At 42.0% G+C, this 71,394-nt stretch overlaps 2 protein-coding genes across 3 annotated transcripts; one reads left to right on the top strand and one right to left on the bottom strand.

The window, feature by feature from the left end:
• The first annotated feature begins 16,982 nt into the window (after window positions 1-16,982).
• Sfpq (splicing factor proline and glutamine rich) lies at window positions 16,983-33,348 on the top strand. Of its 2 annotated transcripts, XR_006020832.1 has the most exons (12): window positions 16,983-17,876; window positions 18,504-18,692; window positions 19,005-19,306; window positions 19,391-19,486; window positions 21,095-21,291; window positions 21,394-21,478; window positions 21,816-21,933; window positions 22,671-22,719; window positions 22,799-22,920; window positions 31,438-31,481; window positions 32,614-32,699; window positions 33,263-33,348. XR_006020832.1 is itself a non-coding variant. In XM_038332978.2 (10 exons), the coding sequence occupies exons 1-10, from the start codon at window positions 17,064-17,066 to the stop codon at window positions 25,345-25,347; spliced, it is 2,109 nt and encodes a 702-aa protein (XP_038188906.1). In that variant the 5' UTR covers window positions 16,983-17,063; the 3' UTR covers window positions 25,348-26,192. The 2 variants fall into 2 exon arrangements, 1 of the variants encoding a protein (XP_038188906.1); XM_038332978.2 differs by lacking the exons at window positions 31,438-31,481; window positions 32,614-32,699; window positions 33,263-33,348 and adding an exon at window positions 25,210-26,192.
• Window positions 33,349-53,504: 20,156 nt separating this feature from the next.
• On the bottom strand, window positions 53,505-70,909 carry Zmym1 (zinc finger MYM-type containing 1). Its single transcript, XM_038334388.1, has 8 exons — window positions 70,798-70,909; window positions 66,255-66,504; window positions 61,662-61,836; window positions 57,822-57,972; window positions 57,096-57,230; window positions 56,925-56,962; window positions 55,683-55,808; window positions 53,505-55,490 (listed from the first exon to the last, which is right to left on the bottom strand). The coding sequence occupies exons 1-8, from the start codon at window positions 70,862-70,864 to the stop codon at window positions 53,505-53,507; spliced, it is 2,928 nt and encodes a 975-aa protein (XP_038190316.1). The 5' UTR covers window positions 70,865-70,909.
• Window positions 70,910-71,394: the final 485 nt, after the last annotated feature.

Here is a 71,394-nt window from a genome sequence, read left to right as displayed (position 1 = left end):
TCAAGAATAGAAACATATATACAGTATGTTTTAATAAAAATAACATTAAATTTGTATCAATATAAAAAATCCATACCAATGTAAAGTATTTTCCCCTAATACTAGATAGACGAGAAAGAAGGAGAGAGGAAAAAAAAGAGAAAGAGATCCCTTAATCTAACCTCCTTTGCTTAGTTTCTTCCCTGATCATGACTAATAACAACTTGCAACCAACTCCCTAGATGACAACAAACATTCATAATACACCAAATGCCCAAAAACCATCCACCCCACCTCTCATGAATGTGGGCATTGCATTCTTAAAATTGCTTCCTGCTGTCTGAGAGTGATGGCATTTTCAGTGGACTCTGAGAAAATTGGAATAATGGTCAAGTCCTGCCAGAGCTATCTGTATTGTTATCCAGTGTTGTAGAATATTATTTTAAAATGTGTTAATTTTGTTTGTGCTGTGTAACATTTGTTTAATGATGCAAAGATGTGTTGCATTCTTTTATGCTGCATTTGTTTATCTCTGTGAAGCTGTGATTCTCTGCCTGTCTAAAACACCTGAGGGTCTAAAAAAGAGCTGAACAGCCAGTATCAGTATCAAGGCAGGAGAAAGGATAGGCAGGGCTGGCAGGCAGAGAGAATAAATAGGAGGAGAAATCTGGGAAAAGAGAAAGAAGAACAAGAAGAGGAGGACTCAAAGGCCTAGCCACCCAGCCAGTCACTACGTAAATGTAAAAGTAAGATACACAGAAGTAAGAAAAAGAAAAGGCCCAGAGCCAAAAGCTAGACAGGATAATTTAATAAGAGCTGGCTAGAAACAAGTCAAGCTAAGGTTGGGCATTTATAAGTAATAATAAGCCTCCTCCGTGTGTGTGATTTATTTGGGAGCTGGGTGGCAGGCCCCCAGGAAAACCAAAATATTAAAAAGAGTAAAAGAACAAACAGCATTTAGGTGTTCCAGCGTGAGGCTAGAGTAAAAACCAACAACAATCCAGTCTCTGTGTGATGGAAAAGTGCAGGATTTAACTAAAGTCCTGGCTAGGGTAGTCTGTTGTGCACGAATTCTAATTGATATTAATAATAAAAACCCAGAATCATATTTAGGGGTTAATGCTGCAGATCAGAGAAGCAGAACGGCCAGCTAGTAGAGTTTGTACCTCTACCAATGCTCAGATCGAAGAGCCAATTCTGTCCTCAGACTTCTTCAGACTGACTGTCTCCTCCAGCCTTATAGTCCTCTCTCTGCCCAGCCATATCACTCCTGCCTCCACCTCCCTAGTGCTGAGATTAAAACATGTGATTTCTATGTAGTGGATCACCCTAACCCTAACTCTAACTGTAACCTAAAATTCTTCAAATTATTTTCTTATTGTTACACTTTCCTAGCTTTCAACTTTTGAGTTAAGTCTTTTGAACCGTCCTTGAGAGAGTTTGCTTTTAGACTGGGTCAGTTTTCTGTAGTCCAGGGTGGTCTTGAATTAATTTAGCCAGCAGCTTTGAAGTTGTTCTGGATGCAGAGTTTTGAGGAAACTTCTACAGAGGAATTCTGAGAGCTGGGTCACCTGGGCTACTTCTTGGTTGTCTGTTCCTTTTTTTTTCTCCCTGAAAACACACAAACTTTACAGGTTACATACAAATTTACATGGAATGTGCAGTGTGCACAAGTCAGCTAGAGATGATTCTCTGTTCTATGTTTGAGCAGGTGAAAGGTATCTGTCAACTTTGTAAGTCCATTTGGACTGTAAAACCAGTCTTGGGGGATTACTCCATTTTGGATTGCACAAGAATTTAATATCTGCTTCACAAATGGTGAATGCATACCATATGAAATTATGGCTTCTTTGTTTTTTTTTTTTTAAATCTAGCATTTCTATGGGATACCATCCAAATTATTCATAATCCTGGAGGAACCTATTGTCTGCTGGTATTTGTCACATAAGCTAAGGTTGGTTTTCTAACAACTTCGGCTGACCTTTTTTCTTTTTTTATACATTTATATATTTATTATGTATACAGTATTTATGTATTTATACAGATTTATGTATTTATTATGTATACAATATTCTCAGTATTCTGTCTGCATGTATGCCTTCAGGCCAGAAGAGGGCACCAGATTTCATTACATATGGTTGTGAGCCACCATGTGGTTGCTGGAAATTGAACTCAGGACCTTTGGAAGAGCAGGCAGTGCTCTTAACCATTGAGCCATCTCTTCAGCCCCAACATGGGATATTTTAATAAATGATTTATTTGTATTTTATGTACATTGGTGTTTTGTCTGAATGTATGTCTTTATATGGTAGCATGGTGGGCTTTTGTCTTAATCCCTTTATGTCTTAGTATCTTTCTCATTTTTTCTTACAAATCTTTCTAATTTTTCTTCTAAAGCTTGCCTTTTATTAATCCATCTTTTATATTTTTTCTTTTTCCTGTATTTCTAAAGCTGTTTTTTCTTTGCAAGGGCATAAAAAGCCACTATGATTATGAAGAATAAAATTGAAATAACTGAATGATAGTAATCATAACCAGTATTAAACCAACCTCAGTTATTTATTTTTCCATCTTCACTTCCTATTTTGTTGTTGTTGTTCTTTTTTGAGACAAAGTTTCTCTGTGTAGCCCTGGCTGTCCTGGAACTAACTCTGTAAACTAGGCTAGCCTCAAACTCACAGAGATCTACCTACTAGGATTAAAGGTGTGTGCTACCAGCACCAGGCTACAGCAGGGCCTCTTAAAAGAACTTCACATCTGTGTGCCATAAGCACCTGGCCTGCCTGAGAGCTTCTAGGACACCTCCTGCTTATGCCTGGATATATATGCCCCATGTTGGGTCCCAGGCGTAAGAAGTCTTACTTTGGTCTGCCAGTTCCCAAATAATGACACAGAGACTTTTTTATTAATTATGAAAGCTTAGCCTTAGTTTAGACTTGTTCCCAAATAGCTCTTAAAAATTAAATTAACCTGTTTATATTAATCTACATTCTGCCACGTGGCTCATTACATCTCTTCAGTACCATGTGTCTGACTTCCTCCACATCTGAGCTGAACTCTCTCACACCTCAGATTCTTTTGCAGAGTTCCTTTATCTCCCTGGATGTCCTGCCTGTCCTCTCCTACCTAGCTGTTGGCCGTTTAGCTTTTTGTTAAACCAATCAGAAGTTGCCTTAGGCAGGTAAGGAAAGACAGAGACACATCTTCAACAGAAGCAGAGGCAGGTGAATCTCTGTGAGTTCGAGGCCAACCTGGTCTAAGAGCTAGTTCCAGGGCAGGCTCCAAAGCTCCAGTTTTTGTTTTTCTTTTTGTTTTTGTCATTGTTTTTCTGCATCACTACAGTGTTAGCATAGCTAAAAAGACAAGAAACTGAAAATAGAATAGCTCAGTTATTGTGGAAGGCCATACAGAACCTACAGAAACTGGTCTAGCATTGGGAGGGGAGAGGGTAGCAGAAGGGGATAGAGCTCAAGATTACCTGGTGTGGTGTGGGTCAGGCCTTATATTCCTGTAACACGAATTCTAATTGGTCTTAATAATAAAAAGCCCTGGAGTCAGCTATCAGGGGGTGAAAGCTGAAAGATCAGAGAAGCAGAGCGGCCAGCCACTTGAGTTCTTAACCTATACCAAAGCTCAGACCAAAGGGGCGATTCTGTCTTCAGACTGCCTCCTTGAGACTCCATCCTCAGAGTGACTGCCTCAGACCACACTGCTCCTCAGACTGCAATGAGCTCTTGTCTCCTCCTGCCTGATATTCCTCTTTCCACCCAGCCTATCATTCCTGTCCCCACCTCCTTAGTGCTGGGCTTAAAGGTGTGTGCCACCACTGCCTCGCCTCTAGTGGCTTAGCTCTGTACTCTGATCTTCAGGCAATCTTTAGTTGTTAAAACACAAACAAAATAGCACTACGTATCCTAGCACCCAGTGAGGCAGAGGCAGGCAGTTCTTTGTGAGATCCTAGGCAGCCAAGGCGCAGTAGTGAGACCTTGTCTCCAAAAAAAGTAAATGGAAGAATGAAACAAAAACAGACAAAAATTAACTTGAAAATAAAAAGTGCCTGGGATGCAGCTCAGCAGGGAGCCTTCCTAGCATCATTTTGTAGACAAACTCTGTGGAATAAGTCGTTTAGAAGGTGGGCGTGGTAGCACATACCTCTAATCCCACAACTCAGGAGGCAGAGGCAGGCAGATCTCTTCGCAGTCAGCCTAGCCTACAAAGTGAGTTCCAATACAACCAGGGCTACACAAACAGACCTGTCTTGAGAAAAAGAAAAAGAAAGAAAAAAAATGTCATTCATGCAAAGATAAAAACGGTATACTTCCACTTCTATGGGCATGTAAAATGTCACACTTCTTGAGGAAAAAAGTAGACTCGTGATTGCCAGGGTACATACAGGAGAACACGAGAAATGGAAAGCTGTTTCGTGGTTTAAAAATATTTTTTTATGAATTCTTTGAGAATTTCAAATATTTTGATTATATTTACTCTCTACTCGGCTCTCTAGGATCCAGTCCCACTTCCCTACAATTCCCCCAGCTTCAAGTCCAATTTATGCTTCTTATTTACTGCGGGGTATGGTCAACCGCTAGCAGCCAGGAACCACTTTGATATGTTAATGAACACCTCATTACCCATCATTTGTCCTGGGTTTGAGATCTAACATCAACAGCACAGAATTTACCTAGCACTACTGAAGCCCTGTATTCAAACTCAGTAGTGTCAAAAAAAGTTTGTTTCTATTCATAAGACATCTTTGTTGTTTTTTTTGTTTGTTTGTTTTTTTAAAAACTGTGTATAAAGCAATTCTTTGAGAGGATGAGAAACAACCCAAAGGAATTTTCTTATGGAATCGGGTAAAACATTGCCCCAAAAGATTGGAGGTAGTAATGTTTTAGATTTAAGGGGTTTTGAGCTTCTCTGGGATCAAACATTACAGATTTGTGAAGATGTGGTAATTTTATTTAAAGAGAGGGATTGGAATAAAAAAAAAAGGAGAGAGGAAGGAACGTCCATTTGCTTCTGGAAGTTAAGGGAAGGGAGGGACAAGGCAGAGGAGCGCAGAAACCGTGTTTGTCTGCATTCAGTCCAGTTTTACAAATCCACTGCTCAGAGTTTTAGGTCATCGGCACCTAGAGGCATCTCTAATGTGTCGGCATCTGTTCTTACTAAACCTCGGCGGCCAACTGTGCAAAGCAGCCCGAGCAGGCAGATCCTCCAGCTCGCTCGGATCCTCCCTCCCTGGGGCGCAGAGCAGGCAGCCGGCACGCGGCTCCCTCTAAATTCAGCAGCAGCGGGAAGAAGGCTTGGGGGAGGGGTGGAAGATGGAGTAAGGAACCGCTAACCAGGGCCTCTGGTTAACGAAAAATCCACTCACTCTGCTTTGCACTCTTTACCTCTGCCTTCTCAGACTTGGGTTTGTTTAGAAGCCAACCGTCTCTTTCAGTGCTTGGCCGCTTCCTGCTGCCCGGAATGAATCCTGAGGCCCGTGGACAGCCTAGGTCTGCGGTCTGCGGGAAGGATTCACAAAGATGCTGCTGGGAGGAAGAAGATGCAGTTAGGTGGGGCCGTGAGTGTGTGGGGTTTGGGAAGAAATGCTGCTTCCCAAGGACGCTTGTGTGAGAAAAGTGCTTGGAACAACCCCAAGGAGTCTGTCATCCACTATACTCCAACAACAGAGAAGCTGAATGTCAGCCCAGTAGTGACACATTTAAATGCTTCCTTCATCTACAGCAGTCTTTGCTTTGAACACAGGCAAACATGATTTACATTTACCCGCGTCTTAGTGCACGAGCTTGAGTTTTTTCCAGACGCAGAAAACTCAGATTCCGGATCGGTCTTCTCATTTCTTTATTGGTATGAGCTCCTAGGGCAGGGAGATGAGGGAGATGCTGCTTTTAGAACTCATTCATTGAGTCCCTGAATCCCCCAGGGCTGGGGCCGGGTCCTTTCTTCTATTACAGTGTTTAGCCTTCACATTAAAGCCTTGAGGGAGTTACTCTCACCTGTTCTCAGGTGAGGAAACAAACTGAGAGAAGAAACTATAGTGGGCCTGGTGGCCACAGGTCTAGAACTATAGTCCCTTGGGAAGTTCAAGATTGACTAGGGCTATGTGGTGAGTTCAAGCCACGTGGGCAACAGGTGAGCTCATCTCAAGAAGCAAAAAGAAGGCCAGGGATACAGCTCAGTGGGCACAGCACTTCCCTACCATGGATGAGGCCCTTGGTAGAGCCTTCAGGGTTTGAAAAGTAGTTAGGCCAGAGAGAGGGCACGTTAGTTAAGAGCATGTTATATTTCTGATAATTCCCAGCATGCCCAGGGCAAGCAGCAGAAACTACCTGTAACTTCATCTCTTCAGGCACCTGCACTCACACGCAAATATCCACATACCTGTGTGAGCGTGCACACACATACACACACACAATTAAAAAACAAAACAAAAAAAACACCCCAAACAACAAACAAATAAATAATAAATAAGCAGAAAACCATAACTTTGAGTTTGAATTTTTTCTTCTTTTCCTTTTTTTTTTTTTTTTTTTTTTTGTTTTTTCGACACAGGGTTTCTCTGTAGCTTTGGAGCCTGTCTTGGAACTAGCTCTTGTAGACTAGGCTGGGCTCAAACTCACAGAGATCCACCTGCCTCTGCCTCCCGAGTGCTGGGATTAAAGGCGTGCGCCACCACTGCCCAGCTAAGAGACAGGGTTTCTTTGTGTAGCCTTGGCTGTCCTGGAATTCACCTTGTAGACCAGGCTGAAGCAGGCAGATCTCTGCGTTCAAGGCCAGCCTGGTCTACAGCGTGAGTTCCAGGACAATCAGGACTACACAGAGAAATCCTGCCTTTAAAAAAGAAAAGAAAAGAAATTGAAAACTAACAACAGAAAAGCAATTTTTTTTTTTACCAGTTATGCTCTATCACACCTAAGTCAAATAAACTATAACTGATTTTTACTTTCAGTTCCAAGGGTTAAATCTGGGTCCTCACCTCCACTAGGCAAAGGCTCTTCCATGGAGATGTATCCTCAGTCCTACAGGTGGGAAGAAAATGGTGATCTACACCATGTATTAAGAAAAGGTCCAGCTGGGCGGTGGTGGCTCACGCCTTTAATCCCAGCACTCGGGAGGCAGAGGCAGGCGGATCTCTGTGAGTTTGAGACCAGCCTGGTCTACAAGAGCTAGCTCCAGGACAGGCTCTAAAGCTGCAGAGAAACCCTGTCTTAAAAAACAAAAAAAAAAAAAAAAAGAAAAGAAAAGGTACAATTGAATATAATTTGTTCCATTAGGCTGGATAATTCAGCATTTAAAGGTCCAGATGCATACAGAGCTGGGCATCATGACACACATCTATAATCCACATACTTAGGAGGTGGAGACAGGAGGATCAAGAATTTAAGACCAACCCGCCAGGCGGTGGTGGTGCAGGCCTTTAATCCCAGCACTCGGGAGGCAGAGGCAGGCGGATCTCTGTGAGTTCGAGACCAGCCTGGTCTACAAGAGCTAGTTCCAGGACAGCCTCCAAAGCCACAGAGAAACCCTGTCTCGAAAAACCAAAAAAAAAAAAAAAAAAAAAAAAAAAAAGACCAACCTCAGTTCCAAAGTGAGCTCTAGGCTAGCCTGAGCTACATGAGATCCTGTCTCAAAGAAATAACAAGCAGGTAGCCAGGCATGGTGGTGCACACCTTTAATTCCACCTCTGAGGAGGCAGGATCTCCAGGTGCTCGAATCCAGCCACATCTACATAGAGAGATCTTTTGTTTGTTTGTTTGTTTTTTCGAGACAGGGTTTCCCTGTAGTTTCTAGAGCCTGTCCTGGATCTAGCTCTTGAAGACCAGGTTGGCCTCGAACTCAGAGATCCGCCTGCCTCTGCCTCCCAACTGCTGGGATTAAAGGCGTGCGCCACCACTGCCCAGCCTACATAGAGAGATCTTGTCTCAATAAACAACAGTAATAATGGCTAGTGAGTGTGATGGTTTACTGTGTGCGATGTTTTAGCCTTTTGGCTTTTTGAGGATCGCACCATCCAGCTCCCAAATAAACCACACACAAAGGCTTATTCTTAGTTATGAATGCCTGGCCTTGGCTTGACTTGTTTCTTGCCAGCTTTGCTTCTCTTAAATTAACCCATCTACCTTTTCCCTCTTTTGTCTTTCTTACTTCTGTATATCTTACTTTCTTTCTTACTCCAGAACTGGCTGGGTGGCTGGCTCCTTGATGTCCTTCTCACCTTGTTTTCTTGCTCCTTCTTCTTCTATTTATGCTCTCTGCCTGTTAGTCCTGCCTATCCTTGTTCCGGCCATTAGCTCTTTATTAGGCCCATCAACGTGTTTTGACAGGCATAGTAACACAGCTTCACAGAGTTAAACAAATACAGTGTGGACAGGGCTGGAGAGATGGCTCAGCGGTTAAGAGCACTGACTACTGTTCCAAAGGTCCTGAGTTCAATTCCCAGCAACCACATCTTTAGTAAAATCTGGTATCCTCTTCTGGCCTGCAGAACACTGTGTATATAATGAATAAATAAATCTTTAAAAAAAATACAGTGTGGACAAAAGTCACACACCTGGAAATAATATTCCCCACCCGCTTACTCTATAAACCTAGCAGCCAGCCCTGACGAGGCTGGAGTAGAAGGACTGCTTCAAGTGTCAGGCCAGATTGGGTATACAGTGAGCTCCAGAATAGTCTGCGCTACACATGAGATGAGACACCGCTTAAAAATCAAGGCGGCGGGGCTGGAGAGATGGTTCAGTGGTTAAGAGCACTGACTGCTCTTCCAGACGACACAGGTTCCATTTCTAGCATCCACATGGAAGCTCACAACTGTCTGTAAATCCAGTTCCAGGGGATCTGACACTTTCACACCAATGCACATGAAACAAAGTTAAATAAATCATAAAAATATCTTTAAAAAAAAGAAAGTAAAAGCAGCTAGCCGGGGGATAGGTCAGTTGGTAAAGGGTTTGCCTTGGGAACATGAGGATTTGGTTTCATCTGGAAAGTCAAGTGGCCCGAGTCAAAGGGTGGATATGGTAATGTGTGCTTGTAATCTCAGCAACATGTGGGCTGGAGACAAGCTCCCTGCAGCTCCCTGGGCAGCCATCCATGGCTAACCTGCAAGTCCCAGGTCCCAGTGAGAGATTCTGTCTCAAAAATACAAGGTGAGGCCTGGAGAGATTGCTTAGTGGTTAAGAGCACTTGGCTCTTGTAGACCACCTGGGTTCCATGCTCAGCGCTCACCTGTGTGCTTACAACTGTTTGTAAATATAGTCCCAGGGGAACCAGCACCAGCGCGCTCTTCAGGCCTCTGCAGGCACCAGACATGCACAAGATGCATGTACATACATTCATACATGAAAATAAAATAAATCTTAATTTTTTTAAAGGTGACCAGCCATTCTGAAGAACAACACCCAAGCTTGATCTCTGGCCTCCACACCTACACATATACACTGCTGTGTAAACATTCAAATGCACATGCATACTTTCACACACACACACACACACACACACACACAAAGGAACAGTGAAGGTGGGAGGGAGAAATTCACAACACTGTAGAAAAAAAAAGAAAATAGAAAGAAATCTCATCTTTGCAACTCAATGAACAGTGGCTAATCTCAATGATGCATTTGTACAAACTAGAAAAACTGGCCTGTCTGCAAGATACTAATTGGCTATTAGCCAGAAAGTTATCTTAAGAGGGAATGTCACTTAGTATTGTCCTTAAGTCCTTAGCTAAACAGAAAGTGCGGTCACCTTGTTTATGGAGGACAACATGGGATTTTATAAAAAAGATTTATTTAGGGGGCTGGAGAGATGGCTCAGTGGTTAAGAGCATTGCCTACTCTTCCAAAGGTCCTGAGTTCAATTCCCAGCAACCACATGGTGGCTCACAACCATCTGTAATGAGGTCTGGTGCCCTACAGACATACACACAGACGGAATATTATATATACAATAAAAAATTCTAAAAATATTTTTTAAAAAAGATTTATTTATTTATTATGTATACAACATTCTGCCTCCATGTATACCCGCATGCCAGAAGAGGGCACGCCACCATGTGGGTGCTGGGAATTGAACTCAGGACCTCTGGAAGAACAACCAGTGCTCTTTAACCACTGAGCCATCTCTCCAGCCCCAACATTTAAAAATCATTTTTAAATTTTATTTATTTATTTATTTATTTATTTATTATGTATACAATATTCTGTCTGTGTTATTTATTATGTATACAATATTCTGTCTGTGTATATGTCTGCAGGCCAGAAGAGGGTACCAGACCTCATTACAGATGGTTGTGAGCCACCATGTGGTTGCTGGGAATTGAACTCAGGACCTTTGGAAGGGCAGGCAATGCTCTTAACCACTGAGCCATCTCTCCAGCTCCCTAAAAAAAAATCATTTATTTGTATTTTATGTACATTGGTATTTTGTCTGAATGTATGTCTGTATGAGGGTGTCTGACCCCCTGGACCAGAAGTTACAAACAGTTGTGAGTTGTCATGTGGGTGCTGGGACTCAAACCCCGGGTTGTTTGGAAGAGCAGCCATTGCTCTTAACTGCTGAGCCATCTCTCTAGCCCTGAGGGATCTTTTCAACTCAAGGCTATTACTAATCATGCTGATGACAAATATGTACATTACATTTGTCCTGGATTTAAAATTTATGCTACAGTGCCAATGAGACGGTTCAACTGGCAAAGCTGCTTGCTGCCCAATGATGCAAGCCTTCTTTCCAACCTGAAGTTGGCTCCCAGAGCCCACATAAAAATGGAAGCAGAGAACCAATTCCACAAAGCTGACTGCAAAAGCTGTGACCTCCATACACATTCCATGGCATGAACATGCACACACACACACACACACACACACACACACACACAAATAAAAAGTTGTTATTATTAGTTTTTTGAGACAGTGTTTCTCTGTGTAGTCTTGGAACTAGCTCTGTAGACCAGGCTCGCCTCAAACTCACAGAGATACAGCTACCCTTGCCTCTCAAGTGTTGGGATCAAAGGCTTTTGCCACCATGCCTAGCTTCTAATATTTTCTTATGGCAAAAATTCATAACTACAGGCTCTGTCATTGAGCTATCATCTTCCATTTTGGTAATGTCATATACTTTCACTTACTTTTTTCCTATCCCTTTTAAGTGTTTTAAGTGGTAAATCTAGGAGCAGTTGAAAGATGACAACTGCTTTTGAGATTAAAGAACTACAGGAACGTCTGGGAGACATTTAGGTCACTCCGGGGGTAAGAGGTGATGGAACTCAGTCTGCTCGTCACAAACAATCTGAGCTGATGCTGAAAGAAAACCTTTCCTCCCTCCCCCCCCCACGCCCCAAAGAATTCTCTGGGTGATATAGAAATAATTAAATTATGTGGCAAACAGTATGTTGTCCTTAAGTGACAAAAAAAAAAAAAAAAAAAAAAAAAAGCAGGGAGACAAAGCTGTTAATCCACTCTTTCTATTATTTAGAGAGGCAATCTAGACACTGATTAGATCTGCTGGGAAATTTGAACCCAAACACTGAAGTCAACCTTCAGAAAAGTTACTCGCCTAGAGTCTCAATAACAATGGGGTAATGGAGTATGCAGAGCTAGCTGTTTGCCAAGGTGACAGAGGAAGTGGCACGGCCACTGAGACACCTAGTGGTGACAATCTTCACTGCACTATTACGGTTTACCAGTTGGGCCCCAGCTGGATTCACTTCTTGACAAGAAGAACTGAATGGCGAATTTGGAAGCTTAGGTGCCCTCTTTCTTTGCCCCAAACTGTACCCAAACCAAGTAATTTCAGGTGTTCATTGGGTGAATGAAACTCCAAAGACACAAGCCAATACATCTGAAAAAGAATGGCCTGAGGAAAGTTGAGAGAATTACAAAGTTAAATTAACAAGAGAGAATTACAAAGTTAAATTAACAAGCAATGACTGATGTTGGGTTTTCACAAGCCCTCCGGGTTCTGCTGAAGATGCAAATTTAGTTAATTGAATTAATATTCACTAGCAAGCAAAACTGTGTTTCATCAAGCATATTATTCCCATCCCTTAACCTTCTAGGCCTCATAAAAACTCAAACCAGAGGATAATTATAACGTTCATGTATTGTAATTACAGGGTTTGAGTGGTCATCTCACCTGCATTCAGAGTGCTACAAGGCGGAAGCTCTGCTTCCTGCCACTCAAGAACAATCACGCACCACTACAGAGCTAGTTCCAGGACAGTCAATGCTACACAAAGAAACCCTGCCTTAAAAAAAGCAAAACAAAACAAAAAACCAAACTTGAGCCAGAGCAATAGCTCAGAGTGGAAACACCTACCATAAAGCTGCATCTCCCGAGATCAGTTTCCCCAGGACCCATGTGCTGGAAGAAGAAGAGAGAGAATTGACTCCCACAAGTTGTTCCCTGACCTCCAAAAGCATTCTGTGGCACACAGATGCATATACACAACTACACAAAATAAATAAATGAACACACACACAAGGAACACAAAACCACCAGAAGGACGCTTAGTCACTGCCCTCATGTTCACATACACATTTACCACTGTGTCTACACTGTTAACACGAGTGACTGTTAGAAGAACTAAATCCGGGCTGGCCACATGCCTGTAATCCCAGCACTTGGAAGGCAAACCAAGAGGCTGGTGGCTATGGCACACTGTGCCCACTCTCACATTGGTACTGCAGGTTTGTGTACACTATCTGGGACATCTGGAGGACTGTGAGCATATCAGGAAGAGGAAGGAAGAGGAAAATCTTGAGTGTCTCCAGGAGAGGAGATCATCTAACTGAGTGCAAGGCAGGCTTTGTTGGTACAAACCCATGAACCATTCTGGTGTCTTTATGGGTTTTGTCTTATTGGTCCGTGATCATGCTGATGCTGATGTCCTTATAGGCTGGTGGTCCTATGCTGTGATGCCGTGCCAGGTTTTTTGGAACACAAGGCTAAACAATGTCTGTAAGATGTCAGCATATCCACTGCTTTTCTGCTTTTCTTCTCTCATAAAGTGGGACCTGTTGGGTCCCTTGAGGACAGGCCTTTGCACCCCCACTTGATGTTTTTGGACTCTTGTGGATGGTTATTCTGAAAACAAGAACAAAACAACCTTGTTTTCAGCAATGTTTCTAAAGATGTTTACCCTGTTTGATGAGCTTCTGGCTTTTTCTGGTTCGGCCTCCCCTGCTGAGGGCTATATATACTGTGTGAGAAAGTGAGCTAAAGGCTTGTCTGCAGAACCTGAAGTTATGTTGTATGTTAAAGAAGAACTACAGTTGCTGTGATGGCGCGGCAGGACCTATTAACATAAACACACCAATATCCAGTAGGGGGTAATGATGTTGAACGAAACTGGGTCTAGTCTGTCTTCCAATTGCTTTGTATCTCTTGTTCTGCAGGGTCATCCAGCCTTGTTGAGACCTAAGTGGCTTACACAATCTAATCTGAGTAGTTTTTTTTTTTTTTTTTTTTTGGATTTTTTCGAGACAGGGTTTCCCTGTAGTTTCTAGAGCCTGTCCTGGAACTAGCTCTTGTAGACCAGGCTGGCCTCGAACTCAGAGATCCGCCTGCCTCTGCCTCCCGAGTGCTGGGATTAAAGGTGTGCGCCACCACGGCACGGCTTAATCTGAGTAGTTTTGATTCAGTAGAATAAAGAAGTCTGAGACAGAATCTCACGTAGCCAAGTTTGTTCTTGAATGCAATTTGTACAGAGGATTATCTTAAACTTCGGCTCCTCCTGCATCCACTTTAATACCCGGCAGCGCAGATATGCACCACCATGCTTGTTTTTATGTAGTGTTGGGGATTGAACCACAAATGTTAGGTGAGCACACTGAGCCACATTCCCAGCCCCAAATAAAGATAATTTTTGCCCTCCCATAAATATTTAAAAATTATTATCTTCATGCTAGGCATGGTGGCAGATGCCATCTTGACACTCTTTTAAAAAGAGTCTTGTTACATAGGCCCTGGCTGGTCTAGAATTATGTGGCTCAGGCTGTCCTTGAATTTGCAGTGACTCTCCTAAAATTCCTGGGTGTTTGGATTATAGGCATTAACTGCCATCCCCGTTTATTTCCTCAATTTGCTTTAAATTTAAATCGGAAGACAAACATTCTTCTAAGAAGTTTCACAAAGTATCTGTGATGTGCTGATTACCCTTTTCAGACTCAACGCCTTTTGTCATTCAGGCTAGAACACGTGGGTGACTTTAGAGGTCCCTGTATTTGTGTTCATTATTTTGAGACAGGGTCTCTCTTTGTAACTTTGACTGGCCTAGCCAGCTGTCCTCTGATCTCCATATGCATGGTGAGCACGCGCATACACACACACACACACACACACACACACACACACACACTCTCTGCAAATTGTAAAAGGACAAAGGACAAAACAAAGCAAAATTTAATGTGACAATTTAAGGATCTGTGGAGGCAGGAGAATTGTTGGAATCATTTTATCAGGTTAGCGTGGACCAGAAAACAAGGGTTTTGTTGGGTTTGTTTTGTTGTTGTTGTTGTTATTGTTGTTTTTCAAGACAGGGTTTCTCTGTGTAGCCTTGGAGCCTTGACCTGGAACTTGCTCTGTAGACCAGGCTGGCCTCAAAACTCAGAGAGATCCACCTGCTTTTGCCTCCCAAGCCCTGGGATTTAATGCATGTGCCCACTGCCTGGCGACTGGGAATTTTTTAAGAAGACATTCATGCTGTGGGTCCATCTATATATGGACATGTGTGCACAGCAGAGGACATCCTGACCTGCAGTTGGTTCTCTCCGTTCGCCGAGTGTGTTGGAGTGATTGAACTCAAATCATCAGGCTTGGTACCGGGAACCTGTATCTGAACTAACCAAGTTGCTGGCCCAACGCTGAGGGATTTGGGGACTTTTAAGGAATAGGGATACTGACAATTGGTTGTTTTCATACTGATGCTTATCAATACTGTCATATCCTATAAAATTTAGATTTTTGTTTTAGTGGAGCTAAGGATTGGACCTAGAGTCTCAAAGTAGAAAAGGGCTTGCAAGCTAGGCAAGCACTAAAGAGTTTTGTCTTTAACTCTCCATAATTTTTTTCCCCTAGTCTCACTGTGTAGCTCTTGATGGTCTGGAACTCACTATGTGGATCAGGCTGGTCTCCAGTTTACAGAGATTCACATACTTTTGCCTCTTGAGTCTTGCAATTATAGCATACCTAACATAATATATAATATTGTGGCTTTTTTTCTGTTTTTCAAGACAGGATTTCTCTGTTAACAGTCCTGGTTGTCCTAGAACTAGCTCTTGTAGACCTCAGGCTGGCCTCGAACTCACAGAGTGCTGGGATTAAAGGCGTGTGCCACCACTGCCCAGCATGTAACTTTGGCTTTTTGAAAGCGGGTCTCACTAAGTAGCCCTGGCTGTCTTGGAACATGATGTGTAAATGATGCTGGCTATGAGCCTCTAGCTTTAACCACCTAAATTTTGGAATTACAGAGTGTCATCCCAGCCAACTAATGGCTATTTTATTTTTTTGAGACAGTGTTTCTCTATGTAGCCCTCAATGTTCTGAAACTCTCTACATAGACCAGGCTGGTGTCTTAACTCACATAAATATACTTTCCTCTGCCTCTTAATAACGGGATTAAAGTCATGTGCCAGCCGGGCGGTGGTGGCGCACGCCTTTAATCCCAGCACTTGGGAGGCAGAGGCAGGCGGATCTCTGTGAGTTCGAGGCCAGCCTGGTCTACAAGAGCTAGCTCCAGGACAGGCTCTAAAAAAGCTGCAGAGAAACCCTGTCTCGAAAAACCAAAAAAAAAAAAAAAAAAGAAAGAATAAAGTCATGTGCCACCACCCCGGCTCTCACCCAACTAATTTTCAAAGTCATTTATCTGTTCATGAAATGTTAAGTGGAGAGAATAAAAAGAAAAAAATCTCAATCAATCTGGTGGTTTCATGCCTTTAGTCCCAGCACTTGGGAGAAAGAGGGAGGCAGATTTCTGACTTTGAGGCCAGCCAGCCTGGTCTACTGAGCCAGGACAGCCAAGGCTACATACAGGAATTCTGTCTCGAAAAAACAAAACCAACAGAAAAACTTATGCTACTCTCTCATGATTTGTGTTTTAAAATTATTACTGTATACACACATGTAGTAATACCTATCTCTTTCACCCCTATGTAGGCATTAAACTGAGCCTTCTGCATGTCAAGAAAGCTGTAACCACAAAGACTGTGTCCTAAGCTCTCTAACCCAGTTTTCATCTTTGACATAGAATGCATTTGCTTAAGCCTAATGGCAAATTTTATATAGTACTATAACAAACGTGTTCCCATTTTTCTTTTCTTTTTTTTTTTTTTGACGTTTCATGTGGCACAAGCTGGCTTCAAACTGAATGTAGGTGATAATGTAGAGATAAACAAACTCCTGATCATTCTGATTCCATCTCCCAAGTGATGGGCTCACATGCCAAACTTGATAGCCTCCGATGGGTTTTTTTTTTTTTTTTTTTTTGGTTTTTCGAGACAGGGTTTCTCTGTAGCTTTGGAGCCAACCGACTCCGATGGGGTTTGAATTAAATAAAATCTTTGTGGTTAAACTCTGTGAGATTTTTCTCTAACTTCATTGGCCCGGCACAAAGAAGAGTTAGATAGCAGGTGTTCAATTTATAACTTTGAACTAGTGAACAACTTCTTCTGGACAAGAATAGCGGACTGCTCAAAGAAGAATAAAAGAGCCGGGACATTTGATTTCACGGGGAAGTTGCGAGGCATGCCCATTCAAATTTCTTCCAACAAATCACAGAGGCGTATTCACAACTCCTTATCCCTTCATAGGTCAAATAGAAACCTTAGCCCCTCTCTTCCTCCCGCCTCTCTCGAGGGAGCCAATAGGGAGGATTAACGGGCCATCATCAAGCACTGTACTTGCTATTGGCTGAGCGAACTGTCAATCTAGGGAAGGCGGGCCAAACTGAACTGGCCTATTTAAGAAGAGGACAAAGGCGGCGCGCAGCTTGTGTCGTCCGCCATTTTGTGAGAAGCAAGGTGGCATCCACGTTCCCCGAGCGACTTCTCCGCTTCTGCCTCAACCGCCCCTTGACTGCAGCTATGTCTCGGGATCGGTTCCGGAGTCGCGGCGGTGGCGGTGGCGGCTTTCACCGGCGCGGAGGAGGCGGTGGCCGCGGCGGCCTCCATGACTTCCGCTCACCGCCGCCCGGCATGGGCCTCAACCAGAACCGCGGCCCCATGGGCCCGGGGCCTGGCGGCCCGAAGCCACCGATCCCGCCTCCGCCTCCGCACCAGCAGCAGCAGCAGCCTCCGCCGCAGCAGCCCCCGCCGCAGCAACCCCCGCCGCACCAGCAGCCGCCGCCGCACCAGCCGCCCCATCAGCAACCCCCGCCTCCGCCGCAGGACTCGTCCAAGCCCGTCGTCCCTCCAGGCCCCGGCGCTGCGCCCGGAGTGAGCCCTGCGCCGCCTCCCGCCGGCTCGGCCCCGCCCGCCAATCCCCCGGCCTCCGGCGCCACGCCGGGCCCGGGTCCCGCTCCGACTCCGCCGCCCGCCGTCACATCCACTGCCCCCGGACCGCCTCCGCCATCGACGCCGACCAGCGGAGTGGCGACCACCCCGCCACAGACCGGCGGCCCTCCGCCTCCGCCCGCCCCCGGCGCCGGGCCCGGGCCTAAGCAAGGCCCAGGCCCGGGCCCAGGCGGCCCGAAAGGCGGCAAGATGCCTGGTGGGCCTAAGCCCGGAGGTGGCCCGGGCATGGGCGCTCCCGGTGGCCACCCGAAGCCACCTCACCGGGGTGGCGGGGAGCCCCGCGGTGGCCGCCAGCACCACCCGCCCTACCACCAGCAGCACCACCAGGGGCCCCCTCCCGGCGCGCCGGCAGCCCGCCCAGAAGAAAAGATATCCGACTCAGAGGTGAGTAATTCCACGAGCGAGCGGTCCGTTCCCCTAAGATGGCGGCGCCTTCCTACCCTCGGCGTTTTTCCCCCCCCCCCCCCGCCACCCTCCCCCCCGCCCGCGGCAGCCCCGACCTCCATTTTGTTCCCTGCCGGAAGCGCGCCTGCGCATGCTCGCGAAGGCGGGGCTGAAGCCCGGCGGGGAAAGTAGTTTGCGTGGGGATTGGCTTCCACCGGGAATGCTCATCGGGTGGGTAGCTGTTCGCTTCGCGGTGGGATGCTGGAAGCAGGCTGTCCTTTGGGAACGTTCTAGTGTAATTTCAGTGATGTTGGAGAGGACTGGGCAGTTGAGCGCAGTTCCCGTCTTCGTTTTATTCTTAGATTTATTTGTTGACGTCAGCATTTCTTGTTGATTGGCATTTGCTGGTGAAGGCGGGTGTCTTTAAAGCAGTTTGTATGATCACGGCTTCTTTCTGATGGTAGAGCTGGAGGTCCTGTTGGGTCCCCAAATAAGCTACAACCTCGCAGTGCTTGTATGGAAAAAAGGAATCGTTACTAATGAGTGATATGGCCTATTTGGGACAACCAGAATTGGGTTTGTTTGTGTTTTCTGCTTTGGTGTCTTAATTACAGTTTTCTTCATTAGGGATTTAAAGCCAATTTATCTCTCTTGCGGAGGCCCGGAGAAAAAACTTACACACAACGCTGTCGTTTATTTGTGGGGAACCTACCTGCTGATATCACAGAGGATGAGTTCAAAAGACTGTTTGCTAAATACGGAGAACCCGGAGAAGTTTTTATCAACAAAGGCAAAGGGTTCGGGTTCATTAAACTTGTGAGTGTTTTTGGTTGTCGTTTACATAACGTACTAGAAAAAAGTGCTAATTCACTTTTACTTCTGTAAACGCTTGAAGGCTTGGTATTAAATGGAAAGAATTAATTGGCCTTTAAGTTTTTCATCGTTGATACAGATCAGTATAGTGTGTATTGGGAAAAAGAAGCAAAGACAGAACTTTGGCCCTCGGGATGCTGGGAGGGGCTGCCAGAAGACGATGCTTCAGTTGAGTTTTAGAAATAGGAAGAGTATTACACATTCATTGGACATTGCTAGGTTTGGAACGGTTTACAATGTTTCTGATATTTACAGGAATCTAGAGCCTTGGCTGAAATCGCCAAAGCTGAACTTGATGATACTCCCATGAGAGGTAGACAGCTTCGGGTTCGCTTTGCCACACATGCTGCTGCCCTTTCTGTTCGGAATCTTTCACCCTATGTTTCTAATGAACTGTTGGAAGAAGCCTTTAGCCAGTTTGGTCCTATTGAAAGGGCTGTTGTAATTGTGGATGATCGTGGAAGATCTACAGGGAAAGGGATTGTTGAATTTGCTTCAAAGCCAGCAGCAAGAAAAGCATTTGAAAGATGCAGTGAAGGCGTTTTCCTACTGACAACGTAAGTTGTCTTTTGTATCGTTTTGGGGGATAGGTAAAATAAGGTTGGAAGGAAGTTAAGGTGAGGAATCATTTTTGTTACTAGGACTCCTCGCCCAGTCATTGTGGAACCTCTTGAACAGTTAGATGATGAAGATGGTCTTCCTGAAAAACTGGCCCAGAAGAATCCAATGTATCAAAAGTAAGACTTTTTGGTACTCAAAAGAGAAGTTAGTACTTTTATAATTCTGCTTAGAAATTTTTTTTTTTTTTTTTTTTTTGCTGTGTATCTCTAGTTGGAGTAGAAATCTTTTATGTAGGCCAGACTGACCAAAACCTTGACCAAATCAAATCCTGATTTCTGTCTCCCAAGTGCTGGGATTATAGGTGTGAGCCATTAAGCCAACTTTTAGGACTATTTTTTACAGTGTTGCTTGAGTATGCTTAATACATATGTCTGGCTTAGACAGATTTGGGGGGGGATTTAGGGTGGAATAGCTCTGGGTTTTTGGAAACAGGTTTCTCTGTAGCCTTGACTGTAAAAAGACCAGGCTGGCCTCAAACCCAGAAATCCACCTGTCTCTGCATTCTAGAATGCTGGGATTAAAAGGCTGTGCCAAGACAGGCAGAATTTAAAGTTGTTGGGTTATTTTTAAGTACATTCACATATGATCCAGACATATGCTTAAAATGCATGAGATCTGCTTGGTGTTGGTGGGAAAATAAGCCTGTGTGACAGAAAATGGGGAAGGTGGTGTTTCTTTCCTACTGTGTCTTTTAATTTTTTTAAATTTAGACTTATGACCTCCCGTAGACCAGACTGGCCTAGAACTTATACACCATCATGCCTTTATGTTATATCATAACTTACTCCTTGATTCGATACAATTTAGATAAATAATTCATGGTTACATTTATATCTGTTTTAGGAGGCAAGTTCCAGGCCAGCCAGGGCCAATGAGACTTGGTCTCAAAAAAAGTTGGAGATTATAAAGAAGGTGGTATAAAACTAAGCAGAGGGCTCAGTGTTGACAGAAACCCTTTTTTAAGCACTGCTTACAAAGTACATTTAGTTGTTTTTTGTTTTTGTTTTTTGAGACAAGGTTTCTCTAGCTTTGGAGCCTGTCTTGGAACTAGCTCTTGTATACTAGACTGGCCTCAAACTCCCAGAGATCTGCCTGCCTCTGCCTCCCGGGTGCAGGGATTAAAGGTGTGCGCCACTACCGCCCATTTAGTTTTTAATTAATGTGTGTGGATGTTTTGCCTGCATGTATGTCTGTGCACCTTGTGTGCCTGGTTTCCAAGGAGGCAAGAAGAGGGTGTCATATAGCCTTGTGGATGCTAGGAAGCAAACATGGGTCCCTTGGAGCAAGAGCTGTGCTTTTTTACTGCTGAGCCATCTTTCCAGCCCCTTTAACCATAGCATTCTAATTTAAGTTGTGTGTTTCTTAACATAGTGGAGCCGAGTTGCAAGTAGGGGATCTTTACAATAATATAGGAAAGGATCCTGTGTTGTGTTTCTTTGTCTGTCCTTGGTACTGGGGATCAAGTCCAGGGCATTGTACATTATGTTAAATGCTTATACAAGTGCTTTACTACTGGGCCTATATATGCTTACAGGTACTTAAGGTTTTTCAAGTCAGAGTTTCTCTGTAGTTCTGGCTGTTTTGGAACTCAGATCTGCTTTTTTTGTCTCCCCAAGTGCTGGGATTAAATAAAGGTCTAGTTTAAGGTTTTGATTTTTTTTTTTTTAAAGGAAGCCAGGTAATATTACATTCTCATTGGCTTTATATAAACTTTGCTTTGTCAGGGAGAGAGAAACACCTCCTCGTTTTGCTCAACATGGCACATTTGAGTATGAATATTCTCAACGATGGAAGTCCTTAGATGAAATGGAAAAACAGCAAAGGGAACAAGTTGAGAAAAACATGAAAGATGCGAAAGATAAATTGGAAAGTGAAATGGAAGATGCCTACCATGAGCATCAAGCAAATCTTTTGCGCCAAGGTAAAAAAGCTTCAGAATTTTACTAGCAAGGATCAATTGACATTTTGAAATGGCCAGAGCCTCACTAACATGAATCTAAAAATATTAATTCCCAATGCTTAGATTTGATGAGACGCCAGGAAGAATTGAGGCGCATGGAAGAACTTCACAGTCAAGAAATGCAGAAACGTAAAGAAATGCAGTTGAGGTATAGTGTTAAATTCAGCCTTCACTTCTACCTTGTAGACAAAATGTACTAAGTGCACGCTTGCATTAGGAAAGCTTATTCTTTCAGGATGCTGCTTTCTGTAGGTAGTTATGTTATATAGACTTTGAAACTTATATTTAACCTACACTTTGTAAAATTACCACTCTTTTTGAAAGAAGTCATTGCATCGCGGCACTAGCTCGACATCCCATTCCCTCTGCCTTTGCTTTCGAGCACTCTGTTTAAAGGCAACAGTCACTACTACACCTTGCTAGCCTCTTAAGTATAAATTGTAAAGGTAGAGATGAAACTTTATGCACCTGAAAAACATTTGTAGGCAAGAGGAGGAACGGCGTAGAAGAGAGGAAGAGATGATGATACGCCAGAGAGAGATGGAAGAACAAATGAGACGCCAACGAGAAGAAAGTTACAGCAGGATGGGCTACATGGACCCAGTAAGTCTTGTGTTGTAGCCTAATTGGAGCTGTCTGTGGAGCCTAGCCTGTAGGTACTGATGAGCATAAAAAAAATCTACTCATTGTAAATGTATCTCTTGGTGCAGCTGTCTTGTATTGTGTGGTATTGGATCACATTTCATGGAATTTTGTTTGTTTGGATTTTTTGTTATTTCTTTCTTTGTGTGACAGCTCTGACTTCTAATTTACAGAGGTCCACCTGCCTTGACTCCCCAGTGCTGGGATTAAAAGCATGCACCACCTCTATTTAACTCACTGGAGGTTTTTTTTTTTTTTAAAGATTTATTTATTATGTATACAACATTCTGCCTCCATGTATGCCCGCATGCCAGAGGAGGGCGCCATATCTCAGTACAGATGGTTGTGAGACACCATGTGGGGGCTGGGAATTGAACTCAGGACATCTGGAAGAGCAGCCAGTGCTCTTAACCACTGAGCCATCTCTCCAGCCCCTCTCCTTTGTTTTGATAGTCTAACCAGTTTTCAGGACACTTGTATACTACAATCAAATAGAAAAACATGCTTTTTTTGAGGCAAGGTCTTGCTGTGTAGCTGTGGCTGGCCTGAAATTCTCTATGTATTTTAAGTTGGTGTCAAACAGTGATCTACCTGACTCTGTCTTCCAAGTGTTGGAGTTTGTGACTCCCAAGCCCACATAAATTTCTTGTGATGTAGGTTTCACATATAAGTAAGAGTTATTTTTTTCCCTCCCGCAGAGAGAGAGAGACATGAGAATGGGTGGTGGTGGAACAATGAACATGGGAGGTAAGTGAGAGAACCAAATTAAGGGCATAACCCTGAGCAACAGTATTCTGTTGTTATAATCACTGTTTTTGTTTCCTAGATCCCTATGGTTCAGGAGGCCAGAAATTTCCACCTTTAGGTGGTGGTGGTGGCATAGGCTATGAAGCTAATCCTGGAGTTCCACCAGCAACCATGAGTGGTTCCATGATGGGAAGCGACATGGTAATGTATCCTGTGGGATATAGTACAAAGGAAATTCTTAATTTCATGACTTAAGTATTTTTCCTCTCCCTTTTCTCTCTTTTTAAGTAGCTGACTGGACTTTTAGTTCCCCCACCGTGTAACTATATACAATACTGAGGACTACTTTGGCAATGTAGAACTATGTGTGTGGTAACCGAAACAGATCTGGTTGCCAACAAGGAGTCAATGCTGTTGTATGTGGAGTTATCTTTGGCAATAAGTAGATAGGTGTTTTCCATTTTATTGTCTGTGCACTATTGAGCCTCCAGTGCATGGCATATCCAAATTTTAGATTCTAGATATGGTTTTTCTTTGTCCAAGTGAGAAAAATGGCACAGTGCCATTCTTCTAGCTGGTATTTGCCATAAGTAGGAATCAGTCAAACTCAAGGCTTTTGTATAGCCTTAAGCATGTTAGAGTCACAGGTAGGACTTTGGCCTGTAATTGGTGTGGTTTCTATTTCTAGCCCATGAAAAAGAACTTGTCTAGTGTTTTGACTCGTCGTATCCCATCTGTTGGGTCTCTCTGTAGGTAACATCTAAAAGAAACTGATGTTTCTACTTTGCTACAGGGTAGCAAAAGTCAGCAGTAATTCAGGCATACTGATTGTGTGCATTCGTTCTGAACCCCTTGATGCAATCTTTATTTCTCTATTGAGTTAGCCTGTCAGGTGCTTTACAACAGCAAAGTGAATTCTGGTGTGAGTGGCTATACAGTAGAGTGCTACTTAGGGAACTGGATTTTGGTGGGAATAAAATTTTGCAACTAAATTGAATCTAAATAATTCACCAGTAGACTTTTGTCACAAAGGAGCTTCATTTCATAGCTCAGGACATATTTTCTAAGTAGGTTTTAGTGTGAGACCTCATTTAAAACCTGACTAAGTTTTCTTGAACATTTTAAGTTAGCTTTATAAATGGTTGGATATAGTGCTGTTAGGTCTCATCAAATATAATTAACATTTTGGCCTTTCTAGAAGGCACAAGGTGTATATATCAAATTTGTTGACTAGTTTAACTTGTATTCTTTAAGTTCTGTCTAGAAGGAGGTTTATATTTTTAACAACTTAGGAGTTTTTACTTAGCTTTTGCAGTATAACTCTGAAGCCTCAATTTTATAGCTTTTTAGCTCTTATAGAAGCCATATAGTTTTGAAGATTATTTTTCAAAAGTATCAGATCGAAAGTAGTCTGTTCAAGCAGTTCTGTAGTGTTTTAAGTTGGTAGGAACAATTAAAGCCCTGGTGTATTCTTTATTTTTATTTTTTATTTTCAGTAATGACCAGTAACTGGGTTATTTTGAGTAGAATTGTAATGGAATGCATGTAGGGTTCTCTTGTTAGGATATGTGGGTTTTACTTTACTTGTTTAAAGTGAAAGTCCCTAAAACTACATGGAGTAGTGAAGTCACTCTGCTTTATTGCAGTCACCCTAGCTTGGTGATAGGTTTGGGAGATAACCTAAAACATGGAATCATAGCAAAGTGACAGTGCACTCCAAAACTAGGAAAAAGTTGGACTTTTGAATTGGTGGGCTGTATATTGTGTTTGTAACAATGCAGAAAGAAACATACTGTGCATGTCAGGGTCTGGTTTCTAGTGATGGTTCTGAAGTGTGATGTGCTGGGAGACTGGCAACATGAGTTTTTGATGAAGGTACTGTTCCGGTTAAGTAAAAAAATCCATTAGGTGCTATTTTTGTGCTTTTTCTTTTGTAGTCTGGTAGCATTTTATTAAGCTTCATTTCAACCTTTTAAGATTTCTGCAGCTTTGCAGATGTGTCTTAAGATCTTGAAAAGCACAAGGTTTCTTATGCAGCACATGCCACTAACTGGTGAGTAGGTTCTTGTCACTTCGCTGAGTGAGTTGCCTTTTTTTTGTCTGATTGGGCTTGTTAGGCTTGGAGATCATTTTCTGTTCATACCTGGACAAGTTTTCAGCGGATTAATCTGATGTGAATTTCTTAGAACTCATTTTGGAATGGGTTTTCACATCTGCACTAATTCTTAAATTTTTTAGCACTACAGGGAAGATCTATTCTTTGAAACAGGTGTATGAGAATGGCTCAAGTGGGAACATACCACAAGGCATGTATTATCGTAAACTAATTTTCAAATTACCCTTTTTTCCTTTCTATGTTCCCGGTACCTGTGGATCGACTCATTGGTGATTGTATCGACGAACGTTGACTACGGAACCTTCTAAAATATTTACTTAACACACATGGACATCAACTACATTTAATGAACTGTTAATTTACTGTTCCAATAGCGTACTGAGCGCTTTGGGCAGGGAGGTGCGGGTCCTGTGGGTGGACAGGGTCCTAGAGGAATGGGTCCCGGAACTCCAGCAGGGTACGGTAGAGGGAGAGAAGACTATGAAGGGCCAAACAAGAAACCCCGATTTTAGATCTCTAGGCTTTCATTCCAGTTTGTTTTTGTCTTTTCTTGTTTAGATACCACTTTTAAATTCTTGCATTTTAGTAAGAAAGCTACCTTTTTATGGATGTTAGCAGTTTATTGACCTGATATTTGTAAATGGTCTGTTTGGGCAGGTAAAATTATGTAACGCAGTGTTTGCAACAGGAGAAAAAAATTCTTTTTATTTACTTTTTTTTAAAAACTGTATAATGTTTCTCAAGTTAATGGCAGTGTACCTTGTGCCACTGAATTTCCAAAGTGTACCATTTTTTTTTACTGTGCTTCGAATAAATAGAAAAATAGTTATAATTTTGATCTTCAACTTTGCCATTCATGCTTCTATGCACATTTATAGGCTAGGTATTCCACTTGAAAAGCATGAGCGTGTCTAGGCCTTTGAGTGGCATATGCCATTTCTGGGAAATGTATCTGGAGGCTAAGTATTGCTTTCTGCAAATGGTGTTCTCCCCCTTTCCTTGTTTTAAAAAGAAATGCATATTAAAGTAGTTAGGATTTCTTTGGCATTATAGGAAGCAAGCTGGTGCTAAACATTTTTAAATGGTTATTTTAGAAAAGTTGAACTGTAAATCTTAATTCAGGAACATGTATTAAGATTATGGAATGGGTATAAACTACTGGTAGTGAGAGAAAGGGAGTTTGGTTAAACGATCCCTTATGGCCCTATCTATGATCCTTTCCTTGGAAGCTTTTGAAAATGGAAAGATCATCTTGTTGCATTTCCCCTACTGTTTTGTTTTAAACGAATAAATCCCAAGCCCTACAATTGGCTTGTATTGAACTTTTGCATTTGAATTAAAGATTGTTAAACATGAAGCCTTTCATGTATTACTTCAAGTGATTTAAAAGATTGGGATTTAGTCTGAAGAGTTAAGAGTTAGTTAACTATAAGGTAGGTTTAGCCTTATTTACTCTTTAACATACACCTCCTATGCTACTTCTATTGAGCAAAATCTGTAGTCTGAAAAAAATTACTGGTTCTCTTTTAAGAGCTAGTTGACTGTTAAAAAGTAGGACTGCCAATAACCATTCTAACTATGGAGTTGACCTGACCTGTTTTTATATCATTCTTTTTAACGTAGTACTAAATCTGGAGAGAGTTGCTCAGGCTACATAGTATAAATACTCTTTCCTCCCACTGTAAGCTTGGGGGTGTTTCTATGATGTTAGTTGTCAACTTCATTGAATTTCTCATTAGAACAAGAGACTTTCTGACTTGATAATAATAAAGTAGATTGTTTACTCTGTTGTCTTTGAGTATAATGGGAGCTTGATTTTCTTCCCCGTGTAAATATGTTATGAGGAAAATCTAATAGTACGTAAAGTAATTGAATGGCTTGGCTCTGTTCTTAGTTACATTTCCATTCAACTCTATACATTATAGAACTTTCACTATGAAATGTCTTCATCCTTTTCACCTCTATCCTTGGTGCTAATTGGCAAAAGAAATTCTAAATCACTTGCTGAGGTTGAGTATTGTGGTTGAGTACAAAAGGAGACCTATTGTGAAAACAATTGAGTACTTTATGAATAGGAAAATACTGTAATTCTTAAAAGTTAACACTAGTGGATTATAAGAAGGATGCCACCAAATGGTTTTATGATTGACAGGTATGTGGTGTATTAGGAGAGAAAATCTCCTTAAGAAATACATTCATTTTTCTTTACCAGTACACTTGGAAATAGGTAGTTCCATCATAATTTTAGCACTCGGAAAGTTTTTGGCCCAAGTGAAGTTAACAATTGATGGTACATAAAGGTTTTCTGTACGGAAACAAAGGTCTGGATTTGAAAGGAGGTCATTTAGTTGAATTGTATAGTAGGGACCATAATAATGAGAAAATCGAGGGGTGTTCATGGGACACCCATTGAGGGTGAATTCGAATGTATGTGGGTGGGGGCTGGAGGGGAAATGGGTAAATCTGCCTATAAAATTAATGTTTCAGTTTATTTTTCAGATTACATGCCTTTCTTTATAAGGGATGCTGGCACAGACCCCTAAAATAAGCTTTTGGTAGTAGTATACCTTTGAAGAGTGGTGAAGGATGCGTAAAGGATAATTTCCTGAGGTTGTGGCTTTTGATAGCCTTTATTGTGGGATGTAGAGTTGCTAAACAGTGTTTAGCAGATAAGGTTGCATGGTGTCAACCAACATTGACTTTGATCAGTGTACCAAGGGTTGTAAACTACTGAGACTTACAACAAGTCTTACATGTGATGGTTTTAGCCTAAGAGTGAATTTAAATCAACTTGAGCAGTTGAACCAAAAACTTAGGGTGGGAGGGGGAGATAATAGGATGTATTTTAGACATTTTCTCTTGGAAAAAATCACCTGCCCCTATTTCCTCCTTAACTTCCTCAAAATTATGTTTGTAGGATACAATCGAAAATTTTTCTCCTTTTAAAAAAGTTTCATTCTCAGCAGAGAGGTGGTGGCGCACGCCTTTAATCCGAGTATTCGGGAGGCAGAGGCAGGTGGATCTATGTGAGTTTGAGGCCAACCTGGTCTACAAGAGCTAGTTCCAGCAAAACTAAGACTGCAGAGAAGCCCTGTCTCAACTCCTCCCCCACCCAAAAAGTTTTATTCTCTAAGACAATAATAAATTTGATAGGCATGCTATAAGCTGGACCCATTGACATACATTATGTGGTGAGAGCATATTCTCTTGTCCCTAGGACAGTAAGTTCCTAAGTACATTAAAACCCACCACTCTTTATGTGTGTTGTACCACTAATACAAACAGATAATCTGGGAAAACTGTAGTGATAAACCTGTGAAGTTCTTACAAGTGGCATAGCATGGCAGATAAAAATTTTAGGTATTTGGCTTGGGCAAGCCACAAAGTTGTGGCGGAATGTTTTGTGGTGTTCTTGGACTGCAATTGTGCACTATTAAAGTAGTGGCCTGCTACATAACTGCGTTTAGCCAGCATTTCTGCAGTGCGTAACTGTGAGGAACGTAGTACCGCAAATGGCAATGGACATTAGGACCCGGATGTAGTATTCCTGCTTGCTCCAAGATTCTCATTGCCGACTGCATACAGGTAGGTAACAAGCAATATAATCTAACTTGGTGACTTGCTATGTGCTTTTATTCAGTGGGCATTCTGACATCACACTTCTGACAGTGAAATTACAGTGCAGCACCTGATACTTGTATGATAAGCTAGGTTAATCCAAAATCGGTGTGGGTTTAGATCTGTAATTTGTTAGGAAGAATTCAGTGTTGTTTGAGATCTCAGAAAAAAATGCAAACTTGAATCTGGTGTGTCTTGAAGTTTTGTGGATTTCTTTAGTTACATTGTAACTGAAGATAAAATGGAACACATCTGGTGGTGGGGGAGGGAAACAAACCATACTTGACCTGGGGTGCTCATAGCACCTTGGAGAAGACTTGTAGTATGTGACAATTTAGTGGCAAAACTTGGTCTCCCATTGGTCAGCAATGTCTAATTCCATGATGCAATCCTTGTAATTTGTTTTGCAAGTTGAATAAGACTAAATAAATGACACAGGGTCGGGGGGTGGGTTTTTTTTCTGGGTTTTAATTTTTGTTTCTTTTTAATGTGATCAAATTTTTCCAGATATGGGCTTCATGGGAACACTTTTACTAACTTGGGCTTAGATGGGAATCTTATGAGCAGTTCAAGTTATGTGGCTTGTCTAAGTATGTTTATACTCTAAACTTGGGGGAAGGTAGTGTGAAACTCTGGCTTCCTACAGTTGAAAACATTGGGAATCGCTCCCCACCATGAGACTTCGTCGAATTCTGTAGAATGAGTGCATTGTTCAGAGTAGCTCTTTGAACTTCGTGCCCTAGTTTTAGGGATGTGATTACAATCCAAAATGTTTAATAATAATCCCAGGAATACATAAGTCTTCAAAGCATTTTCCATTGTTGCTTAGGACTTGAGCTTTCTATCCACTGTTGTTCCAGACCTCAATCAGTTTAAACCTTGGTGTTTAGTAGGTAGCGTGCATGAGAAAACAGCTTCCACTCATAATGCTTCCTGCTCTATAACTGGAAATTTGGTTCCTTTTGCATACGTGCCGCTGAAAACGTCAGGACTGTGAGAATTTTCTTTCACTGTATTAAGAAAAATGGCTTGCTCTTGGTCAGGCAAGTCAGATGGTGGGGCAGATTTGTATTTACTCCAAGCAAACAACTTGTGATTACTGATAGATGAAAACAATGGTGACTTAGTATAGGATACAAACCTACAGTGTGACTTGAGTATCACTCTCCTGCCTGGAACCCTGATGGGGGTATTGCAGTGTCATAGTCTGTTAAATCGGTAGCACAGGCTTGCTACCGTGGCTCAGTTAGCGATTTTCAATGTTAACAAGAGCTCAGGCTTATTCTGAACAGTAACAACTTGTAGAGAATATACTTGATATGGACTTAGGGAATTTGGGGTGGGTGTTTTTTTTCCCCCCCAATTGGTCTGCTTTTTAAGATTAGGCTTTTGTACTTCAGAATGAGAAACCATTAACTTAAGTAGATTCCGGCTAGTTTAATTTGTATGTAGGTGTAAATTGTGAATCTTACAGTATATTGGGGTTTTAAACCATTCAAAAAAAAAAAAACTGGGAATTAAATGGGTTTCAGTAATACTATATACTGAGGTGCTTGCATTGTATTTCATAACCTTGTTGCAACCAAAATAAATACTTTTTTTAAAAATGAAAGCCTAGGTTCAGAGGTGTGATGCCAGAATGTATTATCGTACTGTTAGGCCCTTGGAGCAGATCCTGGTGCTTTGTGAAAGATGAAAGAGATACAATGGGTGCTCTTGATAAAAGGCTGCTCGCAGCCTACCAACAATGCATACTCTCACTCTCCCTAAGGAAGAGATGCGTGTGATTAGTTTGGACTTTAACCTTAATGGGGGTGCATGTCTCCTATTGTTAATCATTGTCAGCTGCAGTGACATGATCCACAGTCCTGCATTTACTGCTGCCTTTGTGTTAATGATTTTGGATAGGTTTTAGAGCTCTGGGGTGTTTGTTTTGGGCCTTTCTTGGTTTTGGCTTTAGCTGATAATGTTTAGTGCTGTCTAGCTAGTGCAGTTTTCAAATGGCTCCCTACTAGGGAGAGAATCCAGAGGATTTAACTGCTCCTTTATCATCTGTCATTGCTGCTAGATAATGATTGGCAATTTTTTAGACGCAAATGTGGAAATCTCAATAGCTATTGATAACCAACCATAAAAATAGTGTTTAGAACACCAGTGCTGGAGAAAAAAAATTGAAGATGAAAAGGGCCTGGACATAGAATAGGGATAATTGGAAAATGGGGAAAGAATGCAAAACGATATAGTATCCCTTATGGAGGGTCCATGTGCAACAGAGAACTATCCCATATACCTGTGGCTGTAATGATACAGGCAGGAAAAAAACCCTGGAACTTGAATTTAAGGCTGAGCTTTCTGTTTCTTGTGTACCGTGCCAGGCCATTGACTTCTCCCTCAGAAAAACTTTCCTTGCTGTTCCAGTAAGGCATAGCTTCCTTGCCCTAAATTTAAAACGCAGTGAGGACTTGGAGGACAAATATTGAGGCAAATGCATAGGATTGCAGGGTAAAGAACTGCAGTGTTGTGTGCTGTGGGAAAAGGGCCAGAACACTCCTGGAGGTTATTCTTCCTAGGGATGAAAGCCATAGCAAATTGACTGGGGAAGCAGGGTGTGCTGTAGAGCTCATGGCTCACTTAGTAAGGTAGACGTTGTCACACACCTTCACATAAGGGATAGTATATTTTGGGTTGCAGTCAAACTTCATTGTGCTTAGACTGGTGGAAATGGAAATGAGGCTTTTGCATTTTAAAGAAGATAGTCTTCATCCTAATTCTGTCATCTACTTAGTACTTACAGAAAGAATAATTTTAGATTCCCCCCATAAAATTTCTTCCTTTTTTTTCTTTTTTTTTTAAAGTGCTACAACTTATTCCAGTCTTTAATCTCTGGAATTTTGCTCTTTTAAATTTGGAAGTTAACTAGCATTTTTCAAGCCTTTATCTTATACCCTTGTCTTCCATATTAACATTTTCTTATTATTCTTTAGGTGAGAATGATTGATGTTGGCTGATTTTGGAGTTTTTACTTGAAGTAAGTATCCTTAGAAATGTGAGTTTTAGGACCTGAGTTAGAGACTTGATGCTGAAAATTCTTTGGTTCTTAAAAATTTACCAAGATAGCCGGGCGGTGGTGGCGCACGCCTTTAATCCCAGCACTCGGGAGGCAGAGGCAGGCGGATCTCTGTGAGTTCGAGACCAGCCTGGTCTACAAGAGCTAGCTCCAGGACAGGCTCTAAAGCTGCAGAGAAACCCTGTCTCGAAAAACCCAAAAAAAAAAAAAAAAAAAAAAAAATTTACCAAGATGTATAGGAATTTGGAGCATTTGCCTTGTGTGCGGCCTCATACCAGGCTTTGATTTGAAGGATTTCCATGGGACTACCCAAAACACTCATACATTAAAACAATTTATTTTTTTTTGTTTTGTTTTTCAAGACAGGATTTCCCTGTAGTTTATAGGGCCTGTCCTGGAACTAGCTCCTGTAGACCAGGCTGGCCTCGAACTCAGAGATCCGCGTGCCTCTGCCTCCCGAGTGCTGGACATTAAAACAATTTTAAGTTGGGCAGTAGTGGCCTACTCTTTTAATCCTGGCACTTGGAGGAAGAGGCACCTACATTCCTGAGTTCAAGGCCATCCTGGTCTACAGAGCTAGTTCCAGTACAGCTTCCCAGAGAAACCAACTCTGTCTCAAAAGCCACAAAAAAGAACAATTTTTAAAATTCTTCGGAAAACCTCAAAATGCTGCATGCTTAAAACAAACGTCACCAGTTACAAAGCAAGCTTGAATTTAGAGAGGAAATAAAGTTGTGCTTTCACACACAGTGGTTGCAGGGTTCAGAGCCACCTTGGTCTTTGACATATATATCTGTGTTGTGCATCTTTATTGTGTGTTACATTGTATTTATAATGAACAATTGTTCAGGGGCTGGGGAGATGACTGGATTCTTTCTGAGGTTCAGTTCCCTACAAACACATGGAGGCTCACAACCATCTGTGTTGAGATGTGGTGCCTTTTTCTGGCATTTAGACATCCTTACAAACACTATATATACATGTAATAAATTTGAAAGGAAAAGAGAAAGTGTTCAGTCTTTGCCCCCCTCCCCCAAATTACAAAATATATAGGCTAAAATTTATGGGATGTAACTTACAACTTGTTTTATAGGTGGAATAAGATGTTTGTTCTCAAGATACCACACAACATGGGCCAACCAAGAAGGAAATTCGTGTGTTTAGCCTGAAAGACTGTAGGTAAGTAAAACTGGTCAGATTTTGATATCCTTGTTTGTACTGGGATGGCATGGAGCTTGCTGTGAAGTAAAACATGACCTTTTATTTGAACTTTTGGTCCTCCTGCATCCAGAGAACTGGGATTATAGGAAGGTATCACCAAACTTTGTGTGGTACAAAGAATTAAGAGCTTCATGGAAACTGTTAGGAAGACCCTTGAACTACACCCCTGACCTTGCAGTTTAAACTCTTTGCTACTACAAAACTTCCACTATGGGCTGGAGAGATGGCTCAGAGGTTAAGAGCATTGCCTGCTCTTCCAAAGGTCCTGAGTTCAATTCCCAGCAACCACATGGTGGCTCACAACCATCTCTAATGGGGTCTGATGCCCTCTTCTGGCGTGCAGGCATACACACAGAATATTGCATACATAATAAATAAATAAATATTTAAAAAAAAAAAACTTCCACTAATTCCTTGATTTTAACAGGGCTAGGAAAAATTGGTTGATGTTAGACCTTAGTAAATTGTTACAAATTTTGATACTTTGTTCTTTTGGATTAATCATATTTTTTAATCGACAGGATCAAGTGAGAGCTGTATCAGAAAATGAGTCAAGATGAAAGAGGAATGAACTTACTGACATTTAATAAAGATATTTTAAAATCTTGATTGTCTTTTTTGTTCAAGTAGGGCTGTACTTTGAATTTGTCTGATTTTGTGCCTGAAAGTAGCAAAGATGAGTTTTCAAATTTGGTGTCCTACACATACATGATCAAACTGGGGCTTAGAAGGGTTATAAGAAGACCCAATGAAATCTTAACTGGTGCTGGAAGAACAGGCTAGTTAGTTGGCTAAGTTAAAGCCTGAAACCCAGCAAAATTTTAGCTAGGCAGGTAGATCTGAATTACAGGCAAGTCACGTCTTTTATTATGTAGAGGATTCTTACATGTGGGAAAAGAAAAGGACCAGCTAGACTATATCCCTCAGAATTTCAATAGATTAACAACTTAGAAAAGAGGGTCAGGCCAGGGAGATAATAGCCAAGGTGACCTGAGTTTGAATTCTTTGGCGTCCACATGATGCAAGGACAGAACTCCAAAAACTTGTCCTTGATTTAAGCACTGCAGTGGTACATGCACACAAACTAATACCTTAAAGTTGCTTGAATAGATTCCTATAGGATGGGTGACATGAGCTTTCATGTCTTTAGTGTTTGTTTCAGAGCATGTAGTGTAAAAGTATTAAACAACTGAAAATAGAGAACTGGCTAGCAAAGCTCTGGCAATTTTTAGGAAAGTTGGTCAAGTCTAAAGGTCAGGGTGCATGGATGAAAGATCTTTTGTGCAGAAGACCTAGGTGTGGTTCCTAGCACACCTATATGAAGTGGTAGGTAACTCCTAGTTTCAAGGAGTCTAGATGTGGTTTTGTTATTCCTCACAGCAGGTCCTCTCCTGTAGTAGTGTGCATTGATATATGAAGATCTGTAAAATTGTCAGTGCTGGGAAAGTCTGTTGGGAGTGGGGGGTGAGGAGCTTTATGCCCTGCTAGTAAAATACAATTGTGTGGCTGCTCAGAAAGCACCTGGGATTGCCATGTTCAACAAATGTTGGCAAGTGGGATTGCATTGGTTTATTTCCCAAGTATCCCTTACCCTAGACATGAGTCTAATAGAAATGGATGTGAATATTCTTGAACTGAAAAGCTAATAAAAACCTAAAAGTAGAGTTCGAGACCAGCCTGGTCTACAAGAGCTAGTTCCAGGACAGGCTCCAGAGCTACAGACAAACCCTGTCTCGAAAGAAAAAAACCCTAAAAGTAAATCAGTCATTACAACATTGAGTATTAACAGTATGCATATGAAAATGGCTAGTACAAGATGATTGGGCAGAAGCAAACTGAGTAACAGGGCTAAGAGGAAATGAGAAGGAAAAGTGATGTATTTCACTTAAGGGGGTTTTGTTTTTTTTAAACTGGAAATAAGATGTTTTTTTTTGTTAAATAGAAGTTCCCCTCCATTTACTCCTTCCAGATCCTCACCTCACCTACTCTCATTAGAAAAGAAAAATAGGTCCAGGTGGTGCTAGGTCCCCCTATTCAGGGACAGGATAGTTCAAGGCCATCTTGGTCTACGGAGCAAGTTCCAGGACAGGCTTCAAGGCTACAGGGAAATTCTATTTTAAAAAGAATAAAAGTTGGTTGCTTGGAGGCAGCAGTAATCAATCACTTAAGTTTCAACTTGCTCTCTGACTAACAATACCTTAATGTCTCTTTTTAAAATAGCTTCCTAAAGCTAGGCCGCATGGCAAGACCCTGTCACATAGAAATGACAAATCGTCCGAATTTGATTCAACCCCTGGGAAATGACCACTGCAACTGTCCAGTGTTACTGATTCTTTTCGGCCAAAACCATGGGGGACGAAGGAGGTGGTTTCAGTTTGCTGTTTTACCGCACAGCTAAAGGAGGAGCTGATGCAAAGGCCATGGAGACTTTATTGTTGTTCCCTACGGCTTACTCAGCTTGTTTTTGGTTTTTCAAGCAGTGTTTCCGGCGCCCAACTACTTTAGTTTTTAAATATGTAAGCAGTGTTCTGTCTGTATGCCTGCTGGCCAGAAGAGGGCACCAGATCTCATTACAGATGGTTTTGAGCTACCATATGGTTACTGGGAACTGACCAGGACTTCCAGAAAACCCCACAGTATAACTACTGAGACATCTCTCCAGTACACCCCATCCCCCAACTGCTTTTAGAGCGGATAAAAGTCCAGCCCTGATATTATAAAGTTTTTATTGTATTATACACACTGGAAGAGAATATTCAAACTTAAATGTTTGATGCTAGTTCTATCAAACCAAGAACTTCCCAATATGACTGGTCTGCTGATTATGCTAGCCTGTTTGCTTTTGGAACTTCCTGTCTCTGACAAGCAACCACCTTAACTGGGAAATTATGGTCCTAGGTCCCACTCCCACAACCATTTTGGTATTTTTTTTTAAAGGTTTTTTCAAGGGAGGGTTTCTCTGTAGCTTTGGATCCTGTCCTGGAATCCTGGCACTTACTCTATAGACCTGACTCTTGACTTCCTGAGTGCTGGGGTGAAATGCATGGACCACTACTGCTCAGCCATTTATTTTAAATAAGGCAAATATTTGGATTTTTTTCTGATTTATTTTTTGGGTTTTATGAGACGGTTTCTCTGTAGTTTTGGGGCAAGATTTATAGTAGCATTTAAAATGAGATTGTAACATCTGCCCTTTAAAATTATTAAAAATATTTACTGTCCATTGGTATGAAGGTGTCAGATCTGAAGTTACAGTTGTGAGATCCCATGTGGGTTCGGGAAATTTCTTTTACAATTATTTAGAGAATATGTGTGTGTAAGTCAGAGGACAACTTATGTAAGTCGGTTCTCTCCTTCAAGGGAATCAAACTCAGCACTCGGGAGGCAGAGGCAGGCGGATCTCTGTGAGTTCGAGACCAGCCTGGTCTACAAGAGCTAGCTCCAGGACAGGCTCTAAAGCTGCAGAGAAACCCTGTCTCGAAAAACCAAAAAAAAAAAACACTCAGGCCTGAATACATATACATCAAACATAAGGAACTGCAGAGATGTGCTTTTCCAGAGGACCCTGTTCTGTTCAGAGCACCCTCACAACTGCTGAGAGCCTTCTGCCACTCCAGTTGTAACGCCTGTGTCATGAGTCCCCCCAGAGACCACCAGGAGTCCAAGTTTGTATGCTGAAGCAAAGAGCCTTTACTGCAAGCTTGAACTTGGCCCCTCCATTTGTTCCAACGCAGTGCAGTGGTTGGATCAGAATACTGAGCTCAGTTGTGGCAGGATGTAAAGGATGGGGTAGAGTAGTGGAATTCTGGGTTCAGATGGGGCTTGAACTCCTGATTGGGCAGGAGTGGGACAAAAGGAGTCTTGTCAAACAGGGATTGGTGTTGGCGTAAGGAAACTGGCAAACTATATATGTTATGTAAGCTATCTTTAATGGTCTGGAACATTGATACTTGTCTCGATTCTGATTGGTCCCTGGTTGGCGGTCATCGTAAGGGTGAGGCCTAGTACCTGTTTTGCTAGCCTATAGCCTGTCATGGCTGCACTGATGTTATGTTAGGCCTCTTCTGACTTCTTCCTACTCCAGACATACTGTGGAGCACAGACATAAAACACCCGTATATACAAAAGAACCACCTCCCTTTTTTTTGTTTTTAAAGACAGGGTTTCTCTGAGTAACAGCCCTAGCTGTCTTGGAACTCACCGTGTAGACCAGACTGGCCTCAAACTCAGAGATAGACCTGCGTCTGCATCCTGAGAGCTGGGATTAAAGATGTGTGCCCCAACCACCCAGCACAAAATAAAACCTTAAAACTATCTCTCCCCTTTGAGGGTGTCTACTTGAGGTCATTACCATGTGAGAAATCTGTGCTCAGCCCTTGCCACACGTTATCCGAAATCAGCAAGGGGGATCCGGTTTAAAGGCAGAAAGCTCCAGTGCGGAGGCGGACCAGGTTGGGCTGTTGTGGAACTGTGTTTAGGTGCTTCTGCATCTGCTATCCTGTCAGGTGCTCAGTTGCCTTCAGCTTTCCTGTCCCTGTGACAACCCTCATATGCGTGCCCTATGCTCACATCTTGTGACAATGCTGGTGGAAGACTGTCTCTTCCTGATCTGGAGAGACAGTCGGAGGAAGGACCTGAAAATCTGGGAGCTGCCTGCAGCATATAGTGCTTGTGCTGTCTTTAAGATTTCTCCCGTTGCCTGCAGGCCTGGTTGCCAGCTGATTGACAGCAGCTCCCTGGCTCTGTGGGAACCCCCTCTCTTGACACCTTTCCCTGGGTTGTTGCCATTCTCTACTCCATGTTGCTCTTTCACTTCTGTTTCCTTGGATCACGTCCAATGCAGACTGCTGAAATCCAAGACCTCTTCTCAGACCCTCCTTTTAAGGAAAGAAAACTCAGAAATCCATCAACTCTGACTCTAAGAAATGAGACTTAGATATGAAACAGATTTTTTATTTTTTATTTCAATTTTTTTCGAGACAAGATTTCTCTGTAGCTTTGGTGCCTGTCCTGGAACTAGCTCTTGTAGACCAGACTGGCCATGAACTCACAGAGATCCGTCTGCCTCTGCCTCTGCCTCCCAAGTGCTGGGATTAAAGGTGTGTGCCACCACAGCCTGGCCCATCAAATAGATTTTTTTGCATTATTCTCGATTAAGAAATAGATGCTGACAGCCACAGCTGTTACACAAAGAAACCCTGTCTTGGGGGGGGGGGAGAAGAAAAAGAAATAATACATGCCGTAGTAGGATGTACACCTTTAATCCCAGCAATCAGGAAGAAGAGGCAAGTAGATCTCTGTGAGTTCAAGATAAGTTCAAGCTGGTTTGTCTACATAGTATTTCTGAGAGAGAGAGAGAGAGAGAGAGAGAGAGAGAGAGAGAGGGAGGGAGGAGAGGAGAAGGAGGAGAGAGAGGAGAAAGAAAAGAAGGAAGAAGATGCCAGGCAGTGGTGGCGCACACCTTTAATCCCAGCACTCAGGAGGCAGAGGCAGGTGAATATCTGGGAGTTCGAGGCCAGCCTGTTCTACAAGAGCTAGCTAGTTACAGGACAGGAAGGAAGAAAGAAAAATAAATATATATCCAAGTGTCTATTCAGCTTATATTGCCACTAATTTAGACAGTGTAACTTGGCCTTTATTTTAGTATGATAGGTGAATGGATCATAAATTGTACATATTTGACTGGAAGTGTATAGCTCAGTAGTAGAGAATGTACTTAGCATGTGCCAAGTCCTGGGTTCAATCTTAGTATGTAAACAAATTAACAAATTAAATGTAAATGTTTATATGTATATCTATGTGTAGTGGCATTTCATTTGTATTTTAATAAATAAAACTTGTCTGAAGACCAGAGAGGCTGCACTGGTCTGCCTTACAGCCAGGGCAGTAGTAACACACACCTTTCATCCCATTAGCCACACTAGTTTGCCCTAGAAACCGGGTAGTAATGGTGCACACCTTTAATCCCAGTATAGAGAGGAATATTAGACAGGAGGAGACAGTTTCAGGCTCATTCTTTTTTTTTTTTTTTTTTTTTTTTTTTTAAATGATTTATTTAACTTTATGTACATTGGTGTGAAGGTGTCAGATCTCGTGGAACTGCATTTTCAGACAGTTGTGAGCTGCCATGTGGGTGCTGGGAATTGAACCCGGGTCCTCTGGAAGAGCAGTCAGTGCTCTTAACCGCTGAGCCATCTCTCCAGCCCCTCAGGCTCATTCTTGTTCTTAGATTCCTGGAGGCAGGATCGCCATTTTCAGAGTGAGGTAGAGGTAAGAGCCAGTGGCTCACTGTTTTGCTTTTCTGGTTTTCAGGTTGAACCCCAATATCTATCTCTGAGTTTTTATTAATCATCTTACATCTATGCATATTCGTGTGTGTGTGTGTGTGTGTGTGTGTGTGTGTGTGTTATTTTGAGGTAAGCTTTCTTTCTGTAGCTCAGGCTGGCCTGGAACTCAGCTGCCTCAGGCACCCAAATGCTAGTGTTTACTAAAAAGATCTCTTTCTGGTTTTCTTTGTTGGAGTTGTTTGTTTGGAGACATGGTCTCTCAATGCAGTTCAGACTGGCCTGAAGCTCACTATATAAACTAGGCTGGCCTCTGGCATGCTGGGATTAAAGGCATGTTCCACCATGCCCAACTTGTTCATTGTTTTTGAGACAAGGTCTTGTATATATTAGGCTGGCCTCAAATTCTCTGTATAGTAGAGGGTGACCTTGAACTGTTTCTTTTTTCTTTCCTTTTTAAAAGATGGGTGTTTTGTCTTCATGTACATCTGCACACCAGAAGAGGACATTGGCTCTTATAGAGACTGCAGTTATAGAAGGTTGTGAGGCTGTTGGGTACAGGGAATTGAACTCAGGACTCTAGAAGAGCAGTTCCCCGCTCCCTTTTTTAGTTTTTTTATTTTATTATTTTATTTTTTTTTTAGTTTTTCAAGGCAGGGTTTCTCTGTGTAGCCCTGGCTGTCCTGGAGTTTACTCAGTAGATCAGGCTGGCCTCGAACTCACAGAGATCCGCCTGCCTCTGCCTCCTAATTGCTGGGATTAGAGGTGTGCGCCATCACTGCCAGGCTTGCATTCTCACTTCTCTTCTCCTTTCCTTCTTTGGTTTTCTGTATATTTTTATTTGGCCAAGACAGTAGTTAAGCCTGATTTCTACAAGCTGCTCTCAGTGAGGCTGAACACAAATTGTCAATCATCAAGTTGTTTAATTCAGATTTGTCACACAATGTTCTATCTCATGTTCAGACCAGAAGGAAATAATCTTTTTTTTTTTTTTTGATCCTGTCCTGGAACTCACTCTGTAGACCAGGCTGCCCTTGAATTCACAGAGATCTAACTGCCCCTGCCTCCCGTGCGCTGGAATTAAAGGTTTGTGTCACCATTGCTGGCACCCATGGAATAAAAACTAGTTTCATGATCTTGGTCCCAGACCAACAGACTCATGATCTCCAAGGATGAGACATGGAAACCTGACTGCTTTGCCAGGTTTGGGTAAAGCTGTAAATGTTTTAAAGCAATAAAAAGGGAAAACTTACCCCACTGAAGACCCTTTTTACCAAAGGCGTGTGTCACTACCACCTGGTGACGGTATCATTTCTAAAAGTGCCACATTCTTTTTTTTGTTTTTGTTTTTTTTTGTTTTTTTGTTTTTTAAGACAGGGTTTCCCTGTAGTTTCTAGAGCCTGTCCTGGAACTAGCTCTTTATTTTTATTTTTATTTTTTTTGGTTTTTCGAGACAGAGTTTCTCTGTGGCTTTGGAGCCTGTCCTGGAACTAGCTCTTGTAGACCAGGCTGGTCTCGAACTCACAGAGATCCGCCTGCCTCTGCCTCCCGAGTGCTGGGATTAAAGGCATGCGCCACCACCGCCCGGATGGAACTAGCTCTTGTAGACCAGGCTGGCCTCGAACTCAGAGATCCACAAAGTGCCACATTCTTGAATCTGGTATCAAACCATCTTTTTAATGATATGATATGAAGGACAAAACTAAGTCCCAATATCAGAAAAATCATGTAAGTCTTACAATATACCAACCATATTGAAAGCAAAAAGGTTATAAAATTCCTGGGTGGTGATATTGTCTATTATTATATAACTTTCAAATTTATTAATTGATTTATTACTCAAATGAACATACCTCATTATGGGTCTTCAGTAAATTGTTGTAGGTGCAATAATTATTATTGCCCAGCAGGTGTCACAGTTGTGGGTGCATGTGACTGGCAGCAGCAAGGCAAGTTCTAGTACTTAAATTACCTTGGACTTAATTAATTAAGAGCAGCACATTTGTATATGAAGAATTGAGTTGGCCAGAATATCAAGGAACCCAAAGCTTGCAAGCAGTCATGAGCCAAGAATGGGGCCTGAGCATGGTTGGTGGATGGAAAGCAGCAGGGATCATGTTGGGAGGAAAGTATGCGTGAGTGGGTGAACTGCAGGGTATAGGCGCTGGGTGGAGAGGCTGCAGTAGCTGTTGGGCAGGCTGCGGTTGGGTGTGCCATGCGTGAAAGTGTACCCTGAGAAGTGGCCGGGAAACAAATGAGTACGCTCTGCTACAAATTGGCACCCAATGTGGGGCATGAAACTCTTAATCTCAAGGTGGTGGGTTCACGCCCTGTGTTAGCTGCCAGATATAGATGAATGCAATAAAGTAATCCCCACTCTAGCTCAGAATTTAATATAAAAAGGGTTCTTTACTTAGGGGTAGACTTACAGATCAACAGTCTGCTGCATGAGTGGAGAACAGGAACTGAATCTAATCTAGTAGCCGAGAGAGAGAGCATGCATATTTCTACACCTGTTTTTAATAGTACCCAAGGCCATGCCCAAAGTGGTCCAGCATCTCAAAGGCCACTAGTTGAAGGAGTTCCCCAGCACCAAGCTCTGTCCCCAGCTGGTTCTTGTATTGTCTTTTATTGTATGAATAAAAAGTAAAAGTGCAGGAGCCTAAGAGATGGCTCAGTAGATAAAGAATCTGGTTGCTAAGCTTGATAGCCTGAGTTTGAGCCCGGGAACTCACATGGTGGAGAGAAAGGTCAAAGTTGTCCTCTGACTTTCACATTGTAACAAGAAGGAAGCCAGGCCTGTTTGTTTGTTGGTTTCTGTCCCGCCCGGTACCCCACAACTGTTTAGCCCCAAAGAAAATCACACATAGGTCTCTAAAGTTATAAAGCTTATTGGCCCATTAGTTCTAGCCTCTCATTGGCTAACTCTTACATCTTGATTAACCCATTTTTTTCTGATCTATGTTAGCCATGTGGCTCAGTACCTTTTTCAGTGGTTGTAGATCACATCCTGCTACTTCGGTGATCTGGGCAGGAGTGGGAGGAATCAACTTCCTCCTTCCCAGAATTCTCCTGTTCTCATTGTATAATTTCTATTTTCTGTCTGATTTTTCCACCTTTCTTTACCTCCTGCCTGGCCAATCAGTGTTTATTTAAAACATGATTAACAGAATACAGACAATTCTCCCGCATCACATGAGGCCTACAACATTAATGCCACCCTCCAAAACTCCCACCCTGACACACAAATGATTTTAAAGGCTGGGAATAGTGGCATATTATCTTTAATCCCAGTACTCCAGTGGCAGAGACAGGTAGATCTCTGTGAGTTCAAGGCCATCCTAGTCTATATAGTAAGTTCTAAGCTAACCAGGGCTATCTAATGAGACACCCCTTACACATTTTGATTGAGTCTGTGGTTAATATTCATACACTCATGCTTTCCTAAGTTTGAATATAGATGCCCTTAGTTTAGATCAATTTACAACTCAATAAATCAACCCACCAGAAACTGAATACATCCTGAGTTGAGAACAGCACAGCTGAGCAACATGGTAAACCACACTGAATATACACATGCTGAGAATCTGAACCACATAACTGACTGGGAGCTTCAGTCTGATGCTGCTGCCCAGAGTTGGAAGTGTACCACAGAAGCACAGAAAAGTGCCAAATCTCAAAATTCAAAGCATGGTTTCTCCTGAGTGTTTGCCAGTTTTTTCTTCTGATATCACAAATTGAGCAAAACTTCTTTTTTTTTTTTTTTTTTTTTTTTTTTTTTTTTTAATATTTATTTATTTATTATGTATACAATATTCTCTCTGCATGTATGCCTGAAGGCCAGAAGAGGGCGCCAGACCCCATTACAGATGGTTGTGAGCCACCATGTGGTTGCTGGGAATTGAACTCAAGACCTTTGGAAGAGCAGTCAATGCTCTTAACCGCTGAGCCATCTCTCCAGCCCCGAGCAAAACTTCTTGTACACGCCAGGTAAGCACTCCACCACTGAGCTACACCCTCAGCCCACTTTTATACTCCTCTTGTATTCTCCAAGACAGGGCTTCTCTGTGCAGCTGTGGCTATTCTGAAACGCAATTTCTGGACAAGGCTGACCTCAAACTCAAGTGATCTGCCTGCCTTTGCCCCTGCTTAATGTTAAATGTGTTCACACTCAGCTTTGCTTTTTTTTTTTTTTTAAAGATTTATTTACCGGCATATGTGCTTGATTGCCTGTGTGTGTGTGCACATTGCTCTTGGAGGCCAGAAGAGGGTATTGGGTCCTTTCAAACTGGATGCAGACAGCTGTTAGCTTTGACGTGGCTGCTAGGAACCAAATCCAGTTCCTCTGTGAAAGAAGTCACTGTTCTCAAATACTGACCCATCCCCTAGCACTTTCTATATTATATTAAAGTTGGACTCTTAAGCCGAACTATTATAAGCTGAAGAGTATCTTATATCATTATCCAAGGAATAACTGGTTACTTACAAAACAGATTTTACTAGGCCATAGTTCAAAACCGTACATTTATCAGCAAAGCCGATAAATCATGCCCTTAGAGCTTTTTTCTTTTTTTCCCCCCAGACCGGGTTTCTTTGTGTAACAGGCCAGACTGTCTTGTAACTGGCTCATAGACCAGGCTGGCATTGAACACACAGCGATCCACCTGCCTCTGCCTCTCGAGGACTAGAGATTAAAGGAGTGTGCCACTACTGCTTGGCTTCCCCCAGAACTCTTTTTTTTTTGGGGGGGGGTTTCGAGACAGGGTTTCCCTGTAGTTTCTAGAGCCTGTCCTGGAACTAGCTCTTGTAGACCAGGCTGGCCTCGAACTCAGAGATCTGCCTGCCTCTGCCTCCCGAGTGCTGGGATTAAAGGCGTGCACCACCACCGCCCGGCTTCCCTCAGAACTCTTTAAGAATAAATTAAGGCATAACTGGGAAGTGATGGTGCATATCTTAATCTCAGCACTCAGGAGGCAGAGGCAGGTGGATATCTGACTTTGAGGCCAGCCTGGTCTACAGAGTTAGTTACATAACAGCCAGGGCTACACAGAGAAACCTTGATTTTAAAAGCAAACAAAATAATAAGAAAAATAACTTAATCTGTTTTACTAAGATAGTTTGTTTTAAACTCCTCACATATTGGAAGCAGCAAAATAGGTTGCTTTCATTTGATGTGCTAATAAAGACGAGAACCTTTTGCCCTATACACACACCATGGTGCATGGGTCATCTATTAATCTATTGAGAGACAGGATCTGTGCAGTCCTGGCTATCTGGAAACTATGTAGACCATGGTGGCCTCATCACAGAGATCCTCCTGCCTCTGCCTCCCAAGTGCTGGAAGTATGATCTACCATGCTATGTTTGGATTACCTGTTTTATGTTCTAATTTGATCTTTTTAAGGAGTAAACATTTTTACTTTTTTTTTTTTTGGTTTTTCAAGACAGGGTTTCTCTGTGGCTTTGAAGCCTGTCCTGGAACTAGCTCTAGCTCTTAGACTAGGCTGATCTCAAACTCACAGAGATTCGCCTGCCTCTGCCTCCCAAGTGCTGGGATTAAAGGCATGCGCCACCACTGTCCGGCTAGGAGTAAACATTTTTAATGATTTATTTTTGCCATGTGCATTGGTGTTTTGCCTGCATGTATGTCTGTGTGAGGACATCATATCCCCTAGAACTGGAGTTACAAACAATTGTGAGCTGCCATGTGGGTCCTGGGAATTGAACCTGGCTCCTCTGGAAGAGCAGCCAGTGCTCTTAACTGCTTAGCCAGCTCTCCAGCCCACAATAACCTGTTTCTCAGGCAGTTGAGAGCACCAAATATAAAGCAAGTTGAAAAGTACTAAGTCACAAAATAGATACTTAAAAAAAAGATACTCAGTCTACTTTTCTGAAGGTGTGCAGGGTATCAAACAAATACCTGGGGGGGAAAAAAAACCCAAAGCACGAATCTTTTGATTCTGACAAGATGGGATTAGATAACCAAAACTAAATAATACATGTGGAAGAGGAAGCTGACTTCATAGAAAAGTTCATGACTTTAAGGACTTGCATGACAAAAAAAAATCAAAGAAAAGCACATGGAATAATCATTCACTATAGCAGCTATTAACGAGCTTAGTGGGATGACAACAGCAAACAGTGGAACAATGGAGAAAGGCAGACATGCTGATGCCATGTGAAGGTGTGCCCTAAGCCTGATTAAAGTGTAAAAGGCACATGTCTACAGTGGTGCATCATTTGTGTTTTAGTAACTAAAGCTTGACTGAAGGTCAGTGCAAAGCAGCCACACTATTCAGCCATACAAGCCAGGCCGTGGTTGCACACACCTCTAATCACAGCAGTCACACTAGTTAGACACATAAATTGGGCAGTAGTGGTACATGTCTTTAATCCCAGCAAGAGAGAAGAATATAAGAAACAGGAACTAGCTCTTTTTCAGCCTGAAGAATTCATTGAGGTAAGAGCTCTCTAGTGGCTTGGCTGCTTTGCTTTTCTGATCTTCAGGTTTAACCCCAATATCTTGTCTCTGGGTTTTTATCAACCATGCTACATTTGGCACCCAACGTTTTGAGTATGAATTCATGAAAAAGTCATTTGCCTGTGGCTTTTTGGCTATAGGCAGAGGCTGGAGCTGCATGTGGGGCTCCAGCCCTACCTGGCTAGGCTTTCTTTTCTTTTTTCCCCCAAGACTGTGAGCGAGATTGGGATTTTCCTATTGTGGCCTCTCTGAAACAGTCTCCAGCTGCCACCCAAACTCAGAATCACGTGGGCTCCAAATGCCACAGGACTCATCTGGCCTAGACTGGCAGATGAGTTTGGCAAAGGCAGGCATTGGACTAATGAACATAGGTCAACAAGGAATATTCATGGTAATCCTGTGCCATTGGAAAACTCCATGAGTGACCTCTTTCATGCCCCTATGCCAAATCTGGTTCAGTCATTTCCTGCAATCATAGAGGGCACTCCTTCCCAGAGCAATTAAAGAACCTAATGACTATAAGAAACCAGACTGCTCTGGATGATAGAACAGCTATAGGAGAGAGAATAAAAAATCCAGGATAAACCATAAAATGAGTATTTTGGCAAACTTTGATAACTGAATAAAGGCCAAGACTAAAAATACAAATAAATAGCTGGGTGGTTGTGGTTCATGCCTTTCATCCCAGAACTCAGGAGGTGGAGGCAGGAAGATCTTTGTGAGTTTGAGGTGGAAAAAAAACCCAAAACAAAACAAATAAATGACATTGTCATTGAAGGTCTGGTAGACACAGGTGCAGGCATAACAATAGTTTTAACACAATATTGGCATCCAAATTGGCCTCTTTAAGATGTAATGTTCAGTTTTTAGGGACTGAAACTTTATCTCAGGAAAGCAGAATGAGATGGGTTGAATGTATAGGAAAAGAAGGACAGAAAGGAATAGTAAAATCATATGTGGCTAACATAGCAATGAATTTGTAGAGATGTGATTTGTTATAGCAAAGAAATAGATTAATATTCCCCCACTCTTAGAAACAAACAATAAATTAACATGCTTCTGGGGAAAGTATTACAAGATATAAAGGAAGGGTCACTGACTATTCAGGTTGTAAAAGAATTGGGCAAAAGAGCTGTTGATCTTTTAAAGGCACAAAGAGCCCTAACTTTAAAATGGTTGACAGACAAACCTATATGGGTTAAGCAATGGCCTTTAGCACTAGGGAAACTGCAGACTTTAGAACAGCTAGTACAGGAGCACCTAGATGCTCACCATATTGAAGAATCAACCATCCCTTGGAATTCTGTATTTGTTGTTAAAAAGAAATCTGGAAAATGGAGAATGGTAACAGATCTAAGAGCTGTTAATAAAGTGATTCAGCGGGGGGAGGGCAGAGGCAGGGAGGGGAGCAGAAAAAATATAGAGCTCAATAAATATCAATAAAAAAATAAAGTGATTCAGCCAATGGGCTCTCTACAGTTTGGTATTTCTTTGCCTTCTCTGTTACCTAAAGGATGGCCTCATATTTGTTGATTTAAAAATATTTCTTCACTATACCTTTACAAGAAACGGACAAAGAAAAAAATTGCCTTCACAGTGCCTACTAATAATAATTCTCAGTCTGTTAAGAGTTATCAAGGAAAGGTTCTCCCACAGGGAATATTAAATAGTTCTACCTTGTTCCAATATTTTGTAAGTCAGTCATTGAAAAGATATGTAAAAAATTTCTTGAATCTATAGTTTAGCATTACATGGATGACATTTTGCTATCTGATTCAAATGTAGATACTTTAGAAAAACCAAAAAAAAAAGAATGTTTGAAAAAGTAAAGAAAACTTTGCTTTGTTGGGAATTACATGTTGCTCTTGAAAAAATACAGAGGAGAGTCTATTAATTATTTAGGTTATAAAATAGTTTACAAAAAATTTAGACCCCAAAAGGAGCAAATTAGGAGAGATCAATTGTAGACTCCTTTTATTTTCTTTTTTTTTTTCTTTTTGTTTTTCAGTACAGGGTTTCTCTGTGTAACAGTCCTGGCTATCGTGGAACTAGCTTTTTTTTCTTCTTTTTTTGGTTTTTCGAGACAGGGTTTCTCTGTAGCTTTTTTAGAGCCTGTCCTGGAACTAGCTCTTGTAGACCAGGCTGGCCTCGAACTCACAGAGATCCGCCTGCCTCTGCCTCCCAAGTGCTGGGATTAAAGGTGTGCGCCACCACCGCCTGGCTGGAACTAGCTCTTATAGAGAAGGCTGACCTCAAACTCACAGAGATCCACCTGCCTCTGCCTCTCAAGTGCTGGGATTAAAGGTGTGTGCCGCCACCACCACCCAGCTCAATTGCAGACTCTTAATGACGTCCAAAGATTGCTAGGAGACATTTCCCATCTATGGCACACTATTGGGATAGGTCCTGATGATCTGATTAAACACAACCTTAGATGGTGACAAGGACTTAAATAGTTCCAGGGAGAGGAACAATTAAATAGAAAAGAGGGAATTAATTGTCTTTCATTGAAGAGAAACTACAGAAGGCACACGTGGATCGTGTGGGTCCAAATCTTAACTGCATTCTGGTCATATTACCCTCCAAACATTTCCCTACAGAAATTTTAATGCAGAGGGAAGATGTTATTTTAGAATGGATCTTTTTGCCACATAAACTGAGTAAAAAATTAAAAACTAATGTGGAAAAGGTATTTGAGTTAATAAAAGGAAAATTGAGACTTCATCAATTAGCAGGAATAGACCTAGCAGAAATTATAGTACCTTTTAATAATGATGAAATTGAAAAATTATGGGAAGAAAGTGAGCACTGGCAAAGAGTTTGTAGTAACCTTTTGGGAGAGATTAGCAACAACTATCCCAAATGCAAGAGATACAACTTATAAAGAGAACTAGCTGGATCCTTCCTCACATGTATGGGACACAACAAAAACTGGAGCCTCTACATTGTATACTGATGCAAATAAATCAGGAAAGGCATCATACAAATCAGAAAATTTAAGTCAAGTGGATCAAAGTCCTTATGATTCTGTACAAAAGTCAGAATTACATGCAATTCTCATGGTACTAAAGAATTTTTTTTTTTTGGTTTATCAAGGCAGGGTTTCTCGACAGCTTTGGAGTCTGTCCTGGAACTAGCTCTTGTAGACCAGGCTGGTCTCGAACTCACAGAGATCTCCCTGTCCCTGCCTCCCAAGTGCTGGGATTAAAGGCGTGTGCCACCACTGCCTGACATCTCTTAATTAGAAGAGATGATAGTTCATTAAGCATGATGGTGGTTTAAACTAACTGATAAAAATAACAAATGCTTTTCATTTCATCAGATATAACTTGGCAAAAGAGAATCTCCTCAAAGTTAGGGGTGGGGAAGGGTTCTGTTTGTCTTTTCAGGAAAATGAAGATATCCAGTTAAGGAATCTGGAGACACTTAACAAATCACACATCTGAAAAAAAAAAGGACAAATCATCCAGAAACAAATGTATCAAAAAAATAGTAAATTGGCCTATTGGTATATCACATTTCCAAACCGATAAAATTTTATAAATCTTCCCAAATGTTTGTTTCTGCTGTTCTCTACAGACATATAAATCAGATGGTATTTGTAGTCCCACTCCAATTAGATTACAGCTGTTTTTTAGAGTTGGAGAGTGACTCTCTCCTTCTCTAAACCCAAGCATGCTTATTAAAGTGAAATCTAAAATCTCTGACTCATGTCAGAAGAGTCACCTGATATGGGACAGAAGAAAAACAAATATTTAAGTTCTATAGGAAATCTTACACCTTGTGGTTACCCTCCTACCAGGGCATGACCTCTTAGACCATATATGTGGATACAGAGCCTGTATCTGCCCCTTCCTCCTTTTTGCTGGCTGCTCTTTTGTGTTACTGGATTGTTGGATTCTATCTCTGTTCTCCATTCAAGCAGAGAATTCTGATTTGAGTTTACCCCTAAATAAATAACATCTATTTCTAAATTCTGAGCTAGCGTGGGATTTCTTTTTTTGTTTTAAATATTTATTTATATATTATGTATACAATATTCTGTCTGTGTGTATGCCTGCTGGCCAGAAGAGGGCACCAGACCTCATTACAGATGGTTGTGAGCCACCATGTGGTTGCTGGGAATTGAACTCAGGACATTTGGAAGAGCAGGCGATGCTCTTAACCTCTGAGCCATCTCTCCAGCCCCCGTGGGATTTCTTTTAAAGCGTCTGTGCCACATGTAAGAACTATTTTATTGCTACTAATCTCATAATCCTTTGTGTGTGTGTGTGAGAGGAGAGAGAGAGAGAGAGAGAGAGAGAGAGAGAGAGAGAGAGAGAGAGAGAGAGAGAGAGCGCGTCTCTGTGGAACAGTCCTAGCTGTCCTAGAACTATCTCTTGTAGACCAGGATGCCCTTGCCTTGACTGCTGACAGCATGCTGGACAAGCAGGACACAAAAGTGACTTCCAAACTTTCCAAGACAAGGTGGGAAGGTGGGTCAGCCCTTCAGAATATCTTCTTTTACATAAAAGTCTGTCTCTGACAGATATTCTAGGCCTGTAGGCCTAAGAATTGGATGCCTCAGTGTTACAGAGGAGCTTTGGGTGTCTATCCATGTTTTAGAAGTCGCTTGCTTTACTTCCTGCTTACTCAGTTAACATTTCCTTCTTGGGTCTCTAAGAGTTGAAAACTAGATATAATTTTCCTTGTTTATCAGACACAGAAAGCAAGTTATGATAGAAAGTAAATTAGGTACAAGACTTTGGACTCACCAAGATAGGATAGATAATGGAGTATTTTCTCTGAATTTGTCAAATGTGAATGGACTAGACAGTTAGTGTATTTATTGCCTGTATATATTGTATATAGTTATTGTACTTAATGCGTAGTGTTTTTATATTAGTTATAGCCTTCCTTTTTTAGATAAAAAGGGGAAAGATAGTGGTATATTATGTTTTAATAAAGCCTGCCTGAAGATCAGTGCAAAGCAGTCACACTATTCAGCCATAGAGGCCAGGCCATGGTGGCACAAACCTTTAATCTCAGCATTAGAGTAAAAGATGGTGGGATGAGACAGGAACTAGCTCTTTCAGTCTGAAGTATTCATTGAGGTAAGAGCTCTCTAGTGGCACGGCTGCTTTGCTTTTCTGAAATTCAGGTGGAACACCAATATCTGTTTCTGAGTTTTTATTAATTGTGCTACACATAACCGCAATCCTTATGACCACTTTTACATAAGGTATCCTAGAAAAAGACTTTCCTGAGTGGTATGTGGTGGGCAAGGTTTAACCGAGTTAATTCTTGTTTTTTTTTTGAGAAAAGATTTCTTTATGTAGCCTTGGCTATCCCTGAACAAGTTCTGTAGACCAGGCTGCTTCTGCTTCTCTATTGCTGGAATCAAAGGTGTGCATCATCATCGCCTGGCTAATCCTTGTATTTTATCCTAGTAACATGTTAAGAACTGCTTTCCTAAACTGGGTGGTGGTGGTGTGACACGCACGCCTTTAATCCCAGCACTCGGGAGGCAGAGGCAGGTGCATCTCTGTGAGTTCGAGGCCAGCTTCGCGGTCCACAAGAACTAGTTCCAGGATAGGCTCCAAAGCTACAGAGAATCCCTGTCTCGAAAAACAAAACAAAACAAGAACTGCTTTCCTGGACTGGAGAGATGGCTCAGCAGTTAAGAGCACTGGCTGCTCTTCCAGAGGACCTGGGTTCAATTCCCAGCACCCACATTGCAGCTCACAACTGTCCATAACTCCAAGATCAGACAAGCATGCAGACAAAACACCAATGCATATAAAATTTGTTTTTGAAAAAAAAAAAAAAGAGCACAGGCTGCTCTTCTAGAGGCAGCAACTAGATGGTGGCTCACAGCCATCTGTAATGAGATGCCTCATCCTCTTCTGGCCTGCAGGCATACATGCAGACAGAACACAGTATACATAATAAATCAATAAAAGAACTGCTTTCTCTAATGTAAGAAATACACATGGCCTACCTCTAGCCTTTCCACCATGTCAATCAGAAGCCTTAGAACCCCCAAGTGGTAAAGCCCCTTCCTGTATCCCAGAGGCACAGGATCTCCCCCTTGAAGACATAGCCTTGTGCCTGCCTCTTGTTGGGCTCTGAGATGTTCTTCTTTACTGCATAAGGATTTTCACCTTCCCAAAATCAATAAAAGTGAACCCAGGGTGTATTACACCTTGGAGTGAAGACTGGGTGGTTAGCAACAGAGCAAGAGACCTCTGGCAGAGACCACAGATGAGTTTTGACACAAACTGGGCTGTGGTGTAATAATAAAGCCCAGTAGATGAATACGGGACTAACTAGACCATGACTGGGGACCCAGTAAACTGTCCACCTCACATCTCCCCTGAGCACATGCAGGCTGGAGATGTACTTGCCAGCACAGGTGCAGTTCAGTTGCAGATGAGAGCCAAGGGAACCATATGCATCATGGAACAATTCTAGGGGCTTGTAGCTCTCATGGGTTTGATTCTAGTCTTGGAGACCTTATCATGTCCAGGCCAGAAGGAATGCTACCCTCACAAGATCTTTTCTGTCCCGGTGACCCAAGGGCCCTCTTCCTAACAAGTGCCTCAGAGTGCATGGGGACGGGACTTCTAGTCTGCCTTTGGCTTCCCCTGGAGACTGAATCAAGACAGCAGGACTGACCAAATGACTACTGGTGGCCCAGAGTTCAGGTGACATGCTGGACTGCCTAGCTCTGAGCTGGAGAGTCCCCGAGAACCTGGGATGAATTCCCTGCCCCTGAATGATGGTCAGGGGCCACCTGCTTAAACTTCTTGGCTCTACTTTTTAAATGAGGCAGGTGAGAAAACCAAAGCTGAGCTCGGCTTTGCTGAAATCCTCCCTACTTCCCTGCTTTCGTTCCTTCTGCAATGAGCTGAAGCAGATGTTAAAGGGTGATCACTGCCTACTCCTTCACTCTGCACGTTAAACCTTAAGTTCACAGTCACTCCATGCCTACCAGTGTCAGGGTCTTGTTCCAGCTAGGCCTTGCGTCCTAAACTTCTGTACAACTATTAGCTTCCCAGCAACGATTTTTAATTTAAAATGTACATAAACTGGACAATGGTGTACATGCTTTTAATCCCAGCACTCGGGAGGCACAGGCAGGCAGGTCTCTGTGAGTTTGAGCCCAGCCTGGTCTACAAGACCTAGTTCCAGGACGGGCTCCAAAGCTACAGAGAAACCTTGTCTCAAAAAATCCCAAAAAATTAGTATCTGGTATGTAGTGGTTCCTCATTGTGTCAAATGTACATGTGCCTAAAACAATCTGCCCACCAGAATATATTCAAAGGGAAAAAGTACGTAAAAATGGGTGACAAGAGCTCAAAAATTCAAGACTAGTTTTTAAAAAATATTTATTTATTATGCATACAATATTCTGTCTGTGTGTATACCTGCAGGCCAGAAGAGGGCACCACACCCCATTACAGATGGTTGTGAGCCACCATGTGGTTGCTGGGAGTTGAACTCAGGACCTTTGGAAGAGCAGGCAATGCTCTTAACCTCTGAGCCATCTCTCCAGCCCCCTCAAGACTAGTTTAAGCAACGTAGTAAGACTATTTCAAAAGAATAAACAACAAATATAAACTTTATTAGGATTCTAATAAAAATATAAAATTCTGGCCGGGCGGTGGTGGCGCACGCCTTTAATCCCAGCACTCGGGAGGCAGAGGCAGGCGGATCTCTGTGAGTTCGAGGCCAGCCTGGTCTACAAGAGCTAGTTCCAGGACAGGCTCTAAAAAAGCTACAGAGAAACCCTGTCTCGAAAAACCAAAAAAAAAAGAAAAAAAAATATAAAATTCTGCCGGGCGATGGTGGCGCACGCCTTTAATCCTAGCACTCGGGAGGCAGATCTCTGTGAGTTCGAGACCAGCCTGGTCTACAGATCTAGTTCCAAGACAGGCTCCAAAGACACAGAGAAACCCTGTCTCGAAAAACCAAAAAAAAAAAAAAAAAAGAAAAAAAAAATTCTTTTAATGAAATTCAAAGTTGCAAGTCATATGTTTCTTTCATTTGGCTAATAAACTTTTCCACAATTCCACTGAGTCTTTCAGGCTCCATCAACCTATTTACCAGTTCTTGCTCAGCAGCCATTAGAGCCAGGCCAGTTTGTTTCTCTTGTCCCATGGTATGAAGTAAGTATGCTTTAAGATGAGGCAGTGTGGAAAATGACTTTTCATTATTTGTTGAAGTAACTGGCCAAGATAAAGCAATATGTAACAGTTTTGAGAGACAAGGAATATTATTGTGGAGACCATGCTGACTAAACAAGCAGCCGAGGTCTATGAAGCTTAAGGAGCCACAATCTGTGACAAAGTTGAGATTTGCATACTGACGGTAAAATCGAAGTTCAGGGATAATGTCCCCATCGAGTTTATAAAAGTCTTGAATATGTTTGGCTGCTGACTCATTTAATGGTTCATTCCATTTAAACAATAGCTCAGAAATTTGTTTCATTTTGCAATAGTCAAACTCTGAAAAACATAACTTTAAGTTTTTTAACAAAATATCCAGACCTTGGTAATAAATACTAATTTTATAGTGTTCACCTGCTGAGGTAGGAAAAAACACACTCTCTGAGTTGCCAGGGTCTTCTGTTTTCTGAATTTTTTTTCTTTTTTGAAAAGAGGGTTTTTCAACTTCAAAACCTTTACTGGTTACTTTTTTACATATTTCATCTGTTCCATCCCAGATAGTCTGGAAATACATTTCATCCCTTTCAGAAGATAAACATTCCAAAATTGCTTTGATTTTTGAAAACAAAGAGAAGACGTCTACAGTTTCACTTTGAAACTCTCTGGAAAGAATTCCTGTAATACTGAGTACTCGATAAAGAAATTTCAAACAAAATACAAATTCAAACTTGGTAACCGCTACCAACAAATCATTCAGTTGGCCAGCCGCAGCTGTGCCTGCGGACTGGTGAGCCACCAAGTGCAGAGTCTCAATGACCTCTGGAAGACACTCCGTCACAGACAGCAACAAGTCATCATGGGCTGGCCAGCACGACTGGGATGCGTGTTTTTGACAAGTTTTATTTTTACTTAGCTTACACATGGTTTGCAAAGTTGCCAACATCTCTCCCGACATACGAACAGTGCTGAACAAAGAGCTCAGAGTATGTAGTGTCCTTCGGAGTTCTTTTACTTCTTTACAGAAACTAATGACTGCTAATTCAAAAAAATGTGCATAACAATGGACATACAAAATTCTTGGTTCTTCCTTCTTGAATTCTGTTACAACTTCATTAAATTTTACCCTCAAATTTGTGGCTAGATCATAGGCTTGACCACATATCTTATTAAAATCAATCCCGACCTGCTGCAGGTAAGCTTTGATATGCCTGTGTATGTGGACTGCAGTCATTTCCTCGATATTAACAAACCCCAGGAACCTTTCTTTAACGAGGACAGCACTTGAGGTTGTGTGCGGGTACCTCACACACACGGAAAGCTGCCCTTCAGTGGCACCGTCAGCTGTCTCCTCACATATTATTGAGAAAGCCGAGGCGACACGGAGCTCACTCACAATGTCTTGCAGCATTTCAGCCTTTATTACTTCAATAATCTCCTCCTGAACTTGTGTACTGTGATAGAAATCACCATGTGAACTCAGAAGCTGAAACACTTCTCCTTTATCTCTTGCTCGAATTTCTAGTAATTCCAAAAAATTGCCTTTATTAGTGGATGGAATAGACTGGTCATTTCCTTTTAGGAGCAAACACTGTTTTCCAAGAAATAAGATGCTTTCGATGACAAGCTTTAGGTACCTTCTACTTCCGTCAATAGGTTCTGAACAAACAGATGAACCATCACGTGGAACTTCGTCCAGAAACTGGTACCGTCTCCAAAACCGCAGTGACTTTAAATGCACTTCACTTTCTTCGTGCTTCCTGAATTTTTCTAGGGTCTTCTCCCAGTCAGCAGTTCCTTGGGTTGCAAATGATTCTCTCCGGCAGGTAAAATTTTTCTGGTAGAACAAGTGGCAAGAATAGCAGAATGTAACATCATTATTTGTACTGGTGCTCGAATGCTGAAAACATGAGCTACGAGACTTTCTAGTATTTTGTGGTTCTCTTTTAACTTTCTGCACTGTGGACGCAGGAGCTGGACAACATGGTGTATCATTCACTCTCACAGATTCCATGCCCATGCTGTGTACCTGGTTTGACACCCTGCTGTTCTGGGCTTCCACAGCAGGGCCAGCTGTGTCCTCAAAGAGCACCGGTGAAGATGGAAGGAGGCTTGGCTGCTCCACACTATTACCAACACCACTACTGGATTCACTCTTAAGAAAAAAATGATAAAAAAAAAAAAACCACTCGTTTAGTTGTTTTCAAATAAAAAAACACCTAACACATCTATTGTAACAACAAAGTTAACAGGCACATTTTGTAGTATAAGCTCTTCTTTTCTTTCTTTCTTTCTTTTTTTCTTTTTTATTTTTCGAGACAGGGTTTCTCAGTAGCTTTGGAGATGTTCTGGAGCTAGCTCTTGTAGACCAGGCTGGCCTTGAATTCACAGAGATCCGCCTGCCTCCCGATCCGAGTGCTGGGATTAAAGGCGTGCGCCACCAACGCTCAGCTCTTTTTCCTTTTTTTTTAAATTTACTGATTTTTTTTTTAGAATTTATTTTTACTTTATGTGCATTGGTGTCTTACCTGAATGTGTATTTGTGTTGGATCCCCTGGAGATGGAGTTACAGAAAGTTGTGAGCAGCCACGTGGTTGCTGCGAACTGAACCCGGGTCCTCTAGTAGAATAATAGCCAGTGTTCTTAACCACTGAGCCATGTCTATAGCCCATATAAGTTTCTCTATGAGAGGTATTAACAATTCTTTTTTTTTTTTTTTTTTTTTTTTTTGGTTTTTCGAGACAGGGTTTCTCTGCAGCTTTTTTAGAGCCTGTCCTGGAACTAGCTCTTGTAGACCAGGCTGGCCTCGAACTCACAGAGATCCGCCTGCCTCTGCCTCCCGAGTGCTGGGATTAAAGGCGTGCGCCACCACTGCCCGGCAACAATTCTTATTCACCATGTAAATTCAGAACTAAATGTTTAAAGGAGTTCTAGAAATATAACTACAGAATATATATATATATATTGTTTGTTTGTTTTTCAAGACAGGGTTTCTCTGTGAAACAGTCCAGGCAGGCCTTGAACTCATTGAGATTGGCCTACCTCTGCTTCCCCAGTGCTGAGATTAAAGGGGATGGCGGCACACTAATCCTAGCACCTGGAGGCAGTCAGGTTGATCTTTGAGTTCCAGGCCAGCCTGGTCTGTAGAACAAGTTCCAGGGCAACCAGGGTTATACAGAGAAACCCTGTCTCAATAAATAAACAAATATCTCTGTATGAAAACATACACACAAAATCTATATAAAACTGAAAAAATTGGGATAAAACTTACATCTATAATGATATTTGTAGGTACAGAAGAAAGTGAACCTGTTGAAATAAAGCATATATTCAAGATTTCTTGCTCTAACAGTACCAAAAACTCATGCAGCTCATTTCATATCAAGAAACAAAGAGATTCAACAATATGACAAAATATTGTTTATGTCAAATGTTTGTTTACCTTGTAAGAGATCAGTGTTCGTGAACAGGTCAACATGGTCATTTACTAATGACATTATATTGCTTATAACTGGAATTGGGTATTTCCTTGGAGAAAGATTCTCTTTTGAAGCACTGTGTACCATGGAAACATTTACTGGCAAAAATAAACAAAAAGCCTTTTTATAATTCAGGCAGAAACCAAAATACTGTTTAATAGTAAGTGTTTTTGTTCTGAAGGTTCTATGATCAGAGGGAGAATGCTAGTCTAACGTTAAGTACGAGTGCAGCAGTGGGCATGGAACCATGGGCTTCATGCCTGCTGGACAAGTCTTTGACAACTGAGCTCTATTATTGGTCTGTTTGGAGACTGGGTTATCTGTGTAGTCCTGGGTGTCCTAAAACTCATCCTGTAGACCAGGCTGGTCTGGAACTCAGAGGTCCATTTGCCTCTGCCTCTTGAGTGCTGAGATTAGAGGTGTGCACCACCACTGTCTGGCATACTATCTTTCTTTTTTAAATAAAGATTATTTAAATTGTGAGGTGAATGTTGTTACATAGGTTATAGGGTCTAAACTTGGGTCCTCATGTTTGATCAATAAGCATTCTTAACTGCTAAGCCATCTCTCCAGCACTCACTGGGAATTTTAACTCACTCTGATATGGAAATTAATCAGTTATAAATTAAAAGAAAGTATGGCTGTGTCTCCCAGGACTTAGTACCAACTTTGGAGTTGCTGGGTATTACCTGTTGAAGATTCCATCACCACACTGTTGTATGAAGAAAAACAAAGAGAGCAGAAAACCTCCATGTTCCCCAAATCATTAGTAATCATAATCATCTCATCTGAGAGTCTCAGTGTTTCGCAGGGAAAAGATGTGAGTATTCTGGGTGGTTTCTGTTTAGAGATTAAAAATAATATTCATATTTCTGGTATATTACATGCAATGGTTGAACACTAAGCATACCTACTATAATTGCTCTTAGCTGAAATATTACAGACAAAAACAACTTTTTTTTTTTTTCGAGACAAGGTTTCCGTGTAGTTTCTAGAGCCTGTCCTGGAACTAGCTCTTGTAGACCAGGCTGACCTCGAACTCAGAGATCCGCCTGCCTCTGCCTCCCGAGTGCTGGGATTAAAGGCGTGCACCATCACTGCCCGGCTCAAAAACAACTTTTTATACTTCTTTATAAACAAGGAGAATAGAGGCTATAACAATAAAATGAAGCAATTTGGTCATTTATCAGAAAACTACCCCATCATTTAACAGCAATAGTAATAACACATATGCAATGAAAGAGGTCATAAGAGAGGTTTATTATCCCAGGCAACTAAGCCTACTGGATAAGAACACATGTCTAATAAGTTTTCTTTCCTCAGTACATCACCCTTGAACATGAGTTCAAGAAAGCCTTCTTTCTACCAGGGCTGAGGAGACCAAAAAGGGTACTTATATCTACTATGAGAGACGGAGGCAAAAACTGTCTCTCTAGGCCAGTGGTTCCCAACCGTCCTTATAAGTGATTTTTTTTTTTTCTCTTTAGGCTCTTTGTTATTTAGGGGTGTGCCACCTGGTTCCCAAATAAATACACACATGGAGACTTATTTTTTTTTTTTTTTTTTTTTTACTTATACATACCTGGCCTTAGCTTGTTTCTAGTCAGTTTTTCTTAAATTATTCCATCTACCTTTTGCCTCTGGGCTTTTTACTTTTCTTATTTTTTATTTTGCTTTTTTTAAACTGATTTTTTTTATATTTATTTATTCATTATGTATACAGTATTCTATCTATCTGTGTGTATGCCTGCAGGCCAGAAGAGGGCACCAGATCTCACTACAGATGGTTGTGAGCCACCATGTGGTTGCTGGGAACTGAACTCAGGACCTCTGGAAGAGCAGGCAATGCTCTTAACCTCTGAGCCATCTCTCCAGCCCCTTAAACTGATTTTTATTGAGCTCTACATTTTCTACATTTTTCTCTGCTCCCCTCCCTGCCTCTCCTCTCTCTCCTTCTCCCTGCAATCCTCCCCCAGGTTCCCCATGCTCCCAATTTACTTAGGAGAACTTGTCTTTTTCTAATTCCCATGTAGATTAGATCTATATAAGTCTCTCTTAGTGTCTTCATTGTTGTCTAAGTTCTCTGGGATTGTGGTTTGTAGGTTGGTTTTCTTTGCTTTATGTTTAAAAACCACCCATGAGTGAGTACATGTGAGTACATGAGTGAGTACAAGTGAACCCAGGTCCTCTGGAAGAACCACCAGTGCTCGTAACTGCTGAGCCATCTCTCCAGCCCCGAGAAACCTTGTTTTGAAAACAAGAAAATCCCAAGTACAGACAGGTATGATGGCATACACTTTTAATCTCAGTACAGGCAGAGGCAGGTGGATCTCTGTGAGTTCAGAGGTCAGCCTGGCATATATAGTTACTTCCAGGACAGCAGGCACTGTCTCAGAAAAGGAAAAAAAAATCACATATGTTGAGTGATAAAAAGCAGCATACAAGCAGGAAGCAAGGCCGGCGAGTTCAGTGGAGAGTGAGGGGACAAAGGGAAAGGCTGTGTAACGAGGGCTTTGCCATCTAATCTCTCTACATCACTGAAAGCAATGGTGAAAAGAACCACTTTTTGGTAGTGTCTTTTTCTGCAGGAACTGGACTATCGATAGAAATGACAGAAAGCAGGTTGGTGAAACTGTTCTGCAGTTAAGGAGTACTTCCTGCTCTTCCAGAGGACCCAGGGTTATTTCCCCATACCAGGTTGAGTTACTCAATTTCCTGTAATGTCTGTACCCCTTTGTCCTCCATGGGCACCTGCATGCAAGCGGTACACATGCAGACATGCAGGCACACAACCATGCACATAAACAGAAATAAACACATCCTAAAAGAAGCCACCCTATTCATTTATTTGCATGTGTGTGGAGCACACAAGATCATCCCATGAATGTGAAGGTCAGAGGACAATTCAGAGTCAGTTCACTCCTTTCTTCCACCATGCGGAGCCCGGGGATTGTACTCAGGTGGTCAGATTTATTTTTATTTTATGTGTATGAGTGTTTTGTTTGCATGTGTGTACTGTGTGCATACATTTCCTGTAGAGTCTAAAAGAGGGCACCAGATCCCCTGTTGCTATAGTTATAGGTGGTTATGAGCATCACGTGGGTGCTAGGAATTGAACCTCCGGGTCCTCTGGAAAAGCAGCCATTGTTCTTAACTACTGAGCCATTTCTTCAGTTCTAAATAAATTAACCTTTAAAAAAAAAAAAATCAAACAAGAGCCAGTGGTGGCCCACGCCTTTAATCCCAGCACTCGGGAGGCAGAGGGATCTTTATGAGTTCGAGGCCAGCCTGGTCTACAAGAACTAGTTCCAGGACAGGCCCCAAGCTACAGAGAAACCCTTTCTTAAAAAACAAAACAAAACAAACAAACAAAAAAAAGTAAACAAGGCACAAGGCAGCATACTAGTCACACCTTTAATCCAAGCATTGAGTTCCAGGCTAGCAAGGTCTACAGAGCCAGTTTCAGGAGAGTCAAGGCTACTCAGAGGCTAATTTTTATTTACTCCTATATAAACATGAATATTTTTTCCTTTGAGATGAGCAGCCCTAGCTGATCTGGAACTTGGTTATACAGACCAGGCTGACTTCACTCTCGAGGCTCACTTGACTCTGCCTCCAGAGTGCCACAGTTACAGGCATGAGCTATCACACCTGCTCCTCATCCTGTCACTAAATCAAATGCTCCTGAAAAATGACTCCTTCTGGGGCTCAACACAGGGCTCTTAACTTTTTTAAATTTATTTTATTTTTTGGTGTTTTGACAAAGGGTTTCTCTGTGTGGCCCTGACTATCCTGGAACTTGCTCTGCAGACCAGGTTGGCCTCACACTCGTAGAGATCCACCTGCTTCTACCTTCCAAGTCTTGGGACTAAAGGTGTGTGCCACAAAGGTGTGTGCCACAGAGGTGTGTGCCACCATCGCCCTGCCTTTTTTGTTTCACTGTGCACCTCTGACTGACTTGGAACTTGGTAAACTTGAAAAGATCCACCTGCCTCTTTACCTCAAGTACTGGGATTATGTATTACTAGATCACAAAGCATCAACTAGCAATCGAGCTATGTACTAGTCCTACTTCATAGACAGAGAGCAGACAGTAACTGTGCTCCTCTCGCTTACCCCACGACCACATTGTGGCTAGCCTCTCTGTTCTCAGGAGCACCCTAAGGTTCTCCTACAGGAACTGTCAGAAGTCTTTTCATCTTCATCAACTGTCAATCAAAGACTTCCCCAATGATAGCAAACACTCCCAGACTCTGAAGAAAGGAACAGCAGCAGCAGCTCTTTCTGCTTACCTGCGTCTATGCATTCGTATTCTCTGCACTAGTCAAGAATGGAGATTGTGCTGTCACACATTACACACCATGGAACAGTAAATCCCACAGTCCTTACACCAATTCATAATGAAACTGGCAGCAGAATGAAAACTTGAAAAGTAGGTATTACTGCGCCAAGATGAAAACAAGAGTAACAACGGCCATTTAAGCAGAATCCCTGAACTCTCCTAACTGCTGGAAAGCACCCAAACTCACAGTAGCCGTCTTCTGACACATGCTGCACTTCAGCAGAGTGCTCTCAGGACACATGGCGACAAATGGCTTTCTTTTTTCTTTGTAGGATGAAAGGCAAGACTGGCTACAGAAGTTTTTGCCAGAGCTACTGTCCTCCAACTGGATATTCTTCATATCCTTCAGATTTAAAATGTCTCTAAAAACAAACAACAAATGCTTTTTAAGAGGACGATAAAGTTATGGAGTAGCATATGAGTTTGTGTGTGTACATGCGAGCCCCAGAGCAGGATGTTGGGTCCCTTCTATATTGTCCTGGCTCACTGAATTGGGACCTAGTCACTGTTTTGGCTATGCTGGTTGGACAGTGAACTCTTGGGATCCTTTTGCTGTGCATTTATTGTAAAACAAAATAAAGCCAATTTAGTTTTGGAAATTAAGGATGTTGCTAACAAAACAACACTGTCAAGTTGTTTTAATTTGAACTTTGATAATGCCCAGCACACATATGGCAGCCCACAACTGTCAATAATTCCTGTTTTGAGGGGTACAGTGCCCTCTTCTGGATTCCACGGGCAAGGCACACACCTGGTACACAAACATATAAGCAGCCAACACACCCACACACAAAAAATTAATCTGGAAGATACCCCATGACTGCCTTGGTTGGCTTCTACTGCTGTGATAAAGGCCATGGCCAAAAGCAGCTCAATGAAGAGGGGCTCATTTCAGCTTCCCACTCTCAGGTCACAGCCCAGCACTGATGGAAGTCAGGGCAGGAGAGGCCACAGAGGCTGCTGCTTCTAGGCTTGATGTTCAGAGTTTGCTCAACCCGCTCTCTTAGACAACACAGGACCACCTGCGCAATGGCTGTGCCAACCACAGTGGATGACCCTCTCACATCAATCACTTGACCAAGAAATGCCCTTGTCTACAGGCCAATCTGATGGAGGCATTGAGTTCCTTCTTCCAGATGACCCTAGCTTGTGTCAAGCTGACAGAAAATCAACCAGCAGTGAAAAAATGGGACATAAAATACTTGTCCTGTCTATCAGTGGCCGATTACTGACTGCCTCAAGACCAAGTCTAGACAGGAAATTTTTTTCATGAATCACATTTTCATATGAAGATATGCTAAACTACTGTCCAGTAGTCAGGCATATTTTTCTTTTTCTTTTCTTTTTCTGGTTTTTCGAGACAGGGTTTCTCTGTAGCTTTAGAGCCTGTCCTGGAACTAGCTTTTATAGACCAGGCTGACCTCAAACTCAGAGATCCGCCTGCCTCTGCTTCCTGAGTGCTGAGATTAAAGGTATGAGCCGCCACTGCGTGGCCAGACAGATATTTTTTGAAAATGAAGAAAGGCTGCCATTTCAAGGAAAACAACTCACAGTAATTACCATCGAGCTTGTAAGTAAAAATTAGAAATTTCAGAAAACAATTTATTTTTATTTTATGTATATTGATATTTTGCCTGCATGTATACCTGTGTGAAGGTGTTGGATCCCCTAGAACAAGTTTACAGCCAGTTGTGACTGCTAGGTGGGTGCTGGGAATTGAACCCAGATCCTTTGGAAAATCAGCCAGTGTGTCTAACCATTGAGCCATCTCTCCAGCCCCTGGATAAATTCTTAAGACTTGAAGGCTTTTCTGACGAAATTAGTGGTGATTTTTTACAATACTTTCTAGTTCTAACTCTGTCGTGGATTTTTTATTTTCCATGGCAGATAAATGTATAAAAATATATTTAAGGCAGGCGGTGGTGGCACACGCCTTTAATCCCAGCACTCGGGAGGCAGAGGCAGGCGGATCTCTGAGTTCGAGGCCAGCCTGGTCTACAAGAGCTAGTTCCAGGACAGGCTCTAGAAACTACAGGGAAACCCTGTCTCGAAAAACAAAAACAAACAAACAAACAAACAAACAAAAATATATATATATTTAACAGTAAAAGTATAAAACCCAATAGGAGCTGGGCAGTGGTGGCGCATGTCTTTAATCCCAGCTCTCAGGAGACAGAGATAGGTGGATCTCTGTGAATTCAAGTTCAGCCTGGTCTACAGAGTGAATTCCACGGCAGGCTCAAAACTCTGTCTCAAAAAACAAACAAACAAAAACCCAAACCAAACCAAAAATCACCCAAAGGAAAGTTCTACAGCTTCCAACTATATGTATACAAGTTCAATGAGTTGTACAGTCTTTGAGCCTTGTTAATTTTGGTGATTTTTTTTAAATATAATAAAGTTTAAAATTGAAAAAGAAAAAGTAAAAATGCTAACTATGTAAGAAGGACCCTGACAGTTAACTAAAAATAACTGAGTACAGGTGTGAACTGGCTGGTATAGATAAATGAAACATTAATCAGTATGCCTATTTTAGACTAGAATGACTTTTACTTTTTGCTTTTAATAGTGAAGTGTAGAGATGATGCTTCTTAAACATATCTTAAGAGTTTTTAATAACAAATCTTCTCTTTGTAATAGTATTTTAAATGTCATTTTTGAAGTCACCCTTCATTTTGCTCCATTAAGTAGAAAAATTAAGTATTAATTAAAAAGATAATAAATCACTGTTAAAAAAGAAGTCTTAAAAGTAATTTAAAATTTTGGGACTACAATTGGTGGCAGTGGCTCACGCCTTTAACACCAGCACTCAGGAGGCAGAGACAGGAGGATCTTTTTGAGGTTTCAGTACAGCCTGGTCTACAGAGTGAGTTCCAGGACAGCCAGGAAACCTTGTCGCAAAAGAAAAAGATGTTATGGAATGTGAAATTTTAGAAAGTCTCAATAAGGGAACGGGAGAGAAGCTCAGTGGTTAGAACAGGGGCTGTTCACCCAGAGTCCCTGGGTTCAGTCCCAGCAATTACATGTCGGTTCATGGCTACCCATAACTACATCTCCAGGGCATCCAATGTCTTATTCTGATTTCTCCAGGCACCAGGCAGGTATGTGTTGACATACATATATGTAGGCAAAACACGCAGATGTGCAAAATAAAATAAATACACCTAAAAAGTCTCAATAAAAACACAGGTTATTGCCGGGCGGTGGTGGCGCACGCCTTTAATCCCAGCACTTGGGAGGCAGAGGCAGGCTGATCTCTGTGAGTTCGAGACCAGCCTGGGCTACAAGAGCTAGCTCCAGGACAGGCTCTAAAGCTAGAGAAACCCTGTCTCGAAAAACCAAAAAAAAAAAAAAAAAAAAAAAGGTTATTACTACGGATGACAGCCTCTTCCAGTTTAAGCATGACTATCATCTTTATATTATACACACATATTCCAGAGGAAGCCATACCTAATTTTTATGCCTTAAAAGAACAGCTTACATAATAAATTCTTTCTTGCATGCGACTTTTTCAAAGCCTGTGACATGTAGCAAAGCTAGGGATGAGGGAATGGAGTGCATATATGCTAAACACAGCAAGTGTCTTAACTTCTCAGGGTCTGTTTTCTCAAAACTAAAAGAAAAGGTCTGCATTGAGTGATCTCTAATGTTCCTTCCAGGTTTATGATTCTGCAGAAAGAGAAAGCAGGCTGGAGAGAGAGTGCCCTAGAACCGACAGCTAGAAGGAAAACTGGTAACAGACATAGTACAATAGCATAGGATTGAGAAAACAGAGAGGGCTGGAAAGTTGGCACAGAAGTTAAGAGCACTTATTGCGGGGCTGGAGAGATGGCTCAGAGGTTAGAGCACTGGCTGTTCTAGAGGTCCTGAGTTCAATTCCCAGTAACCACAACCATTTGTAATGAGATCTGGTGCCCTCTTCTGGCCCACAGGCACACATGCAGGCAGAACACTGCATATATAATAAAGAAATCTTAAAAAAAAAAAAAAGAGCACTGATTGTTCTTGCAGAGGACCTAGGTTGTATTTCCAGCAAACCACAACTGTCTGTAGATCCAGTTTCAAGGGATCAAATGCCCTCTTCTGACCTCTGTAGGCACTAAGCATGCATGTAGTACACAGACAAGTAGACAAAATACTCATACATAAAATAAAGTAAACAAACCCTAAAAAAAGAGGGACAAGAAAAACCAAAGATAAAATTCAGATGAGTTCCAGAAAATAGGACCTGAAACAAAAGACATTAGAAGCACCAGTCAAGAATTGAAGCAATCCTATACAAAGTGTTTGTGAACCTATTAAAGTAAGTGCAGACAGCCCAGTGTGGTAGTGCACATCTGTAGTCCCAGCTCTTGGAAAGCAGGGGCAGGAGTGAGCTCACAACTGTAGAAAAAAGATACATAGTAAGACTCCGCCTCAAAAATTTAAGGGAATTGGCAGCAAACATGACAAAATTTGAGTACCTGACTTAAAAAAAAAAAAAGAAAAGAAAAAAAAAGTAAAGATAACATACCATATCCATTCTGAGTACTATTTTAATACTCCTAATTCCAACATTTATTTACTAAAACAAACAAATGCTATGAAGTTCTCAAGGCTTCTCCACCCTTTCAACAACCACCCAAAACCACTTCTGAGTGATCTATTAAAGGAACTGGAAGTAGAAAGCAAATCCAAAGGTGACACATCTTCAAAGAAGATGAGGATACATAAACTTATGACCAGGGGTCTGACCGAGATCCATGTAGCAAAATAAAGAACATAATTTAGCATTACATACCTTGAGCAGTTCAAGCACATCCTCCTGAGGGGAGCTGGGGAGTCGGCAGACGGGCTGTATTCACTGATACAAAGTCTGGAGCAGAAGAGCTCAGCAGACCCTTTCTTCTGGTAAGCAGTCTGCCCCTCCTGAAAAACTCTCTTACAACCACAACAGGAAAGCTGGACCGCAGTGGCTGGAACTGCGGGAAGCATTTTACTCACGCCAGATGATGCCAGAGAAGGCTGAAAGCCTGCGGTCACCTGTGCAGCTTTAGAAACAGGACAGGAAGAAATAGGATTTCACACGTGTACCCGTTTACTTTAGGTTACTTCTGGACATAAAACTCAACCCACCATAGCAAAAATATTCAAAGGCAATTTTAGAAAGTGGAGAGACTAGCTGGACAGTGGTGGCACACACCTTTAATCCCAGCACTCAGGAGGCAGAGTCAGGTGGGTCTCTATGAGTTTGTGCCCAGGCTGGTCTACAGAGCAAGTTCCAGGACAGCCAGGGCTATGAAGAGAAATCCTGTCTCAAAAAAACAAACAAACAAACAACAACAAAAATACAAACAAAACAAAACAAAACTCCACCAAAAAGTGAATAAACTAACTGACTGGCTATTTTATTGATCAAGAAAAATCATGATTGCTGGGCGGTGGCAGCACACGCTTTTAATCCCAGCACTCAGGGAGGCAGGGGCAGGCGGATCTCTGAATTTAAGGCTAGCTTGGTCTACAAAGATACACAGAGAAACACTGTCTCCAAAAACCAAAAAAAAAAAAAAAAAAAAAAAAAACCCAAACAAACGAAAAAAAGGTTATGATTAATTCTACTATCATTGTCTGAAAATGTAGAGTTTCTTTTCTCCTAAATTTTGGATTTGACAATATTCTGAAAATAGAGAATTGAAAATAATGTATAGAATGTCTTCAAGGCAACTGGCCAATTCAACAGAAATTGGCAAATTAAGCTAAAGTCGGCTCAATGATTTGTATAAGGGGACTGAACTCCAAGTTATGGCTGCTACGTGTTTGTTTGGTTTTGTAACAGCTCTGGCTGTCCTGGAGCTCACTGGCCTTGATCCATCTGCCTCTGCCTCCCAAGCGATAGGATTAAAGACATGCGCCACCGCCGCCCAGCATATTTTTTAAGTAATTATTTATTTCTTTTTATGTGCATTGGTGTTTTGCCTGCATGTATGTCTGTGTGAGGGTGTCAGATCCCCTGGAACTGGATGTAGACAGCCATGAGTAGCCATGTGGATGCTGAAAATTGAACTCAGTTCCCATAGAAGAGCAGTCAGTGTTCTTAACCACTGAGTCATCTCTCCAGCCCTGTGCTTGTTTTGAGACAGAGTCTGGAATTTGGAGATCTCCCTGCCTCTGCCTCAGGAAAGCTGGGACCACAGGCATGCATGCCTGGCTTTTTCTTTCTTTTTTTGAGACAGGGTTTCTCTGTAGCTTTGGAGCCTGTCCTGGAACTAGCTCTTGTAGACCAGGCTGGCCTCGAACTCACAGAGATCCGCCTGCTTCTGCCTCCCAAGTGCTGGGATTAGAGGCGTGCGCCACCACTCTGCAGCTACCATTTCATTTTTGTACTAGAGATTTTAGCCAAATAGATAAAACAAGAAAAAAAAAAGACTAATGTAAATCTGTAATTATTCATAGATTTCATGACTGTGTATACAGAAAGCCCAAAAAGAATCTATAAATTTAACAACATCAATGTAATTAACCCCTAACCCATATTTCTTTTTTAAAAAATATTTATTTATTTATTAATTATGTATACAATATTCTGTCTGCTTATATTCCTGAAGGCCAGAAGAGGGCACCAGACCCCATTACAGATGGTTGTGAGCCACCATGTGGTTGCTGGGAATTGAACTCAGGACCTGTGGAAGAGCAGGCAATGCTCTTAACCACTGAGCCATCTCTCCAGCCCCCTAACCCATATTTCTGTAAGTAATCCCAATAAAACTCACTGGCTCACCAAGCTGGACTTTAGTGACATTTGTATTTTGGTCTGTTGTGAGATCTTTATCTGGGGTGAATATGTGTGTTGTGTCTCCCCAGGAAACACAGTCTTGTCACACAATGCTAAGAGAAAAGGTAATGAAACTGTTGAGTGTAGTATAATTCCAGCACTCAGGAGGTTGAGACTGGAGACTTTCCTAGTTGGAGACTAGACTGAGCTATATGGCAAGATACCACATGAAAACAAAAATAAATTTATGAGATATATTAACTGTACTGTATATTAAGTATTAAATAATTAGGTACCTCCAAAGCCTTAACTTGTGTAACACAATAGTAACACACATACAAAAAAGTGGCCATTTCTGATACCTGATAGTTAAAATTCCTAGTATTGACTGGGGAGTTACAAGTTTGTATCAGTCCTTTTGAATTTTGGATTGCAAATTTCTTTCCATTTATCTATCTATCTATCTATCTATCTATCTATCTATCTATCTATCTATCTATCTATCTATCTACCTATCTATTTATGAGACAGGGCTTCTCTGTGTAGCCTGGGGTTGTCCCAGAACTAGCTTGGTAGTCCAGGTTGGCCTTGAAAACTCTTTCACCCTTCCAGGCTCCCCATTGGGATTGAGTCTGCACAACACAACCAGCATTGACTTGCAAATTTATTCACAATAGATGAAACTATTATAGTTGCAGGGCGTGGCAGGGCACACCTCTGATCCCTGCACTTGGGAAAGCAGAGGCAGGAAGACCTTTGTGAGTTTGAGGTCAGACTAATCTACAGAGTGAGTTCCAGGACAGCCAAAGATACCCAGAGAAACCCTGTCTGGAAAAATAAAAAACAAAATAAAACAAAACAAAACTACTATAGCGAGAGTAACAACCCCCATTAAAGCACTTTCCTTGGTCTAAGAATTACAAAGTTCTTGTTATGAGGGCTGGGAATGTAGCTCAATTGGGAGACTGCTTGCTTAGCATATACAAAGCCTTGGGTTCCTTTCCAAGCCCCTCACAAACCAAGCACAAAGGAGGCACGCCTAGACCTGTTTGTTTCCCGAGTGCTGGAATTAGAAACTTGCTCCACCAGCAAACAGGAAACTGGGTTCTAGAGCAGCTTGAGTCACAGTAGTGAGACCTTGTCTAAAAAAAAAAAAAAAAAAAACCTAAATTAAATAAACAAAGCAATTAAACAGAAAAAGAGAAAAGAATGTTGATATTGTACTCCAAGAAAGCTATAAAATTCTCATTGGTAAGCACAACTCTCCAAAATACCCTCAAACCTCTACATTAAAAATACTGTACCTTCAACAAAGTGTGGTGGTGTCACAGGCCTTCAATCCCAGCAGTAGGGACGCATGGGCAGGAGGACCTCTGCGTTAGAGATCAGCCTAGTCTGTAAAGTGAGTTCCAGGGCAGTCTGGGCTATACAGAGAAACCCTGTCTTGAAAAACCAAAACAGTGTGGTGGTGGTGGCACATGCCTTAATCCCAGCACTCCGGAGGCAGAGGCAGGTGGATTTCTGTGAGTTCGAGGTCAGCCGCAAGCTCCAAAGCTACAGAGGAACCCTTTCTCGAAAAACCAAAAAAATAAAAACAACACCCCTCCCCTGACCCAAAACCCTGCACCTTCATCCGATCTCAATTTGAACTTCCTATTTTGGACAATACAGAGGATTGAATCTAGGAACTCACTCACTGATACAATACCAGCACCAGTACAAGTTCAATCTTTTATGACTTAGTTTCTTCTGGCTGGGATTCAAGTATAATCTTATTTGTAAAAGCCGTTTCATAGTTTGTTGTGGTGCTGGGTCGAAACTGAACCCAGGGCTAGAACCTGTACACGATCGCCATTCAACCAAAACCTCCTAGTTTTCGTTTTATGTCCAATCTGGCTTCGATCTCTTGATCCTCTGCCTCAGGAGCACAAGGCAAATTCATGTTCTTGTTTTTTGAATATGTTAACTTATTTTATGTTCACTAGTGTTTTGTCTGCATATATGTCTGCGTATTAGAACTGGAGTTACAGACAGTTTTGAGGGTCCATGTGGGTGCTAGGGATTGGCCTCAGTCCTCGGGAAAAGCATTCAGTGCCTTTTTTTTTTTTTTTTTGACCTAGAACTCGCCTTGTAGATGGGGCTGGTCTTGAACTCATGGAGATCCGCCTAATCCTGCCTCCCGAGTGCTGGTATTAAAGACGTGCGCCACCCACGCGGGGCACAGCCACGGTTCTTAGCCTCTCGGCCATCTTTGCAGCCCAATGTTTTGTTTTTTGAAACTAGGTCTCATTATGTAGCACTGGCTGGCTTTGAACTCAGAGATCCCCATCTCTGGGATTAAAAATACGCGCCACCACGCCCAGCTTTTTACTTTTGTAAAAAAACACTGCTTAGTGGAAAGAGCCACAGGTGTAACCAGAAAGACAGTTATAGAAAGTCGAAAAGAGACCAAAGGCACCGAGCTCAGTCACCGCCCAGGGGCCAGGGGCCAGGGGCCAGGGGCCAGGGCAGCAGGGACCCTAGGAGCCCGGGAGCCGGGGTCACGACTTCCCCAGCACAGGAGGCGTCCCACCTGTCGCGTCACCATCCTCGGGACCGGAGAAACGCCGCCTCTCTCCGGAAAAGCGAGCCTGAGCCATTCCACCAGGCTGATCAATTCTTCTCCAACTCAGCGGCGGGAAGCACCTCACAGGTTCGCAAAACTCAGCGTCGCCGGCTCCGCTCCTCTCCCGGAGGTCTTTGCGGCTGAGCATGCGCAGCGCAGCCCTCTAGTGGGGGTCCCTGTCCGACGCCAGGGAGCTGAACAGGGCGGGGCAAGAGGTCTCATCCCTAGGCTCTCCTTGAAGTCACTTCTAGCTGCCCGCAATTTTTTAATTATTATTATTATTTGAGACACTTACGTAACCCTGGCTGTCCGGGAACTCACTATTGTAGACCAGGCTGACCTCAAACTCACAGAGATCTTCCTGTTTCTGCTTCCCAAGGCCTGGGGGTAAGGGCGTGTGTGTCACCACACTGGGCATATTTGGGTCCTTGAGTGAGCAAATCAGAATCGACGGCACAGGCCAGTAATTTCAGCTCTTGGGAGATGGTAGCATGAAGTTCAAAAGTTCAAGGCCAGTCTTGTTTAGAAACCCTACTGAACCAATTAAAAAAAAAAAAGCAGGGA

This window comes from Arvicola amphibius, chromosome 6 (genome assembly GCF_903992535.2).
Source record: "Arvicola amphibius chromosome 6, mArvAmp1.2, whole genome shotgun sequence".
NCBI lineage: Eukaryota > Metazoa > Chordata > Mammalia > Rodentia > Cricetidae > Arvicola > Arvicola amphibius.
This window is presented reverse-complemented; position numbering and strand designations above follow the sequence as displayed.

Coding starts and splice junctions, on each gene's coding strand:
- Sfpq (XM_038332978.2), top strand. CDS start 17,064: ATGTCTCGGGATCGGTTCCGGAGTCGCGGCGGTGGCGGTGGCGGCTTT. Junction 17,877..18,503: donor AAAAGATATCCGACTCAGAG/GTGAGTAATTCC, acceptor TTTCTTCATTAG/GGATTTAAAGCCAATTTATC. Junction 19,487..21,094: donor AAGAATCCAATGTATCAAAA/GTAAGACTTTTT, acceptor TTGCTTTGTCAG/GGAGAGAGAAACACCTCCTC.
- Zmym1 (XM_038334388.1), bottom strand. CDS start 70,864: ATGGCTCAGGCTCGCTTTTCCGGAGAGAGGCGGCGTTTCTCCGGTCCC. Junction 66,505..70,797: donor CGAGGATGGTGACGCGACAG/GTGGGACGCCTC, acceptor CTGTTTCTAAAG/CTGCACAGGTGACCGCAGGC. Junction 55,491..55,682: donor ACAGCAGGGTGTCAAACCAG/GTACACAGCATG, acceptor TTGTTCTACCAG/AAAAATTTTACCTGCCGGAG.